Source organism: Nipponia nippon, unplaced genomic scaffold (assembly GCF_047370975.1).
Source record: "Nipponia nippon isolate SJK-2023a ecotype South Korea unplaced genomic scaffold, ASM4737097v1 scaffold_3, whole genome shotgun sequence".
Lineage (NCBI taxonomy): Eukaryota > Metazoa > Chordata > Aves > Pelecaniformes > Threskiornithidae > Nipponia > Nipponia nippon.
In genome coordinates this window covers 12515387-12587475 of record NW_028262347.1, presented here as the reverse complement: position 1 = coordinate 12587475, position 72089 = coordinate 12515387, and the positions used below count along the sequence as shown (strand labels likewise).

General features: G+C 39.5%; 1 protein-coding gene across 1 annotated transcript; it reads right to left on the bottom strand.

Annotated features, from left to right (window-relative positions):
- Positions 1-28259: 28259 nt before the first annotated feature.
- Positions 28260-54293, bottom strand: GNAT3 (G protein subunit alpha transducin 3). The gene is made up of 8 exons (XM_009462910.2): positions 54176-54293; positions 47482-47524; positions 42013-42154; positions 38401-38558; positions 34338-34466; positions 30080-30209; positions 29720-29873; positions 28260-28450 (listed from the first exon to the last, which is right to left on the bottom strand). Exons 1-8 carry the CDS (start codon positions 54291-54293, stop codon positions 28260-28262), a joined length of 1065 nt encoding a protein of 354 aa, XP_009461185.1.
- Between the last annotated feature and the right edge of the window lie 17796 nt (positions 54294-72089).

The window sequence follows — 72089 nt, the reverse complement described above, 5'->3', positions numbered from 1 at the left end:
CCAAGGCATACTCACTAGGTTGTCTCTCATATTTGCTAGTTAGTCACCAACAAAATCCAGCTTCTGACTGTAAGAAACACAGGAAAAAAAATGTTTCCTTGAGTCTTTGTTATGCAGCTCACAAGCTGGGTTCCAGCTGCATGTGAAACATTACCTCCAGGCTGGGCACAACCCATTTTTGTGGGAGGCTTTGTAATTTGTTTTGGGAGCCACATATGAGAGACCCCGCCACCTCTTTGTAGGTGGGGATTTTCCTGGGGTTTAGGTGACCTGCTGAAAAGTACTTCCAGGTTTTGTTTTGCCCAGTGTAAAAAGTGCTCTAGAGACCGCAGAGTATTGCTCTATTACCTAATTAATATTTAATAATTAATATTAAGTGGAATATTTCTTATGAAAGATTAGGAAAGAATCACTCCCGTAGTTTGCTTGCAGGGACAAGCCCCTAACGCTAGTGCTCCTGGTTCCCAGCAGGCTCTGACCCTAGGTTGCCACAGCCAGAGGGAATGCTCTTAGCATGCTGAAATCAATATATCTTAATAAAATGACAATTTTCAGAGAAAATTTTTTTCCAAAATTTTTCAACCAGCCCCATATTCTGGTTCCACTAATGGGCCACTGTGGCTCAAGTGTATTTTTCATTCAGTGGAGAATGCCTCCTGGGTTTAAAATGAGGGATTCAAAAATAAGAAGGTGAAATAGCAGCTTGAAAAAGATGATGTTTTGCAATGACCTTTCTTTTTAGTGTCCTGAAAATTGCAGCCAAAACCTAACTTGATGGAGAAATACATGACTGGCTGATTGATCGATAGCCTGAAGATAGCTTTTTCCCAAGTTAATTCATTCAGACAGATTCTTCAGGGAATTCTTAAACACTGTGAAAGTTCCCAGGAGGTAAATTGGATGGATGAATCTTCAAATGTTAGTCACATTAAAATGATCTCGTTTAAATTTGTCCTCTGTCTTGTACTTTCTGTAATTGCCTACAGACAGTAAATTGGATGCCATATCTGAACACTGGTGCGGTGCATCGCTTTTATGCAGATAACAGTGCTTATATGGAGCAGATAGCATGGGAAACTCAGTCTGTGGATTGAACACCCACGTGCCAAGACTAGAAGCACAGAGATTAATTTAATATGAGTTGTGACAGTAAATTAATGACAGCAGGGTTATTGTTCTGTTTCACATGTAGGAATTCTTGGCCTGCTACCAAAGGAAGAATAAATATTCAGGGAGAAGCAGCTGAAAAAGGAAGCGCTTGTATTTTGTCATTCCTGACTCCCTCAGCATGTAAATGCAAAAGGGAAGAATCCTCCAGCTCCCTCTCAGAGATGCTGAGTTCTGCTCCAATGGCACCTCTCGCTCCAGGCTGGGCCAGCTAATGGGCGCAGGCAAGAGCCTCGCTAGAGGAGCAATGAGGGAGTTCAAACACTCAAACCCCAGATGTGCTCAGTGGTGGAGACAGGCAGGATGAGTTCGTTGAATCAGAAAGTTTCTCAGATCAGATGAACCAAACCACTAAAAGTGAAATCTAACTGGAAACGCATCTATTTGATCACAGGTAAACACAAATTGAAGCAAGATAGTTATTTTCAAGTAATTCTGTGTGTAGACCAGCCATAGGTAGACAGTCATGATAAAGCAGCTGGAATCTCTGAATCTCAGAGGCAGTCCCCCACTTAGAAAAGTTGTTCGGCCCTGGTCCTTCAGCTTCTCTGATGCACCAGAGGGGAACAAAAGCTCGCCACATTCAGCTGAAGTCTTGTGCAATCCTCAAGGAACTGGCAAGATGAGCTTCCCCAAACCAGAAGAGCAAAGTGAGATGATGTGGGACTTGACAGGGCACTGGTGGCTGAAAATAAAGCCCCTAAAAGTGATGTTCATGTTTCGATCAACTCCTGTGGTATTTGGATTAGGCTTTTAGTGGAAGACAGTTGCTGTCTGTGTTGTATCTTAGGACATAGGAGTGCTAATCCTAGTGCTTTGTTCAGGGAATTCAAGTGACTAATAAAGGACTTAAAATATTGGATTAAAAGATCTGTAAAGATTATTTTCGTCGTTGTACATGTAATTTTAAAAAGGATGTTATAATTTCAGGTAAATCCCCACTTGTATTTTCCTTAAGTCTCAGCATAACCTGTGGAGGAGAACAGAGCTGGAAAGCTTTATCATAAGGGATCCCAAGCAAACTGGCGTCTTCTCCCTCCTCTGGGCAGTCCCCTGGGGCTCACTGTCAGAAGTGAGCCCACTGGCTATTTCTTTCAGTGTCCCTTTAATGCATATAAGCTTTTCCTCAGTGTGCATAGACTTGGCAGCCTGGAAAGTAGAGAAGTTGAGGGATGGGAAAGGACGCAGTGAGCCTAATACAGGAACCAAATTTAAGCACTAAGTCTTAAATTTGCCTCCTCACAGCCTTGGCCGCAGCAGAGGGTGGGCAGCAGTGACTTCAGTCCTGGTATATGCATTTAATTTCCACGTGCTCTCACAGGAAGAATTTTGTTCCTCAGCAGATGTCCAGAAGGAGACCTGATTCACCTAAATTATGCACCCATTTCACTGAGGGTGTAGTGAACCAATGTGAAACATTCGATGTGATATCCAGTCAGCATTCTTCTGAAAGCAGGTGTGTAATGGGGAGAGTTGGCTTTAAAAAATTGTGTACCCTGCTGTCATTTCTGTAGCTGCCTGGGAGACACTGCTATTTGAGGGGGCTTGGACCCACACTTGCTCTCTTTTAGAGCAGCACCCTAACGAGCAGGCTGATGTGCAAAAACTATTCACAGCCGTCCCTATCTGCCACAAAAAGTTAACAGTGGTCAAAACAATAGTTACTCACTTGAAGGGAAATGTAGGCGCAGGTTAGGTAGCTATCTTGTATCCAAATTTGCGCACCCAGCTTGGAATCATAATGCTGTTCTCTAGGTAGCAGATACCTCGCAAAACCACCAATTCCAGTGCAATTTGGGGTAAGCAGGGGAGCATCGAATAAGCTTTGCTGCCTACAGACTCAGCTGTTTTGTTAGTCTTCTTTCCAATATCCCCTTTGTAACATATCCAACAAGCCTTGATTTAAGCTTTTTCATAAACTATATTATATTTTTGTCTAATTTTTCTCACAAAAAGAAATCAAATTTAGTGATGGTAATGATAATTCTTCTTGAGATTCTGATATTTTTGGACCCTGAATTTCAAAATGGATAGGAAAGTAGATATTGCTGGCCTATATGAAGTTATGTACAAGATAAATAAAAAACCATTGTCATGCAACCTGCAGCTGGGATTTATCACAATTTGTGTTTCTTTGCAGTTCATGATTACCACACTTCTGACATGAAAGACCTATTAATTTCCTTTCTGTTTTTACCTAGCAGTAACATTCAAGCTGTGATCAAGTAACCTTAATTCTTCTTGTTCAAATATCCATTAATATGGAATATGCTACTCAAGGGATTTGAACTGATTCCCAAAACTACCTGTATATTTGAAAATGCTTCAGACTATAGTACAGGACCAAAATCCAAATGAACAGTTCCTACGGCAACTACTGTTTACATGTGGAAATCATCTGTCACAAACAATCCATTCAGTGATGCCTGAATCAGATATTAGTAAGAATTACAGCATTTTCTATTACATTAATTTAAAATCCTAATTCTTTCTCACTAAGGCTAAGATCACACTAGGTGGACTATTACCAGTCTGTTGCCTTGCTGAGGTGCATTTAAAAGACCGTACATGTTTGTAACAAGGATGTTGACAATTCATTCTAATAGCGTTTGGCAATTTATAATTGCTATGTTCTGTCTGAAGACCTTCTGTCATATTCATATAATTTCTATCAGAGATTTCCAAACAAAATGAATCATAAAGAGCCATAATTAATTGGAAGAAAGCCAGATATCTAAAACAAACACTACCATTAGCATCTCCAGCAAGCTCAAAATAGCCTCCAGAGATGCCACTGTCACAATGAAAAAGCTTTCAAAACAGTATGAAGATGTATTCTACATGTTAATGGAATGATTCTGCACAGTCCAAGACCTTGAGAGCTATATTTAGAATACCATTTTGTGAAACTAAGGTGACTACATCATTGCTGCTAGCTGTGTAACAGCTGCCTCTAATTTAAGGACTAGATCATGGCACATTTTGTTTGCCCAAAGTGCAAAGGGAATCCAAAATGCCGCCTTAACCCAGCTGAAAGCTCCAGCCTAGGAGGGCAACATGAAGGAAGGAGGTTTCACTCAACCACCATTTGCTGTCATCTCTATGTATGTGGGAAGGTGTAAAGAGTGTGGAAATTCAGTAGTCAGTATAGCAGCTAACTTGAGTGTGCAAACATTAGGGTACACTGTAAAGCCTATAATCAACCTTACCATATTTTTCTTTTGTCTGTCTGAACTATGGGAAAGGGTATATACCTTGGGTAAGCACATAAACATGTTACTGGTACTAATTCAGGAAAAAACTTATTAATAATCAAGAGAATATTTCATAGAAAAAAAACCCACAGGAAAACAGCACAGATAAATGAGGTGGAGGGTGCTATTCAAGACATCTTTAATTGAAACATGCTTCATCAGTAACTTTTCCAATCAATAATGATACTGAAAATATACATAGTTTATCTTTTAATATAACAGGCCAAATTTCTACTTCATCAGCAAGAGCTGTAAGCAGCAAGTTATGGCTTCCTTGTTCTTTGCCCAGCGTTGGCTTGTGAGCTGGTTAAGGCACCCTAGGCACTGCTCCTAAGTGCATCTGCTGGCCGGAGTCCCCAGTGGAAAATTTACAGCTGTGGGTTAGCTAAGTGCACAATTTTCTCACCATGTTTTCTCTCTGCCCCTACTTGTGCCCAACAGTGACCCTGCCATTAGAGGAGATAGGAGGGAAGGGTAAAAATTAGCTTAACCTCTTATATGCATAAGTGAAACCATATATTATTGGCTTACTTTGTCAGCTCTTTACGGTAAGAGACTCTTAGTCTTTTTTATAGTGTATTTTATTAATTCAGATACATTAATGATTTCATAATATAAATAATTAGGAGCCTGATTCTGTTGGTAATGGAGAGAAAGCTTTATGTGCTTTCCCCTGTATTGCAAAGTAGGTACCAACCAGACTGTTTAATACCAGTAATCAGTGAACTAGAACATTCAGGTCTATCTCCTTAATTTTGGAGGCCTGAAATGTTCCTGAGTGAAGGCTAGCATTGTTGCCTACTTCTATACTTTCTGTCAAATCAGACAGTCCTTCAGGTCTGAGCTTTGAAAGGCTGAGAGTCTTCTGTGAGCATGTGCTCTACTCAATGTCATATTAAAATCTACGTTTTTATCAACAATATACTTACTATAAGTGGGTCTTGTAAAGAGGTGCTTTCATGCCAATTTTTTCCTTTCTGAAAACTTTAACAATATTGGCTATATTGAATAAAAGGGGGTGAAAGGAGAAAGAGCTTTATTAGGACTGCACATACTGCTTGACAGAAATCTGAATTAAATGGATATTTTCTACTCAGTAAGACTGAATCTGAAATTTCTCCCAGACTCTGTATGTTCCTAGAGGAATTTAAGGTATTTAAGGAATTAAGCTACTGACAGAAAATAGATTACTTCTCTCCAGTTTTCTTATATACCAAAAAAAATCAAGTTCTGTGGAAGATCTGCCTGCAGATATTTAATTTCATATAGCATGGCACAGAAAGAATTGCATATAACTGATTGGCTAAAGAGGAAACATAGGTGAGTACAGGAAAGCTGTGAAGTGAAACATCCTGTCCCTGATGAACTGAAAACCTACAGGTCTGTGTTAACCTATAGGTGTGAACATTTCTCCTCGAATGCAGAGTGGAAGCCCTCATGGCAATCAAGAGCGATCCTAGAGGAGATTGAGGAGAAATGCCTATTATTACCATTGTTAGGAAATGTAACGAAGCACTACCGCTCCCCATTAAAATGGGATGCTAGCCTGAAATGTAAGCATGCTAACCATCAAGGAGTAAGATTAGCTGGAGCGATGGATTTGTGGATGAGTTGTGCTGATTGGCAGGCCTATAAACAAAGGTTCTTTTAAAGGTCTATTTTCCTTCTGTGCTACTGTCAAGTACTCATACAGAAATAAAAGGAATGGAGTGAAAATCAAAGGGGATTTAAAAATTTCTAAAATCAGTGTTTCATCTATTTCTGTACAGCTTTCAAGACATATTGGTTTGATAATGCAGGTAATGAAAGCAACACAACTTTACATCAATCAGCTGCTCCAAGGGAAGATCTACTTACTATGTGTTCACTTGCTCTGCATGCAGTAATTCACCTCCTCATCAGCCTCAGCCTCCTTGGTTTCCCCATCACCTCTTCCTTACTGTTTCCTTGCCTGCACCCTGCATGCAATAACACCAACCCCCTTCAGGAAAGCTGTTGCTTCCCTTCCAGGCACAACGAGAATATGTATGATCAATCCACATAGTGTGACCCAATCCTTTTCAATTCAAAATAAAAAAAAAAATTCAGGGTAGGTAGGTGGACAAGATTCCTTCAGCAGCTTCAAGAGTGTATGACTAACTAACCTGGATGAACTTGAAGATTTCTGTCCGAGTCCATTAGCTCCACCTGCCCTGATCTCTAATCTCTGTAGTGCAATCCTAAACCATTGCCCTCCTCATATGCCAGCAGGAAAGCCACATGAAGATGACTGATTTGCTCACATTCGTTCCCAGCCATTGATGTGCTTTCTTCTTGTTAGTACATTAAAAGTGGTTAAAATAACTGCTGGTTTCTGTGAGAAGTGCTTAACTTCTATGTTGCAAAAATTAGAAGGAAATATATCTCATTTACCTGCTGCATTTATCTTGGATGATAATACTGCCTTTTGCACCCTGTTCTTTTGAAACCACACAATTAGTGGTATTGCCACATCTAGTTCACTAATATGTTGGCACTGGAGCTGCCTTCCAATAAACAGCTGGGGGATGATTCTGTGAAAGGTGTTTGGGAGATATTAAGTCTGGAGGTAAGCCTCTGAACATGCAGATATCCCAATATGATTAAGAACCTTAATGTCTTTAGTTGGATCAATGCATTCGATGGACCAGATGGACATGGTGCTGGTTGTGAGTAGCCATTGCTTTACGGCTTAACGGCACAACCAGAGCAACATCCTCTGTTATTAAGATGATTAGGAAACAGGTTTTGTTTTGAATGATACTTGATAAAAGATAACAGGAGTAAAGAGAGCCATAGATGGTATTTCATAATTGAATGGATGGTCAGGAAGTTCAGCAAGACATGCAGAAAGCTGGAAGCTTCTACATCTCTTATTTACTGCTCACTGCAGACTGATGGTATGGACAAGCGGTTCCTCCAGGACAAGGCTTTTCCATGATAGTTGGCTGATGGAGGTGTAGGTAGAATCTGGATGTCTGTCTGCTAAAATTAGACCACACTAGAGATCTTGTTAGGAAGTAAGTACCTTTCTCCCCAGAACTGTAATCTTGGAGTATGAATGTGTGAAAAACTGCTCACTTAGGGTTGCATTAAGCAGGGACCTACTTACAGAGTTACTGCTAGAAAGCTGTCAGATGAGAGCTAAGTGGTCTGTACTCTTTCTTTGTGTTAGCAGGGATAGCTGAGCACATGAAGACCAAAAACTGATTACCTTGCTTGTCTCAAATCTAATATGCATCTCTCTCTCTCTTTCCTTAGGTCTAAGATGGCATAAAGTGTAACTCACCCAAAGAGATAACTTCTTTAATTTTTAGAAATTTGGGGTGTATCTTTGTATCTTAACACAGAAAGGGATCTCTGAGAGAGAACTGAGAATTAGTATCTCTGTCCATGGAGTACATAATATTGCTGAGAAATGCAGTGGAATGTGGAGGCATCTGTGGGCTGAGCCATTATTTTCCACTAGCACAAAAAATGAAACTTCTGTGATGTATATTACACTGCTGCCTTCCATCTTCATTTACTTGTTTTGCTTAGGGATCTTCAGGATGGCGGCCTTGCAACTGTGGCTACACTGATATCTCCTGCCAGAGTGAAAAACCCTATTGTGTCTGAAAAGATTTGCCTTTTCCAATGTGGAATTGTGCTGAAATGGGTTATCTTTCAAACCCAGGAAATATTACAGGATATCTGCTGATTCCATCTTGCTTTGCTCCAGGTGATTTTGCTTAGGCAATGAAAACATTTAGACTGTGACCTTTTCCCTCTCTAGTATTTGTTGGTGTTTTTTTTTTTTGCTTTTAGTCTTCTGATAAGAATAAAAGGTCCCCATACCTTTCTAGGGAGATGGGAAGTAAGAAACAGTTTAAATCCTGCTCTTGCCAATAGAAACAGAAGAGACTGAGAATCTTATTCTCCTTATCTCTAGCGGGCCACTTTGCATCTGGACTAGAGTAAAATGAAATAATCAGCATCATATGTCATCTTATCCCCTAGCCGAAACAGATAAAGAATGATAAAGCAGCTGTATTTCTGCCCTGAAAGAGGAATTCAGCTCTTCAAATGGCCTTTTACCTACTGTTTTGGTATACATTGCTCCTAATAGTGCATATACCACAGCTTGAAATTCTGGAAGAGACTGAAGACTACGTATTAATCAACCTTTGATAAAAATTCTCACACAGGTCCTGCTACTGGTATATCAAAGAGCCAAAATAACATGCCAGGAACTATTTGATGGCAGTAGCTCTTCAATGATTAGGAGAAAATGTTAAATACATCGGGTAAAAACACATCTGGTAGGAAGATATCAGTAAGTCACACTCATGAAAGTCAATTTTTCAACAGAAGAATATAATATAGATGTAGAATCTAAGTGAAATGTCACTAGAACTATGATCTCTGTCTTCTGTGGCATCATTCGTGTCATTGTAGATATTCAAGTGAAGTGTGTGCTTCGCTTCATTTTTCCTTTCTTTTCATCTACAAACGGAAAAAACCCCACTAACTAAAAAACTCAGTTCTGTCAATGAGAAATAAAGTGTGCAAGCCCTTGTATTCTGAGATCCAAATGTATCAGACTGCAAAGTGAATTCACCTTTGGAAATCCAATTTAAATTTAAATTGAGGTCATGTGTTACCATTTTAATATGCAATAGTAGTATTGTTTTCAATTGGAGTCTGCTAATCACTCTGTGAAGAGTTCTAACAGGACTTTACAAATGAAACTGGTCGTAAAAGAAAGCAAGCTTTTCTGCTTTTTTTTGCCAGCAGAAACCAGTTTGGAACTTAGCTGAATATTCACACTAGCGCTTCTTAGGTTTTTATTTTTGCTATTTTTATTTTTGTAGTTTGGAGGTCATGGAAAATATGAATGTGAAAAAATTCCATTATGATGTACTCTACAACTGAGTCAAAAAAGAGCAATGGATTCTGGGAAATGCACCACAACAGAAAACAAACTCCATAAAGCTGTTGTTTGTCTTATAAAACTATGTAACAAGCAGATACCTGCATAGGAAAATATATTTTCTATATTCTCAGATTAAGTAATTAGTGTTTAATGTATACACATTTATACATATGAAAAGTTTAATGTGTATATGTATACACAAAAGTTAATGAAAAGCATGATAGTCAGAACCAACTGGGCAAGTATGGCAGGTGTCACTTTGCATTAGACTTTGCTCCTAGTGCTTTTTTGACTTGCCATGAGATCAATTCCTTGTCCAGAAACATTGTGTCTCATATCAGTAAGCAGGGGAATGGCATGATGGAAGAGCATCAACATCAAGCAGCAGAGGTTTCACCAGCACAGCAGAAAAACCTCAGGCATAGAACTTTTTAGAACCTGAATTTAACAGCCAAAGTCTCATTCATTGATTTTTGGCCTGTAGAAAGGACGGCAGAGCCACTGATTCCTGTGGGATATCTGCTCTGAGAAGGGCCGAACTTAACAAGGTTGGTTCCATTGACTATACCAGACTTCACGTTGGGAAGCAGAATGGCTATTCTGGGTCAGACCAGCCTCTGTCTGAACTAGAGGCTTGTCTCCAATACTGTGATTTTAACCTTGAGGTAAGCTCAAGGAAGAGCTACAGAGGACAACAGCAGGATTAACATAGCTCACAGCACACTTTCCTCCAACCTTTCATACTTGGAGGTGGAGTGCCCTCCTAATGAAGTAGATCACCTAACAGATTGGATCCTCTCTCAGACTTTGATTGTTTCAGACTATTTTTTAAAATCATACCTAAGGATATTGTTTTTCACAAAACCATACAAATATTTTGACTTGTTAAGTATATTTTTATATATAGTTGCAGTTGACCATTCTCCCCCCATCCACACAAGAAGCAAAAGCCATTTTGAGATCTGGAAGCTGTGTGAATACAGTTCATTTGCTGAAGAGTGTGACCTAATTAGCCATGCTGAAGGGGAATTTTACCAGCTGAGTAATGGTGTTTATTATGACAGTCCAGAATACAGAGGACCCACTTCTCCCTTGCACCTGTCCCCCCCCAACCACGGGGATGTCTGTTATGTGATTTTTGATCTCTGAAACACCCTGTATGTCTTTACTTCTTTTACGTCATTTGAATGCTCCACCTTTTGTTTTCAATTAATGTCTTGCTAATTTTGGGGGTGCTTCTGAGGACTGATATTTTTTCCCCTTATAAAACAGGCAGAGGAGAAGTTTTTACTTTGCCATCTGTAACCTGTATTTTTCTGTGTGCGTGTGTTTGCATGTGCAGTTTGGAGGTCATGGAAAATATGAAAGTGAAAAAATTCTATTATGATGTACTTTCTCTTATTCATCGTGTTCCTTCGGTAGCCAATATCCCACTTTTTATACACAAGTTATTTTGGAAAGAATACTTTCCCAGAATTCTGACACGGAATTCTGACACCATTATGTGTTAAGGACAACAATAATCACCTAACAGAGGATTTATCTTTTTAAGTGCACTGAACTAAAGTAAGGCTGGATCACTTTTTCTGTTTCCATTGCTATTTTCTCAAGTTTCAAATAGATTTATACAGAACAGACAAACACACAAAAAAAATCCTTCACTCACAAAAAAGCTTTCAAATTTCTTGAAGAAAGAAGGAAATAATTTATAGGAAGTCCTTGATGCCTACAAAAACATAGAGGCCTTTAGAACTTCAGATGACTGAAATTCTGATAACTGAAATGGAAAGACAGAGGTCAGACCTTGAGATCTGCAGAAGCTTGGAAGGAATTTGGTTGCTAGGAAGTCATATATTTTTAAATTTACTATATAAAAGTATGTTGAAAGGATTTTAAAGAATTGCATATAAAATATTTTTTTAATTTACACAGTTATTTTTATTATATGCCCTACTTCTATTAATTTGAAATGATAATGTCAGCTGCTTTCTATCTTGCAAATGTACAGTTATGCAGTTTAACCTCTATGCTACTACGTTACTGTCGCATCAGAGATTATGCCTGCAAATGCCTATTCATCCATGTTTGTACGTGTGGGTCTTCCCATTGAGATTAATGGGAAAGTTCCTGAATATGTAAAGTTTGTCACCTGTTTGAACTTTCTTCAAAAATCTATTTGCTTTACCACTTTTTTGTACTAGAGGCTAAGGAGAGCACCCTGCTATCAGCAAATTCAGAGTAAAGCCAAAATAAATCTAAATTCACTGGAACCATCTGGGATTTACACCAGAGCGTACAGGGAATGGCAGCACTTCACTAATGCCTGTGGCAGGAGGAGCCCATATGCAGTGCTGCAAGGAGCACAGGGAAAAGGCAGGCGCAAACATGGGCAGTCGGGTGGGGAGCAGGTCCCTTGGGTCTGGGCTGTGCCTCCAGCACAACCCCGGGTCCACTCATGATGAGAAAAGGCAGCAGACTGTGCACACATCTTCCGCTTAAGGAGAATACTGCAACAACAAAATCCCCTGATAAACAGCATGAAAATAAAACCATTAATAGACTTGAAATATTTTGATGCAAGGTCGGTTTCACATTTTTCCTTCTACAGTCTGGCTGCAAAATGACATCAGCAATCAGCTCAGACTTTATACCTGTATATTTGTCACCATGCCCAGAATACTCCTCTAAGGCAGTGCAGCTTGTGTGATACAAACAAGATCCCCAAGGTAGGACAGGTGGCTACCTGTCCAGAGCACCTTCCAGTGATTCCCATTATAAATTTACATTCTTACGATTGAGGAGAGGAAAAATAGGATCACATCCTAAACACTGCCCTGAGAAATAGTCCAGCCGACAGTAACAGGGAGAAAAATTTGCAGTGATCTAATATTCCTATTATGCTATGATAATCTGCAGAGCTCTGGCTCTGCAGTCTTTCTCTCTTTCTCTTGCTCTAATCTATGTGGGCATTTGTATTATGCCTGTCAGCACAGCATCTGAATGCCTTCCAAGCAAGAAGAAATACTACCTCTTTTTCCGCGCCATCAGCAAAATATGGGCTTTATCTCAGCTAGCATGGAGTCTTCTAAAAATGTCAGTATGCTGAGAAGGAGAGCATGGAGATTTATGATAGATACAACACCTCATTTTCCAGTCTGTTTTCTGTTCTGTTTATGCATTGCATTTGGGTGTCTCTGCGGCAATGAAAACAAGCTGATGACTGTGGTATTAATAGGGTATTTATATAAGGAATTGTTCTTTAAGTATAGCAACAAGGTTAAGCATGATGTAGCAAGTCAAAAAGTGCTTTCGATAAACTGGGTAACTCCTCCCAGAAGAGCATCGTCTGCTTTATTTATATTGCAAAGGGCACTTAAATGTAAGACACTTAGTGATGTTACTTGCAGTACTAGGTCTGTCTTCTATATGGTTTTGTCATGCACAGTCTCTGTAGAAAGACGCAGACCTACCAAAAGCCACAAAGTCACTGTGTAACAGACGCTTTAGTTGTGGTTTCCATGATGTAAAACTCATAAAAAGACGCTCACAGCAAGTTATGCTGTCTTAATGAGGCTTTAATTCAAGTTTAAACTCACTCAGCCCCTGTTCTGCTGCTGACCAAGGAAGCAGAGTAGAGCCCTCACACCTCCATTCACACTTCAAAATGAATGAACCTACTGACAACTCTTTGTTTGCATTTTAATGGAACAGAGGGAGAGACAGAGAGGTAATGTGTAAAGGTCCTTATAATTTTATGAACATTTATTTTACCTTCTTTCTTCATATTAGTAATTCAAACTGTCATACAGTGTACTTCAAGAATGAAACAGGAAGAAGCTTGTTCACTTCTTTGTGTGTGTGGTTTTTTTTTCTTCTCAGAACAGTCCTTTGAGATCTTATTTGCATTGAAAATACTTATTGAAAAGCTGAGTCTCATGTCAGGATTCCTATTCTACTCAGAGGATGTAATTTTGCTTTGTAAATTGGTCTCTCATCTTGAATGAGGAAATAAGCATCCTGGTGGATGCCAATTAGATGAACTTTTGTATCCCAAGTAGAACTGCTGAGAGCAATTTTGATGGACTGATTTTGCATTTGAATATGCTTTCAACTGGATCTAAAACACATTGTAAAATCGAATTGATATCTCCAGAGTTTCTCCAATGAAAAAGATTCCAGCAATGTTTAGACATTTTATTTGGACAGATTCAGAGCAAGACATTTTGATTTCTGTTTAGTTCCTAAGGCTTTTCTTTTTTCCTTTTTTTTTTTTTTTGAACTACCTAAATATCATATCTTAAAAAGTCAGTGTGAAAATATTTCAATTTTGCCAAAAGTAAACATTGAGAATGAGTCCAGCTTTTTTATTTATGTGCTTTTGAGACTTATCTTCAAGGAAAAATCTGGAACACTGATTCCTATCAGAATCAAGTCAAACATGGAAATCCAGAAATTCTTTTGAAATGCAACTTCCATTCTCACAGCTCATCTGTAGAGGGAAATGCACTGGTTGCTTAAAATGTTTCCAGCTGCAACAGTCTAAATCAGGAATTTAAAAACATTTTTGATAGACGCTGCCTTTGGTAATGGCAGCACTGGGTATAATCACTGACAGGAATAGCACTGATTACTGGTATCAGTCAAAAGCACTTCCAGCTCAGATTGTCTATCATTTAGAGCTAGCTTCCATACCCTTAATGTTATATGTAGTGCCTCCAGAACTGCTGGGATTTGTACTGGGGTTTCTGGTTTACTAGACTATGTACGAACCTGGACTTTCACTGCTTCCTCATATCCGAGGCTGATGTTAAGGACGTTCTAAGTAGGTTCAGGGAAACTATTTTTCAGGAGGAGGTGTCAATCACCATCCTTCCACGAGCAGGCAGGATTGGTGTCCACTTTTAAAACCTGTTCCACTGCACCCTAAACCTCCAAGGCTCCAGTGAAAGCACATAATTACTCCATCTTGCCTTTGGACAAATGATATACCAGTCTTTTGCTGTAAAAATACTTTTCTCTCAGCTCCACAGAGCTACAGACTGGTGTTATTGATGTACTGTAATTCTTGTTCATCTGGACTCACACACATAACAGCAAATCTTTTTGGAAGCAACTGTCAGGGAAGATCAAAGGTGCCGGACTTCCTATAAAACCACCTGTGAATTGTTAATTCTGGGTTTAAAAGATCAGATTCAGCAGCAGTGGGCATTGCAGCATGAGGACAAGCACTGGCCAGTGCTCTGTGATAAGGGATCACACCAAATGGCTGAACAGAGCTTACCCAAGAAATCACTCTTACGTAGTTCCTGAAGTCTAAAATAAAATCTTGCATCAGCAAGAGGCATCAAGGCCAGCATTTCAGGCTAAAAAGCAATCACTAAAGGAAAGGCAGCTCAGTGAACATATAGACAATCTCTTATTCTTTAAAGTAGTAATGGTGAAAGTTACTGTGCTCCACCGAAACAGAGGGAGAGCGAGCAGGAGATGCCTCTCTCCCTTCTTTTATCAGCAGTCTACTCTACATCAAGGACATTTTTCTAAGGATTTCCCAGCACAGCTAACCTTATCCCAATGCTAGACATGATGGCAGCCTTGATGAAGACATTTGGCTACTACTGTTGTTTTATGTAACCCTGATCGGAATAAATGCAACTGAATCAGTTATTTAAAATTAGCAACCAGAGGCTAAGCTGGAGGAGCCGTTCTGCGGGAAGCCTTCTCCCGCAGCAGGCTGCAAAGCGCAGCTAAGGGACTGCTCTGCAACCCAGAGTCTCCCGAGAGCGGCCATCCTCGGATGGCTGCCGGGTCCCCCACAGGCTCAATTCCCAGCCCCAGCACCCCTTCTCTGATGGAGTTTGCAAAAGACGGTGAATAACACCAGCCCTGAGGCATTGTGCTGCTTCCACTGCCTCTTACAGCACCTGTGTGCACTCAGGAGAATTGGGAAGGAAGAAATGTCTTTCCTAGCTTTTTGCCCTTTCTTTTGAACAGAGCTATTTTTTCAGTCACTGACTTTACAATTCCCTCATGCTCCTGTGCCGTGCACTGCTTCTTTGTAGCCAAAAGGAGGCTGAATTTACCAGATGATGTCTGTTCAGCCACTAAGCCAGTATCATGGGGAATGTTTCTGCAGACAGCCGATGTAATGACGGGGAACCTTTGAAGGGCATGGAAGGGACGAAGGAGGGAGAGCTGTGTCACCTTGATGTCTCAAAAGGCTATCAGTTTCCACCCTTACCCCTTCCACACCCTACCAGCCATCAGATCCCACCTCCCCAGACCCATGTCCCACAAAACTCTGGGCTGTATTGCTCTGTGAAGGCAAATCCCACATTCTTCACAGTCTTTACATAAAGATGCACACAAAGGCAGGCCTGTGTTTATAATGGCAGCTAGACAAACTCATAAACAATACCTCTCATAATAGCCCAAGTTCATACGAAATCCTAGTCTTCAGGGAGCTGGAGGATAAACATGAATCTGCATCGTTCTTTGCAAATGCTGAAGAGCAGAGCCTTAAATAGAAAGTTCTACAGCAAATGATGGCTACCTATTTAAATGCCTGCCCCACAATTTTGGGGGATAAAGTTTGACTCTTTATTATAGGTTACTAGAAGCACAAGAAACACTTCGCTACAGCTAAGAAAAGCCTTCAAATCATTATGCATTTAAAGCTTCATGTTGTTCATGCCGCTGGGTTAGCAGCTTCCTAACTGCTGTAATTTTTGTAGCTGCAGAAAATGGCATGTTACAGCTCAGAACTGTTTGGGAGAAAATATCTATTGTATACAGATGGAGGGGTTGGGATTTTTTACCCCCAGAAGGGCTCTCTGAAATGGAATATATCAAAAGCAACCCATAAACTTTTCATATTCTCATATAAAGATGCTTGCATGTATGCACACATGCACGTTTTGGCACACTGCTTTGTTCTGACTTATGTCCAGTGACAGCGCTTCATCTTGTAGGCCAAGTTTGCTTTAGCCATTTCTTTTCCAGACAGAGCTGGCCTAACATCTTCACCTCACTTCTATTCAACTAGTCTGCGGAGAGGTCACAGTTAGAAGTCTAGTTTCCAGAGACTCTCTGAATAACCAGCGCCATGGTACAGTCACCTTCAGAAAGATTATCCAGGTCATCTTGCCCCTAAGAAATTTGGAAAATGGCAAAAGAAAAAAAAAATCCTTAACAGAAGGTTCAAAAGCCTTTGGATTGCTTGGCACAAGGTGTGGGGGAAACCACCAGCCTAATCCTCTGCTTGAGCTTCTTTTTGTTGGTGGTCAGCTGGTGTTTCTGACCTGGGCCCCTCCTCAGACAACACGAAGGGTTACCTGGCAAATGTTTGTGTAGTGCTTTGGAAGCCTGAAATGGAGATTTGATGCAGTCCCGCTGAAGGCTGCAGGCTTGTCTGGAAGAAAGTGAAGGCAAAATCTGCCCTCATTACATTGCATGTTTTTCCCCTCATCATACAAAATTGCGGAAGGGCAGAATGTTTTGCTGCAAATCACTTTCCTCAGAGGAAGAAAGCGAAGCTAATGAACCTGGGAAAGGAAAACTCAGTGTTAGCAATACAGAACCTCTCCTATTCATGAGGAACCCTCTGCTTCAGCCTGCCAGACTGAACAGTCATTATTAATCTCATTTCACAGCACTGATTACATTAACATTATTCTATTGTACAACACTATATAACACTGAAACCTTGAGGAGATAGAAGCTAAACAGTGAGGCTAACAAGAAGAAACCATTACTCCACAAGCTAAAAAAGTCTGACCTGTGGCTGCTGCAACTTGAGTAGGAAAGATCCACTTCCTAATAAACTATTCAGAGAGAGGGAGAAAGAGAGAGAACAGGCTGAACCTTTTACAAGATGCTAAGTGCAAGTTTTTTCTTGGCTAACATTTTTTCAGTCATGACAGCTCTCAGTCAATTCCAGATGAAAGCAGCTGCTTCCCTAGAATGGGCTGCAGCTTTCCCGACTCCTGTCTCTTGGCCTCATGTCTGTCAGAATTTGATATACAAACTTTCATTAAAAAGCATATGTAAGCCTTTTTTTCGTTATGAAAATATTCTTGCAATAATCTTTAAAGCTACCACATGTTCCATTGCCTAGAAATGTGTTCTCTGTAATACCTTTTTTTCAATATTCTCTTTATAACTACTCAATGTGTGGCTTTTTTACTTATTTTGATTGTATATGTAAATTCTATGATATGTTGCTGTTCTCTGTTATTAGGTGGATTTTATTTGATTTTAGCATTCAATTAACATTAAGAAAATGGAAACATTGAGGCACATTCTGACTTTTGGCACTTTTGCTCATTTTCACAAATCCTGTATGCTCTTCTTGTTGCAGAACCCATTTACAAAGCAAGTAACATTTCAGGGCCCGATTCTATCAAGTGCTGCGTACTTCCAGCAAAGGGCTCAAGTCCTTTCACAAAGGGACCTAGGTAGCAAGGTCTTTCTTGGTATTAGATTCTCCTTCAAAGAGGTGTCTGGGTTCCCACGTACGTTTAGAGAAGTCAATCTCTCTGCAGCAAAACCTTCTCTACAGGATTTCCTATTGACTGCACCGAGCTCCTTCTGCAGCATGCTGGCTCTTGCTGCCTCACTGACTTGCTGAACTCTTCCCTCTCACTTTGTAGGGAACTTCACCACTGTACTCAGGCGGGAGAATTTTGCTTCAAGAGCTGTTTATCTGTGTCTAAATCCCTTTACCCTGCATAAACTGTGGGGCAGATGCATTTCCCAGCACCCAGGTCTCGATGTCTGCCTGAGCTACCTGCTGCAATGAGAGCCACCACCTTATTTTGGGTGCTTAAGAACTGAAAAATCTAAAAGCAAAGGCAATCTTTGAATATGCTGTACTTTAAAATCAGTGAGTCTGTTTGCATTTGCTTTCTGCCTCCTACTCCTTCACAATCCATCTGTTGGACCTGTACCAGCAGTCAGAACCACATGACTTGCACTACAGGATGAAATGACTTTAAATGGCAACGTGGCACTAGTACAGCATTAACATCTCAGCAGCAGACAGTGTGAGATTAATGTCACAATTAGCAAGTGGATGTTTGATATCTTAACCTCAAGGATTCATTGCACTTGTAAATCTGTAGGGGCTCAGTTGGGTGCTCGGTTATTACAGATCAGAGAGATAATGTAAACAGGCTCGGTGGAACCAGAAGGTTTCTGTTTGCATAAACAGTCTTTTTAAAAGGTAGAAATCTTGTTATAATATAAACACCAAGGTATATGTATGTAAACATTGTTTTATGGAAGAAAATTTAATAAACCTAAATTCAGTAAACAGAAGCTAAAAGCAACTCCATATTAAATACTGAGAGGGGAAAGCAGCAGCTTCTTCATACTTGTGAGCTCAGGGGTGATAAGTTTAAGCAAATACTCTGGGCAGAACTCCTCACTGTTCCTGTCAACCTAAAGAAAAATATAAACGAGAACCGCAAGATACTGAGCACTATCACTTGTGCAGACCCTGAGCTGGGAGTACTAAGGCATAGCAAGCAGACCTGATTTTGCGGGGGCTTTCTGGATGCCACCTGCCACCCACAGGCCCCACTGCGTACCTAAACCAAACAAACCCCACTTAGATCTTGCAGGGTCTAGACCTTCATGATGGGGGTACTACTGCTCTCTGCTGGTGCAAAGTCAGACTTAGTAAAACATTGCTGAATGCAAGCCAACCCTGAGAAACTGAATGCTGCTGCCTAGAGCTATGCACAGAACGGGCATTCCCCACCAGGGAAGATTCTGAGATTTTCAATATTTGCCTTTGTTTCTGTTTTTAACAGATGCTGGTAGTTCTTCATATGTGAAAAGGGAAATAGTTGGGATCTATCAAAATATTTTATTTCAACAAAAACTATTTTGTCTGAACTTTGAAACTTTTCAGTTATAACATGAGAAATTAAAAAAATAAAAATAGTTTTGAAAGAGAGAAAATGGGTGTTATTTAGTCTGGAAATGTACCTGTCCTTCATTTAATTCCCTTTCCTTTGAGCCTGGCCACTTTCACTTTGCTTCTCTAGTTCCTGTCCTTTGAAGCCCCCAAATTGTTACACAAGTATTTTCAATGCCTCATGGGGCTTTTCAGAGGGAGATTTATTTAGAATTTCAAATTACTTACAGTATGAAAAACACTGGCTGTAAATGAGCTCTAAAGTAAATGATAGATTGTTTATTCCAAAGAAGAGCTGTAATGTATTTTATTAAGATCTAGCTGCCATTTTACTTTCGTGTAATTTCTCCATACAGTTTCTATTAAACTAATGTCTTCTCTTTTTTCAATGGAAGAAACCCTGTTTTTTCTAACTGTTCTCTATTCTAAGCACTGAATTGAAGCGCATTAGATTAAACAACAAGACACATTATTCAGCAGGGTCATTACTGATCCCATGTGTCGTGCTTTAACCCCAGCCAGCAACTAAGGACCACACAACTGCTACCTGGCTCACACCCCCGTGGTGGGATGGGGGAGAGAATCAGAAGGGTAAAGGTGGGAAAACTCGTGGGTTGAGATAAAGACAGTTTAACAGGTAAAGCAAAAAACACACACACAAGCAAAGCAAAGCAAGGAATTAATTCACTGCTTCCCATCGGCAGGCAGGTGTTCAGCCATCCTCAGGAAAGCAGGGCTCCATCACGCGTAACGGTTACTTGGGAAGACAAACGCCGTCACTCTGAATGTCCCCCCCTTCCTTCTGCTTCCCCCAGCTTTATATGCTAAGCGTGATGTCATATGGTGTGGGACATCCCTTTGGTCAGCTGGGGTCAGCTGTCCTGGCTGTGTCCCCTCCCAACTTCTTCTGCACCCCCAGCCTCCTCGCTGGTGGGGTGGGGTGAGAGGCAGAAAAGGCCTTGACCCTGTGTAAGCACTGCTCAGCAGTAACTAAAACATCCCTGTGTTATCAACACTGTTTCCAGCACAAATCCAAAACACAGCACTATACCAGCTACTAGGAGTAAAATTAACTCTATCCCAGCCAAAACCAGCACAGCATGTAAAACAAAAATAAGGAAAGAGAGAAGAAAATAAACTCAGACATTGACACACACACATACACATAAATATTCAGTGGAAATTCTCAAAGAGCCAACATATGAACTGACCGCTAATTGCCGTTCTATTACTAATACAATATATAGTGAACATCAATTTTAAGCAGAACTCCTAAACAAGGTTTGTATTGGCTTTCCAATAATAGCACAATAAAGGGAGAAAAAAGTTATCAGATCAAACTAAGCACAAGTTAAAAATATCCCCTATAGTACATCATGTTATTGATGTTAAGCAGAACAATCCACTAACTTTTAATTCCTGGTGAGCTCTGATCAAAACTCAGTGGCATGATGTGATCCACCTATAACTACACTGGGTGTAGCTCACAAACCAACTAACCACCTGTTTTACAGGGAAAAATACACTTAAGAGAGACATTAAGGTTTCATTTTTTACAAATCTCTATTTGTAATAGGAATGAACATGATGTCCCCTTAAGCTGCAGCTCTTTAGCACAGCTTCAATCAATGCACACAACTTGTAAAAATACCCTCAGCTCCACTATGTTCTTTCCCTTCATAAACCGAACAGAGTATCAGTCCATCTCATTCCTCTCCACACATTCTGCTATCACAAAAGCAGCCACTGAACAGTGCTGCTAGGTAGCAAATTGTAGTTTTGTATCTTCTGAGTAAGATCCCATATGAATGTATCTCCTGGCTGTATAATTTCATTTTACAGCTTCTTGCTCCTATGTGGACAGGATTTGCACCCATGGGTAAACATAGTGATTTTGATCAATGCGTGTTCAGCATGTAAGTGCCCTTGGATCTTAGGTCTCTGATGATCCTCCTATGTGCTTCTTCAGAATTTATGCTTTGCTTTTAATGAACTGTACCAAGGATAAGAAGCTTTTACAATGCTCATCATCAGAGTCTCACAGTCCTGTGATTTATATGCCGTTCACATGCTTTTAAAATGTTATAGAAAAGGGCTGTATTTATGGCAGGTTTTCTACAATGTTATAGAAAATGGTTTTAGGACATGTAACGTATCTTATAGATACACATTATAAGGAGGGTATATTATCTTTTCTGAGTGCCTTGCAACCTTCATTGACACTAATAAGATTTACATGTCCCAGTGGACGAAAGAATGGACTGCGAAGTCTTTACTTCAATTTATTAGAATGAGTGGCTGACTCAGAGTCAAGAAGGAGCATGACCTTTCCACATCAGTCATTTGTTCCTAGGGCCAATGTAGAAAAACTCTGTGTAATCCCCAGGGAGAAAAATATTCTTTGGGTGTTTCTTGAGTGGCCTTTCTGGCTATTTTGGCCCCAGTACAGTGGCTCTACAGTACAGCAGTTTCACTTGCTTAAACAGTTCTTTTCACGTTCTCAGTGACTGATGTTTTTTCTAAATCAGGGCCTTGGGAAGTGTTTCATCTTCAAAGACAAAGCAGTGCAAAAGTAAGTAAGTACATCATAGGATGACTTGTTTCCTTCTCTAAGACTTTGCATATTGCCAGATGTCAAGAGAAGAGTTAAGGTTTTTTTTTCCTCTCTTATGATAAAAGGAGTCAAACATTGGAGCAGGTTGCCCAGAGAAGTTGTGGATGCTCCATTCCTGGAAGTGTTCAAGGTCAGGTTGGACGGGGCTTTGAGCAACCTGGTCTAGTGAAAGATGTCCCTGCCCATGGCAAGGGGGGTGGAACCAGCTGATCTTTAAAGGTCTCTTCCAACCCAAACCATTTTATGATTCTATGGTTCTTAATCCCTCTGGATGCTTCCTGGGATTAGATGCAGGTAAACAGAAGAATGAATGGGGATGCAGTAAAAGCAAACATTTAGTTAAAAGAGAAAAGAAGAAGAAGACTGACAGAAACCTAGGAAAGGGAAATCTGGAATGCATGTAGAGACACCTTGTCATTAAAGTGGTCCATATCCCAGGTAAGACCTCACAGATGTTTCACTTGTAACTTTTGAATTTCAGAAAAGGTGAAAGTAGTCAAGGTCTAGTCTATTTCTTGAAATTGTAGGTATAATACTATTAGTAATCAATCAGACATAAAAAATAAAACCCTAATGTCCTTGCCTATATAGACACCCTCTTAGCAATGTTTAAGGATGATGCACAGTGCTTTATGCACTCTTTATATAAGAGAGGGACACACCATCAGCACAAGTTCAATGCATGAACAAAATTATCTCACACAGCCAATCGAGCTGAATTTGCAGTGCTACAGAAAGCAAAGCCGCTCTGCAAGGTTTTGGATGCCAGTTTCAAATTAAAGTAAAGACGGGTCATTCAAACACTCATGGACTATCAAAGCCCCATGTACAATATTGTAACCATGGTACAAACTAAAACCAACTTAATGGCAATGCACTGAAAGTTGGCAGCTTTTGAGCATTCCTTCTGTTGGTTAATGCTGCCTGTTGAAGAGTTTGCAAAGTAAGCAAAGGCAATAATGTTCTTTACAACAAAACCTTTCTTTTCTCTCTTGCTATCTTCAAGAGTCCATACCCACAATGAATGCTGAAGAAACTTAGGTAATGGAATATACAGAATCAGAACTGTAGTTCTTGAAATAAGAAGCTGAAAAAGAATTACAAAGAGGTGTGATGTCAAACGCAGCAAATCTTTTGTCATCTTATCCCATTGGAGTGCACACATCCCTGGAGGCCATCTAAAGTACAAGGGCAGGGGTGAGATTACCAGTTTGATACCACTACTGCCCCAGAGTATTTCTATATGCCACATATGCTGTGCTTAAGCATCTTGTTATGGGCAAAGAACTAACCACATCTTATACCGGAAGCCAAAATTTTATTGTGACTGTATAACCCAAATACAGAAAACAGTTAATGTTAGTTTAAATGCAGTTTAAATCTTCCACATTAAAAGAATACACCTCATCAACGATATTATAGTTAAAAGTTGCAATAAAAACCTCCTCCTACTATCTAATGCTTTTTCTCTGGTGCTACATTTACCTCTCCACTGCTCCTCTAGCTGCTAATGCTGATGGGTTTTGTGTGAGGGAAAAGGTGTGACAGCAAGCTGTCCTCCTGAGATATTTGCTGGGAGGAGTATGATGTTCATGGTAGGGTTTTTTCTCCTCTTTGCTAGGAGGAGCATGACGTTGAGGTTGATGGCTGCTTCCTCCTCGCTCTAGGGGACACTTGGGCCCATTTTTACATGTTTGTTAACATGCTCTACACCCTGACTTCTCTTCCTTCGTCCACAACTCTTATGTTGCACTTAACTTTACTATTTATGGTAGGGTTTATATGCATAAGACACTTTTTTGTTATGTCTATAACTGGTTTTACCCAGCTCCTAGGTTTGCAGTGCCCACACTGGGGAGTTACTGATAGCCCTGGGGCCTCTGGTATTATCCTATGCTCAAACCTTTACAGCCACCACTGTCGCATGTAACTTTACTTCTTTATGCTTCATCATTAGTCTAGCATCACAGATAGTTCGTTCTACACAGCCGAATTACTTGTTATTCCTATTGATATAGAACTTTTAACAACAGACATTACACCAATTATACAAAGTTAAGCAAAACTAAAAGAAAAATGGTAAGAGCCACCTGCTCATTAGACAATTGCTGATGCAGATAAACAAGCTGAAACAAAGCTCCAAGCTAGTGAAGACTAGTCCAGACAACACCTGACAAGCCCTCCGGCCTGTGTTAACTTAACACAAAGCCTGTGGCTTGTTACCAACAACAGCAATACTGTATTTACTAATGCATGGGGCTACACAGGGCACTCAACTAAGAAGGAGAAGAGGTTGCAAGGGATCTGGTAAGAGCTTCCAAGAGATTCCGTCCTAATTTTACATCTTTGAAATGCACAGTACTTGGACTGAAAGGGTGACAGCTGACGATAGGATTAGGGTTTGGACAAGAACAGTTTTGAGAAACCTAAATTCTCAATGCATCATTGAGAACCCTGAGAAAAAGGGTTTCAAGTTCTACTTTACCTTCTGTCATTTACTTCTCAAAGACTGGACCTGATTTCTAGCCTAGGATAGATTTAAAACTAGGAGTAGGGCTAGAATTTGGGAAAGTGCAGGCTGAGGAGCCCAGGTTCTTGCTGCACCTTGGAGGTCCCCTGGAGCTGGGAAGAGAACTCACACAATTTTCTTCAAAACTGTTTTTCCTTAACCCCTTCTTGGCTCCTGTCTCATGCCTACCTTTACATTTTGAAATGAGGTAGGACCAAGAGCTGGGTTACAGCTAGGGTTTTGGAAAGTACAGGCTCATGAGCACAGGTTCCTGCTGCAACTTGGAGGTCCCTGAGTACAGAATAGGTTTCAAACTGCTGAAGACACCTTTCCTTCATCATTCTCTGTTCATGGGATCAACTTCATTTCTAGCTAAGGCAAAAAATGCAGTTCGGGTTAGGGATTGGGAAAGTTGTTTTCCATTATTTAGTGCCTTTTCTATATAAAGTGCAGACACATCCCTGTGAAGACTTTTGGAAACCTCTGGCTGTCTTTTCTCTGGAAGTTATGTTTCGTGTTTCCATCTGGTCTCCAAGATTTCTTTCCCTTGTGAATAATAACTCATTTTCAACAAAAATGGGAAGATGGTTTTTCTGTATGTACATGGAGAGAAAAGTATAAAAAGTCTACCATGTAAGAAAAACACGACAGATACTACGGTCTTCCCTCTTCTTCCCCCCAAACACAGCCTGTTCACCGTAGTCCTCCTCACGCCTCACTTTTTGGCCCTCCCTGGGGACTCAGGCACAGCCGGGGCGACCGCAGGCCTATGGCAGGGTCAGGCGTCAGTGCCAGGTGTGTGTCAGTGCAGGTCTGGCACCGCCAGCCACGGGACGGTGCCCAAATTTAGATGCTCAGTGACTCTGCAAGGTAAATTCGGAGATATTTAATGAATTCAAAGGATTAGCTGGCCTTGAGGAGAGGGCGATCCAGCTCGCCCTCTGGGGTGATCCAGGCCAAGCGGGATATAGATGACCTGGATTACACCCCACGTAGCACGGGGAACATGGCAGGTTCCCTTAAAAAAATGAAGACAATTATGAACACCTCGCCTGCAGGACAGCGGGCTCCCTCTGCCTGCCTCCCTCACCCAACCCAGCGCTGTGTCTGCGGCCGGGGAACAGTGCGGCGGAGTGCCCACCTTGGCCCTGGCCTGGCCCCCCCGGGCCTGCAGGCGGTGGCGGCCCCTGGGCGCGGCGGTGCCACGACGGCGCCACGGCGGCCCCTGGCGGCCGCGCCTGGCGTCGCTCAGGGCCGCCGGCCAGGTAGGAGCCGGCGGGCGGCCCCAGGGTAGGCCAGGCGACCCTGAGGCGGGGCCCTGGGCCGACCCACCGCCCACTCCTGCCGGGTCGGGACTATTTGGGACCTAGCCGCCGGTTTTGATGGGTCTGTCCCCAGCAAATCCCCGCAGCGCGCTCCGCGCCCCAGAGTGCTGGTTTTGCTGGGAGCTGGAGCTGCTGGCTGGTCTGTGGCAGCTCCCCCGGCCCTCGGGGAGCCCAGTGCCACCGCCCGCAGCCCTTTCTCTTCGAGGATCACCAGGCCTGCAGCTCACTCTTCTCACTGGTTTGCCAGAAACTCGGGCAAACTTATGCTGGCCTAACTACTTAAGCATGAGTAGGAAAACCAATCATCTGTACAGTCTTACCTGTGTTAACTTTAAGGCTACAGTGTAAAGTCCGTCTGACTTCTTAGGCATTTGAAGAATACTTCTGAGAGATGTGTTTGCTCATGGATTTGTTTCTTAAAGATCTTGGCTTTTATTATGCCATCAGGGATCCAGAAATTAATGTTAATGCCACCATAGTTCAAATTATTAATTTTAAATTAGATTTATTGCTGGAAATGAATCCAGAAACCTTGCCACTGGAAGTCCATTATTTTCAGTACAAACAAGGAATGAATCAAGTGAAGCACTACAGATCAGGCAGCAAAATCCAGACCGTGCAAAACGTATCTTAGCTCTCCCCTTCCTATGTGTGCTGGGAGACCTGCAGACACCGATGACCTTGCTCATGTGGGCAGCCTGCAGGACTCTGTTCCGTGACCAAGTTGCCTATTTGTCGTGGTTTAACCCCAGCCAGCAACTATGCATCACACAGCCACTCGCTCACTCCCCTCCCGGTGGGATGGGGGAGAGAATCGGAAGAGTAAAAGTGAGGAAAGTCATGGGTTGAGATAAAGACAGTTTAATAGGTAAAGAAAAGCCACACGCACAAGCAAAGCAAATCAAGGAATTAATTCACTGCTTCCCATCGGCAGGCAGGTGTTCAGCCATCCTCAGGAAAGCAGGGCTCCATCACGCGTAACGGTTGCTTGGGAAGACAAGGCGCCATCACTCCAAATGTCCCCCCCCTTCCTTCTTCTTCCCCCAGCTTATATACTGAGCATGATGCCATACGGTATGGAATAGCCCTTGGGCCAGTCTGGGTCAGCTGTCCTGGCTGTGCTCCCTCTCAGTTTCTTGTGCACCGGGCAGAGCATGGGAAGCTGAAAAGTCCTTGACTAGTGTAAACTCTACTCAGCAAGAACCAAAATATCAGTGTGTTATCAACATTATTCTCATCCTAAATCCAAAACACAGTGCTCTACCAGCTACTAAGAAGAAAACTAACTCTATCCCAGCTGAAACCAGGACAGTATTCCAGTGTTTTCAATAGTTAGATTAACCAGAACACAGTGAGTGTATGGTAAAAATCAGATTGAAATGTATTTTTTCAAAAAGAAAAAAACAGAAGGGATCATTTTGTCAGTGATCAGATTTCAAAAGTGAGTGTTGTTGCAGGACCAAATTTCAAAATTCAGTTGAATGTACTTAGAACTCCCATTCAGTTTAATATCGTTATATATTTTCTGTAGTTATAGTCACAGTAAACGAGGAGGAGTTAAAGAGGTGCAGTTCTTCATTAGCAAGTTCTTTGCATAGATGGATCTCTGCGCCAAAGTCGCAAGAATGTGTTTTTGCCATGAGGACTGGTGGGTTTACATCTGCTCTGCACTGGTGGAAATGGCTGTTGGAATCACAGGGCACTGGAGAAGCTGCCCAGCAGCAGAACTATTAATTATTATTTTTAAAAAAGTCTCATCTTTAACTGTTAAAAAAATGTTTTGAATTGCCTTTATGGCCTATGCAAGAACTGACAGTTACTATAGTATTTTTTCTGCCTTAGGGATTCAAAAAACTTGCCTCCATTTTACTTTTATTTTTTCCAAACTGGATAGTGGCATTTGTGAATTTTATACATGTGTGGTTTTTATGTACGTGTCCCTCAGCTATTCTAACAAAAGACTATAATTAAACATTCAGATTTGCCCTGCTCTTTGTCATACACCAGTTAAGTCTGGGGGGTTTGCCTTTGTTGAATTAATGGTATGTTATTTTTAGTTGTGTATGTAAGATGAAACCAGAAGAGTACTGAACGGAAATGGTCTATTGATACTGTTTAATGCTATAGCTTTCTTAAGGCTTCAAATATAAATAAAAGTAAGTTATCTGTTATATATTATCCTTTTTTCTCCCATCACTAGGAAACACAGGATACTGAGGTGTCCCCAGTTTCCAGAGAAGTGCTCATTACCTTCAAATCATATTGGTTAAAATAGGAAGTTCCCTTTGATTCCAGTAGGATTTATCAGCAGCTGGCATCTCTGTGGAGCAGGAACATTTTTCTGAACCTTCTTGTGACCTACAGAAAGTCAGTGTTGGTCTGCAATGCTCAGGCTATACCCAAGGCTACAACTGACAGCTAATGAAAGCCTAATTGATATTATTTCTTCCCTAGAGTGTTTTGTTTCAGTCAGCGCACAGGATGAAGAGAGCAAAGTGGACTGAGATGAAGTCAGGCTATGAGCAAGGGAATGAATGGCTAGAAAAGCCCACAGTCTTTCAGATTTTCTTTGATTATTATGTCTGTGACTGCATCAAATACAAACTTGACATTCTGGGTGTCTGTGGCACATGTCAGGTGAGAATATATCTCTTTATCTGCTTTCCTTGTGTTCAAGTCTAGGAATTGTTTCTTGATGTAATTTCCAGCATCTTCAAATGTATTTAGTCCTAGTGGAGAGAACAGTAAAAGAAAGAGAAGACACATTTCAAGTGGTACTTCCCCACAGCTGCTAAGAAACAAGAATTCTTTTTTTGTTTTTTTCTTTCTTTCTTTTTTTTCTAAAGGGAATTAAGTTCATGCATTAGGTATGAAAATTTTGTACCTAAACTGCCCACCTAAATTTGAATTTCAATGCCTAACCAAAGTCCTTAGTTCTGAAGTGAAATGTTCTTGAGTAAGTCAGTGTGAAACAGTTAAGGACCTTAGAGAGGGAGCAGAAAGTAAGAGAAACAGAAGAGAAAAGGAAAGAGCATAAATTCAAAGGGAATAGGGTAGATAGACAAAATTGGTGGGAAGTACAAAAATGATGAGATGAAGAAATGAAGAAAGAAAAAGAGTAAAATTCAGATGCTTATGTATTCAGTCATAATTCATGCGGCTTTTCTGCCCAATGAGACTCCTGGAGGCAGGGTGCTGCTGAGAGCCCTTGCTGGCTCCCATCCTGTCTGAAGCCTCAGGCAGTGTAAAGTGGTGTAGCTTCACTGAGTCTAGTACATAATGTTTGATTATCCCAGTGAAGCACTGAGGAATTTTGGGTTGCTGTGTTGATGTGTCCTGAGAAAGGGCGCAAGGGAGATGGTTTTCAGGAAGTGCACAGAACCCATCTTCTAATAATAATATTGCTTTAAGTATGTTTCATTCTGGACACTCCCTATCCCAAATACATTAGATAAATAATAAAATACCATCAGATTTTGGTTTTTCTCTGGCACTTTCTGACATAGCCTCATATATTCTTTTGTATCAGCTGGGAACAGCTGCTGTTTTTTATTTCCAGTAGACACTACTGTGACATACAAAAAAGAGGCAGGCTTCCTTCATGGAATGAGTTTTCAAAATAGGGACAAAAAACTTGGATTCAGTTATGGTGTGTGTGAGTGATAAGCCACTGACTTGTACTGAAATATTGGCTGGGTTCATCACACCACACTTCAGCCATCTGAAACTTCTAGTTCTCTCAGCTTCCTCTACTGCCAATGGAGAGAAATAAGCATCTCCAGAAAGAGACGACACCACCAAAGGATAAGCATCATAGGTAGGTGAGATGAATTGGATTCTGGATACCATTCTTTTAAGAGAAAGGCTAGATGCTTAGATAAGGTGCTTAGTATTTAAATGGTTATATATATAGGTGACCCGAGTCAAAGTCTCAGTCTTTAATGCATGGCCTACACTAATCATCTGAATGTATTTTCTTCTGAAAACCCCAAACTTACCATTATACTCAGGAAAGCAGATATTCAGGTGAACTTTTGTTATTTTCTCTTGAAAGAGGTCTTTTTTGTTTAGAAACAGCACAATGGAAGTGGCTGCAAAGCACTTGTGGTTGCAGATGCTGTTGAACAGCTGAAGGCTTTCATGCATCCTGTTCTGTTGAGATGCAAAAGGTAAACACGAGAGACTGACAAATCTCATCCCCATATGTCATTTTTACTGTAATGTTCTTTACTGGCAAGAACCAGTACAGCATAATAGCCTTTAAATGGTTATCAGGGAACAGGAATAGTTCTGATATGCCATCAAAGAGTACATTAAAACTTAGCAGCAAAAAGGGTTGTTTGTCTCTTCTGACTCACCACTTCTTTATCTTCCACCAGAACCATGTCATAGGCACTGAGTGCAGCACAGAATATGATGCAAGTAACTCCCTCAAAGCAATGAATCCACTTTTTTCTCTCTGATCGCTGTCCACCCACATCAAACATCCTTTGCAGAAAAAATAACATATGTACAATGTAAAGCACTAGCTAATAATGATGTAGTCATACTGTTAATGTGCAGAGTGCAACTGGAGATGAATGGCAATGAAATATCCAGCTTTTCCAAACATTGGTCTGTTTCTATCCCAACAGGTCAAGGAGTACTATGTATTACTTACAGCTTTGTAGTGGGCATAAAATGAAACGTAAAGGCTTAAATACCTGCATATAGGGAATACATTCAGCAGTCTCAGGTGGCACTCCGTGTTGAGGAAGTGGGGGTCTGCATAAGAGCTCAGTGCAGGACTGAGCCCTGCAGGCAAGGATTTATTCAGGACAGGGTTCATACAAGAAACATTGACAAAAGACCCTCAAATCCACAGCCATTTGTTACTTCATCATTTTGCCTGTAGTGAACTGACACATAGATCAATAAGGCATACGACTGGAAGTTGGCATGTTCAGCTGTGTAACCTGCAGCATACATCTGTGTGTGTGGGGTCGCTGCCCCATTAATCTCATTAGTTGCTGTTTAAGGAGCAGTTCATGGGGAGCAGGGATCCCTTCATTTGTAGAGAGGACAATGCAGGGCTGTCCTCCTCTGCATTAATTTCCTTCAGTCTTTGCCAGAAATTACTACCTTTGGGTTAGAGTTGTAGGAACTTTTTATGGACTCTCTGTATGGGGTCCAAAGCCAACTGAGCATAGAATCATAGAATCGTTAAGGTTGGAAAAGACCTCTGAGATCATCGAGTCCAACCTGTTAACCTAACTGCATATCTAGCTGGGACCTAGTTAGGGCCCTAGTTAGGGCCCAACTGAGATGGAGCTGTCATCAAAGCTACCATTGTTCTGCTTAGCACTGGCACTCAAAATTCCCTCTTATATTTGCAGTTCCTCAGTGATAAGGGATAGGGCTTTCTTTTCACTGTTTTTCTGACATAAAAGGTGCCAAACTTGAACATTTTTCAAGTGCATTGGAAAGGAGAAAAAACATGTAAAAGAAATTTATCCTACCCTTACTTTTTCTGTTTCCTTGTGTGCATGATGACTTTTCCCTGTGCTGCCTGTTGTTGAACTTAAAACTGTAAAACCTAATCCCCTGTTGCATTATCCCTTCCTTCAAGAAAATGCATTATATCTTACTCTCTGGATGTATCTCCTGCAGTATCTGAAAATTAAACACAACTCAATACTGGAATTCAGTATGAAAAAATCATGTCAGTAATAAAGAGAGCAAGAATAATTTGTTACTGAGACACCATTTTTTGCAGTATATTGATCCTCTGTTTTCTTCACCATCAGCGATGCAGCTGATGGAAATAAAGGTTATTGTTTATCATTTTTCATCCTGCTTAGAAGAAATGAAACCCTTCCCAATGCTCCTGATGAACTGTTTCTGCGGCTGAGGAGTAATGAGAGAAAATTAGTTTTTTTCTAGTACATTTAATCTCTTTGTCCAATCATTGGGTGTCTATAAATGTGAATTATGAGGAAATCAGGAAGCTGTTGTGGAGCAAGATTTTGATAACAGTAATGGCATTCTTCCCAGCATATCTTCACTTCGGTACGCCTACTGAAGAGTGAGGTCGGTATGAATAAAGCATCTCGACTTTTGGCTATGCTTAGTGCCCAAAAGTCACCTGCCATTACATGTCTTCCTTGATTTGTGGTATGTAACTCTGAAATCAGGATTGGGGGGGGGGGGGGAAGCTTCAAAATTTAGTCTGCAGTAAAGTTTCACAAGCATATATAATCATATGAATCCGTATTCAGTTCCTGCAGGCTTTTAGCATATGGTCCTGTGAATATTCATGAGAAGTCAGTTAAAACAGGACAAGATCAAGGCCAGAGGCAATGCTTATGGGCAGTTTTTGTTGTACTAACCTTAGTTTGCTTAGCTCTTCTCGTGTCAGCCCAGAACTTAACATACGCACATGTAAAAATGAAGTCCCTCTGTGAGTGGTAGAAAATGTATTTCTGAGGTGATCTTTTGCTTTTACCAAGACAGCCTAAGAAAACTTAGCTGCAGATATGGGACTAGCTGTATATTCATTTGTCCTAATGGTACATATAGTGAGACCTGAAGACTAAAATAAAGCTTGCCTGATTTCAGTCAAACTCTTCCTAGCACGTAAATGGAAACGACAACAGGAGAGGACCTGTGAAGATCAGACCTTCTTTTAAAAATATTTAAGTATGTTCTGAGCTCTGGAAATCAAAGTCAACATTAGTGAAATAAATTGAAGAGCACAAGAAAGCTAAATTACACTAAACCAGCAAGGTAACCACTAAGAAGATAGAAAATAACAAGAGATGTTTTCTGTGCAACTGTAATTCTGTTCCCTGGAGCAGTACTGGGATTTATGCTTTTACTGCACAGATACAAAATGTTTTCTGCCTCATTCAGTTCAGAAGAGGGACAAGTGTTTAGTGAATGAGGCATCTGTTCATGTTTTCTTTTTATCCATGTATAGCTTGTGACCCCAAGCCTCATCTAAGTACATCAACCAAAACTCTCTCTGAATGTGGAAGTGTTCCTCTCTTTATAGATGTTTCTATGGTACTTATCAAACTAAGTGCAGAGTCATCAGGATCCCCCAGCTGTTTTGCGCTGCTCTGGCAATGCAAAGTAGCAGTAACTGGCTAGTTAAGATGGATTTATAGCTGCTCTGCATCCCTCTGGCAGCTCAAAACCCTCAGGCTATTTTGTAGAGTTTTTACCTCATACTACTTAAGTGCCTAAAACCACCAATGAATTTATTCACATAACACTACCGTGATGCATAGCAGAAAGGCTAAGCACAGTGATTTTTTGTGTTTGTGGTGGCATTAGGAGCCTTCGTCTTGTTTACAGACACTCAGGTAACTTAATTCTCAGTTGTGTTGCATTTTGGTTGTACCTGGACACCAGTTCTGGTATTCTAATCTCAGGACTGGTAGCATTCATGTCAAAAAGGGTTTGCATTCTGATGATTTCTTTCTCCACCCTGTTTTTGGTTTTATTTCTTACATAAACTGTGGTTGTAACTGAAGGTGCTCAGATTTCCAATGTACAAAGCTGTCTGGAAATATGCTAATCAGAGAAAAAGATGATGTCTATGACATTGCACCGTAACATTTGTGCATAAGTGCTGAATTTTTATGAGTGGTCAGTGTATTAATAGGTGATAATAATTTATTTGTAGGGCCTCTACTTCAGGATCTTATTTTGTATATGTAAACTCCATTGTGTAAAAGCATGTGTGGTAGCATAGATGGTTTGGGGGACATTTAATTGCCACATGAAAAAAAAAGAAGCCCAATGAAAAATGTAAAAGTTACAGTCCTGGTGCTTTATATTTCTATCTATCTCTACAGACAGTTTCTTGTCTAGACTACATTCCTCAATATGCACCTCAGCCTTTAAATTAAGAATTAAATGGAATTCAGTCCGTAGAGAAAAGCATTGTAGAACACTGAAACTATCATAATTCATTCAAATACATTTTCATGTGGAATTAGATGTTTTTAATTGATTCACCAAGCATAACAAAATCTTGAGTATCTGAAAGTGTCCATTATTTTCAGTCAAATTTCTCAGAGACATTATTTTCAAGATCTTTTTCTGAACATTTTGCTTTTTGTCTTAAATGAGCATGAAGGCATGCATGCTAATACTGAAATTTCCCATGGGACAGAAATTATTATCTTTTTGCCAACTGTAATGCATTCCAGTGTTAAGAGCAGTTATTTCTGTTCTCAAAAGAAGAGAGTGAAAGGTTGAGAGTGCATGCAAATTAGCAGTCATCAAATGTTTTGCATGCTGTTAAGGACATTTAGGTAGGCAAATTTCATAAATGTCACAAACAATTATTCAAATGGCAGGATACAAATAATGCTTTTTAGACACTTATGTAAAAATGTCCTTTTAGAACCTGATATTCTGAGGTCTCTTAATGATCCATTATATGCTTAAAGTTGGAGCACTGGTACTAAAATATCTTGCTTTTTTGGCTGTTTCAAAATACTAAATAAGAGTGGATTCAAAGATATCACAATGGGATTACCAATATTATAATAGGTCAATACCTTTGAAAAAAAAATACTTAAGAAAGATAAAACCACAGAAAACTGTCAAATATGGCTTTCGTACCTGAAGTTCAAATCCTTGAAAGAAAACTGAGTCTCTATAATCCCAGTTGTTTTCACTCGGGAGCGCAAAACATCTTGCTCACTGGGCACATAGTCTGGCATTGCTAACCTATCCAAAGCGTTGAGGTAACTAAGGAGAGTAAAAAGAAATGGTGACTGGTGAATTCAAAAGGTGAAATGAACATTACATAATCACTTCATATTGAGCTGCTTTTAAAAATTTTATGTAACGTACACATTTGAGTACAATACTATTGTTTTTTATACCACCTATATCCACAATCCAGAGCCTTTCTTTTTTTTCTTTTTTTTTTTCCTTGTATATAGAAGTGTAATTTAGTTGCATATAATAAACATCTTTCTGAGAATTTCAGTTCAACAAAATCCTTATTTTCCTCAGGGATGCTAAAAAAACACCTTGTCAGGAAAAGGGTTTTGTCCATTTGCTTTCAGCAAGTGGGAATTGCCACCACAGGGCAAGAACCGCAAGCATCTTTCAGAAGCAGATTTACTGGAAGTTATTGCAGCCTATCAGACCTGTTGTAACAGTATCTTCCTTCCTAAGTGAAAGGGAGGGTGCAATATTTTGGAGGAATTCACATTTAGGGGCTGTTTTGCCTGCAGACACATGCAAGGTACATGGTAATTTAAAAAAAATATATATTTTGTCATCAAAACCAGAAGTTTCAATGAAGCTGAGGACCCCCTAGGTTAGTATTCTCACAGCCCCCTGGCAAAGAGTGGGTTGTCTGGTTTTATGTCTGGCATACAGAGGCAAAATCTGCATGAAAGCAGAAGCCAAACCAGATCTTTGAAGCTTGTTCTTGTCCTGTCACCAGCCCTTCTCCTGTCTTTTCCAGGGGCATGCAGCTTTCTTGAAATGGCTGGACAGAGCCTATGAATCCTACTGGCTGGTCTGCGAACCTGTGTAAAGAAGTTATGAATTGACAAAAGGAAGAGAAGAGGTGATGTCTGGGTAGCTTCCTACCTTTTAACTACTAATACTCAAATACAGAACAAAGCCAAAAGCAAGAAGCCACATACAATAGTTGAAGCATTTTCAAGCTTTTGGTGTCCCAGTTGGCACCTTTCCATTTGTAGCCTCTTGTCTCTGACAAACAAAACATGGTCTCTCTAATGTTTATTAGGCTTCACGCCTTTTTTTTTCTTCTCTAACACAAAGTCTGCCCGGCACGAAGTTCTGCTGTTCAGTTTAACCAGACAACTACCAAAACAAACTTCACAGCTCATCATCCTTGTCTGCAATATTTAATACATCTGTAAGTAATAAAATAAAATAAAATAAAATAAAATAAAATAAAATAAAATAAAATAAAATAAGATAAAATAAAATATTTTTTTAAAAAGCTAGAATCTTCCATATGGAGATTTTTGCAAGTAATGCTTGGAAACAGGATTTTCTTATTTTAAGTTGAATAGACTGAATCTGCTTGGCAAGGAGTGCTGAAATTGATCTGAGTAATTCAATGTTTGCCCATTATTTGGGTCCAGGAAACAATCTGTTTTTAAAAAAATGCATTATAGCTCTGGTTCTCTGAGTAGGGCCTGAGGCAAACTCATCTCAGCTCACCTTTGTGGAAGGCAGAAGCAAAAGACCTTTTGCAATTTATAAAGCATGTAAGCACTAAAATAAACACTTGTATATAAAATTCATTATAAAGATCTGATAGTTCTTAGTCACAAATACCTAAATTCAATTCAACACAGACAATTATAATTGCATAAAAAATTAGACCAAGTTAATTATCTAGTTAATGGAGCAAGAGAGGCATCTTCAGATTCTTCCCAGAGCTGTAGGCAGCTCCCAGGGGATACTCTGCAGGCCGGCTCTCCACTGGCAAAAGAGGGAACGCAAACTAGTAGGTTAGTCTAAATGACTGATCTTTCCTTGGCTTGAATTAGGTGACACAAATCCTACCCTGAGAGGCAAATGACTGAGCAAGCAAGAAGCACCGTGTATGACTGGTAGCTGTACAATGACATTTAAGGTCACAATTTAGAATCCTGGTTTTGCCCCTTCCTTACCCATCACTCCATCTTAAAACAGGATTAATTCCAGGTGAGTCTAAGGAAGAAATTCCAGCCAAATTTAACATACCGGGTATTTTCTATTATTCAGAAGATCTCATTTTTTTTCAATTAAAACACACAGAGGAAAGGCAGTGATCAAATATGTTAGCATGAATTAATAATGAAAAGACTCAGAGAATAACCTCAGAAAGTCAGAGTTTACACAGTATAAATCAATACTCTGTGTAGGAGCTGAATCACAGGAGTGAGAAACAGGGTTTTGGTTTTAAAAGAAATTGAAAGGTAGCATTAGATGGTTGATTGACTCTAGCTGGTTTTGAAATGATCATTAGAAGCCCAGCAGCAAGGGCAAAAATTAAGTTCATTTTAATGGTTCAGAGCCAAAGGCTAGATTTTCAGAAGTATCAGGTACCGACAGATGAACACAGAGGATTAGCAGGATTTTTGGATATGTTCAAGCAGATGAAAAATATGCCACTGTTGTTTTTAATGTAACTCTAGCAATAAATAGTGATTATTGGCTCCTTTACAGCCTGTACTAGCTCCCTTAAATACTGAAACCCACTGCAGGTTTAAACAGGACACAGCCCTTAACACTGAGAGGGAATTACTTTAGACCGTCCTATCTTCATTTTAGGCAACAAAACCGAATATGCCAAGTATAGTGAAAACACTAGAATGTTAGCTGGTAAACAGGTAATAATTTTTTTTTCTGCATTAGGGTTGTTTGCTTGGTTGTTCGGTTTTTTAAATTTCAAGAATTCTTTTTCCTTTTAAATATGATGACTGACTTGTTACAGGCTTTTAGTACTGGGAACTGCAGTGTGGCCTGTCAGAAAGGATATGTTAGGAAACAAAAGATTTCTCCGTACTATTCCTATAGAAATACAGGGCTGCCATAAGATACTGCCAAATCAGGCACAAATCAACACAGGCAATATTTTCTTTGTTTAGGTATCTTGCAGAAAGGTCTTCATTCTTATTTTGAAGATATAAAGACATGAAGAATTTTTAATATTTCATGCATATCTCTTCTACTATCTGCAATTAGTGAGTGAGCTATTACTGCCTTTGGTTTGCCTGGCTCCTGGCCCAGACTTGAATCATGCCTTCCCTGTAGAAGGGACACCCAACACCTCTGCAGGTGCCCTCAGCCTGTAGGAGGAGCTGAAGGAGCGGGGAAACCTCCAGCTGCAGATCTTGGAAGACGGACCTCAGCTGGAACAACCCTCTGCCCCAGGTCTAGAGTCAGAATTATGCACTCTAGGAAAACTCCAGCCCAGGTGACACCTCCCTTCTGGGTCTTGTATGACCTTACGGACAAAGCAGCAGAGCAGGACCACTCAAGCCTGCAAGAACAGCTGTGGAAGCAACCAAACCAAGGACTCCTGAAAAGTCTAAGCTTACTGACTGTATCTAAACTAGGAGATGTGCCCCAGCGGAATGCTGACCCTTCATGGAGTCGGAGCTGAGCAGCCCGAGTCTCCTGCTTATGTGCCTGCCACCTCCCAGGCCGCAGAAAGGGAACCAGGGCTGTCAGGCTGGAGAGTGGCTGCAGCACCACTGGCCAAGACCAGCTGGATGCTGAGACGGTAACGGCCCAGGGAACAGCCACCCATGCAGCCAGATTAGTTTAGAGGAAACTTTTTATAGCTTTCTCCAGACTTATGTTTAGCAGCTTGAAATTTATACATTCGAAGTACAACTCCAGGTAAAACCTAAGCTGTTTCAATTCATCTTTTCCCTCATTTTGTCAATCTTAGAATTACCTAGAGAGAGAACAGACTTTTTTTTACAGTTTAAACAATCTCACAGAAACAATTTTTTCCTTGTTTTCACGTGTTTCCCTCAGTGAAACATTTCTAATATATTATAAACATTAGCAAAAAACCTCATTCTTTTTCAGGTTAATGAGCAATAATTTTCGTAGGCTATTCTGCATGAGGAAGGGTTCTTGTTGCAAGCCTTCCTGCGCTGTCCGTTACGGTAATGGCCAGCTGTGTGTCACCTACTAGGCAGCCGAGTCATTGAGCTGGTACTCCGCTGCCCTTGCGAAGCAGGCCTGGGTCCCACCATCGCTCCACAGTTGTTTGATGAGTTCAACCAATTCAGAAGACATGTCGCCATCCTCCAGAGTTGTTGCCATGGCACACAGCTTCCTTTCATCTTCCTAAAGAGAAATTTCGGTAAATATTGTGCAAGCATACTGTGCCCCTCCACCGCCTTGAAGTCGTGCTTAGTTTACAATGAGTTGCAGGGGCAAAATTTCTCATTTTCACCAATTTTTCCAGGTAGCTGTGCTCGCCTGTGTAGGTAGGCATCCTTTTACAAGCTCACTTCCCTTTAGTTAGTGCCAAGGTTAGACTTAAATTGCAATACACAGAGTTTTCCTCTTTTTATTGTTTTTTTTTTGTTCATATAAGGGCTCAGTTTCATCTTACCATGGATGTTCACAAAACGTCCAACTTGGAAGGAAGGCTTTTATTGTAAGAGAGAATGGTGGCATATCAAAAACTAAATTAAAAAGGATATTTAAAGCTTAAACATTTTATAACGACATCAAAGCAGAACTATATAGCTAAACATATTTTTTAATGTATTTGGAAGAAAAATTTTCTAGCTTTAGGCCACAGTGAGAAGTGTGACAAAATGAATATAACTAGTGAGTGCATTTCCCATATGTTTTTTTATTTGGGGAAGAAGAAACCTGTAATTGAATAAAATCCCAAGTATTTTAAATGTATTATTCTGTAATTTCTCCCTTTTGCAGTCAATCCAGAAAGACTTCAAGTGATCTATTGCATTAAAAATATTTCTTTTCAGTGGTTAACAGCTTAGGAATGTACTGTAAATAAAGAACATGATTAAAATAGGGTCATTTGATACACTGTCACAGCAGTGGATAATTATAGCATATAATTCCTTCCTAGCCGTATAAGTAGACAACTGAAGTGACTTGCAGTCAATAGTTGCAAAAGTATAAATGGATCCTGAGAGACACTGTTTTGGCAGCGAGTATGTTTTATTCAAAAATAGAAAACATCTTCACAATAATTTGTAACATATTTATTTTAGGAATGTAGTATATCTTTATGTTTCAATAGAAATTGAAGTTTATGGAAACTTTGTAAAAGTCAGAGACATCAAAAAGAAAACAGTGCAGGTTTTCTAAAATGTTGCAGAAATTGAGTTACCAGGGAGAAAAAGAAAAAAAAGGGGGAAATACCCACTAGAGAATTGCCTTCATTTGAAAGAGGAAGGAGGACAGCCATACAATTGCCCTTCTACGTTAACCAACGTGGGCTCCATTTACACCCCCATCCTCTTGCTCAGTGCTGCGACCAGCAGAACTGAGTCATGCTTTCTCGTGTGTGCCCCTCATTTGTCTCCAGGGCTGCTCTCCAGGGCGCACACTTGCTCAGCTTCAAGATAAGAGTTCAAATGTTCTATTCTTCAAGATGCCACATATCATTTAATGATTATAGCTAACCTACAAGGTTGGATTTGTTGGTTGAATAGCTTACAACGAGAAGCCTTGAGCTCAGACCCTCCAGGTGTACAGTAAATGTTCACTGATTATTATGCAAAAGGCGGCACCTGTGGATTTTGATGGTTACATAAAACAGGAAGATAACGGCAGATTGAGTTTATCATAACCCTGATTTATATAATGTTTTGTTTCTCTCTGGCATTTAGACAGACTTCAGATGATTTTCATATTAAAAATAGATTGCAATGGCACTTTAGGAAGAAAAAAATACCTCTCTCCCCAGAACAGATGTTGTTCAAAATTATGTGCTGAGGCATTTTCAGGACCATTAAGAGATATTTGCAGGCAGTCCTGGAACATGGATAAACCCATTGCTTTTGAGCCCAAGATAAGCCCAGTCTTTGGGCTAAATAACTTTAAGCAGCTAAATCTGGACCAGAACGCAGCAAGAACAAAGTCCAGCTGAAATCAAAGCTTATATCAAAACAACTCAAGCTTATAAATGGCTTATGATTTTACAGAAAATGTAAGCTAAGTTTGTTTTTGGAAGAAATGGGAAATGTTTAGTGGTGATTCAAATAAATGTGACCAAAATTTCTATTTTCTTTAAAACTTGCATCCCGGTTGCTTTTATGTGGTTCTGGGGGAAAAGAAGTCAGGCACTGCAAAAATTTTGTACATCCAACTGTATTCCTAGAGGCCTATTCTGCCTATACTGTGCTATAAATGATAAACTTACAAAAGCTGTATTTTCTGCATTTGGTTATATATAATGCTAAGAAATGAACTGGGCTATTTAACAAAAATTTTCAATGCCCAATTCCCGAGGCTGTGAAATCTCTTGAAAATAATGTCTAGGAAACTGGCGTAGATGATTGATAGAAGAGGAGTGAACATGTATAAACCTCTCAGAAAGGTTAGCAGGGCTGAAAAAAGAGGCTGAAGTACCGGGGCACAGGCAGAACATATCTAAATTACAGATGGCAAACAGAGTCTGGACCACGAAGTGGGTATTAGAGGCTGAGCCAGGACTTGTGGCTAGGTGCTGCAAGGTTCAGCTGTCTTAGGCCATGTAGACTGGTAGCTGGGTCCTCATGTGGTACACGTCTATCACAATTGAGCAGACAGGCCAAGTTGCAGCACATTCACACTGGCCTGTTTTCTGTGTGCTGCTTTTGGGCACTGTTACATTTATTTGAATGACTTGCATTCATGGACCCTTAAAAGAATACAGGAAGAAAACATTTAGTTTCTATTTTGTCAAATGACTGTATGAGCTTCAGTAACCTCTGAAGCATTTGTTTACCATTTTTGGGTCAAAGTAGCACATGTCATTGTAATGAAATGTAGACTTCTGGAAGAAGCAAAGCTCTTTGAGATAAGTGGATGTAATTCCCTCTAAGATAAACCCCTAGGGAACAGGCAGAATTTGCCAAAACTGGAACAAGCTGATATTCTGACAGGCCTTTGAGAAATTCTCAGCAAGGTCTGAATTACAGGCAATAGGCTAAATTGCACTGAGAAGAAAAGTATGTGTTTTTCCTTTACTTCTCTCCCTGAAAATTCAGCGTGATTGCCAGAAGATAGCAGGTCTTCTCTACTGTGACTTTTTCTGTGTGCACTTACGCATAGGATTGCTAACCGTGTCAGGAAGGTCAGACTCCACTTTTCTGCAGTGCCAATGGGCCAGTGCTGCACCCGTACAATGGGGAGGTCTCTGCTCAGGAGCAATGCCAAACTGAAATATTCCCAGCATGTCTAGATGACCCTTCCTTACATGGCTGAGCCCCAAGGTTTGTTCATAAAAGGGAAATATTTATTACATTTCCCAATAGCAATAAATGACTAAGCAGCTAAGAAAAGGTTCTTTTTTATTCTTTCTTATGTCTTTGCAAGTTGAACATTTCTTTTGTAATAAACAAAATGGCAGTTTATGCAAAGGTTAGGCCTCAGGCATCAGTCTTGAGAAAATAAAAATAATTAGGGACATCTTGTCACATATAACTCAAGCAGTACTTAGTTTCCACTGTCATAAAGCAAATACTGAACCCACTTTGTTCTACTAGTCTCTACTATTATATTAAAAAAAAAAATATTCTAACGCCTATGTCAAGAGAAAGGGTGTCATACTCACAATTCTAGCTGGGTTTTCATAACTGATTCCTAACTTAGTCATTGCTTTCACGATAGACAGGATAGACTGCACTGTGTTACTGTAAATGACAGGTCTGAACTCCATGCATTCTTGGTAGGTGAAACCCTCTTTATGGATGATCCTGGTGCAAAAATAGAAAACAAAACGTTTTACGGGATGCATTAAAAAAAAAGAAAGCAATGAAAAGTTGGATCAGATGCTTTTGTGGTCAGCCTGAGAAAGAACTGAATCCATCTGGCCCTTGGAAAAGCATTTGTCAATGGTTGATCTGCCGGTTCTGCTGGAACAGGTAAACAACTTAGTTTCTACAACTATGTGAGGTTAAATTTAAGAGGCTAGGTATTGACTTCCCAGTCTGAGTGAACAGGTATTGGTTTTTTGCCTTGTTGGTCAATATAAGATAATGTATGAATCCAGAACAAGACCCAAGCCCATTCCTGCGGATACAGTGCAAGATGCATAGCTGTACTTAGATCCCAAATCTTTTATTATTGGAATCTAGAATGTTAGTTGTGGGCTGTCACATTGCTTGTTTAATCATTCTCATTTTTATCCAGAATCTTACCTAGAGTAGAAAAATTATTGCAAAAAATATTTCTACACTGTGATGTACTTCCTCAAAGAAACAAAAAATCTTTAATATTTCTTTGTACAGCAGGTGCAATTTCTAGTTATTGAGAGGAGTTACCATTATTATCTACAGGCTTTGAGGACATACATATTACTCCAGAGGATTTGGCCTGTATGCCAGAGGACAAAGAACCTTAGCAGTTAAATTCAATTAACGTAATTATAATTTCATAATCCTCCTTGGCTGGAGAATGGCATCTGGTTAAAGTTCTCCAAGATCAGCGTGCAGATTATATCATGACTCAGAGACATCTTTTTCCATGAGCTGTGAAAAGGGATGAAAACTTCGCCCGTTTCGGTGTAGCGTACCCTCACTGAACAGATACCAAACTGCTTTGGCTGCTGCTGGAACCAAGGTTTTATTCTGCCTCACCTCAGTTGTTCAGAGATGAAGGACATGTTATTAAATAAATAATTTCTGGGGTTTGGGATTTGTTCTTCTTTCCCTCTCTCTTGCCAGAAGTATAGTCTGAACAGAGCTATACAAGCAGAAAGGGGTGATGTGAAAGGATCTGACAGGTTAGCCCAAAATGAGTATAGGCGTGTGTCTTGGGGAGACTTTCCTTTCAAGGGGAGAAGTCAGCCCTGTCAGAAAATAATTCACTTACACACACACACAAAAAACCCAGATCACAACTGAATGTCTCTTAACATCTCTCTGATTTATGGTTGTCAGAAAATTCAAAAGTCGCATTCTTGTGTCTGTAGGAGTAGCACCTGGAGATAAAAAGGGTTCTCTAAAGGTTTCCCCAATCACTTCTAGACCAGACAAATCTATAAACTCTGTTTTGAAGCTTTGTTTTTTTGAATGCTGTTTCCAGCATGAATTCAAGCAAATCTGCAAGATTCAAAGGAAACCTATTGAACTTGGGAGAAAGAAAAAGGGGAGCTGTGTTATGCAGTCTGGTATACTACTGAACCTTTTTTTGCCATCCTCTGAAATATCCATGCATCCCTGTGTGAACACAGTGATTTGAATGAAATAATAAGACTTGTTCAGAGGGGAGGCTTATTCACTTGCTGGAGTCTAATGTAGCTCCATGGTAGTGCACTGGATAGCCTGGATTGCTGCTTGGGGATGGCCTGAGCAACGTCCTGTGTGTTAACTGCCACGGAGTCCAGAGCTCCCCCCTGGTTTAGGTGCCCTCCCTTAATGGTCCAGGTCACCTTTAACAGCTTTAATTTCAGTTGCCATCAATGTTGAACCTTGCACTGGTACTTAAGCATATTCTTCTCATTCTTGCCCTTAATATCTGTGAAAGCAGCAGCTTTTCTATAAATAATGGAATGAAATTTTCACATGATGAGGACAAGGGGTAACGGGTACAAGTTACTCCCATGGAGATTCCAATTGGACAGGAGAGGTAAATTTTTCACAATGAGAACAGTCAATCATTGGAATCATCTCCCCAGGGAACTGGTTGACTCCGCTATGCTGAACATGTTTAAGACTCATCTGGACATGGTGCTGGGCCATCTCGTCTAGATTGTGCTGGGAAGGTTGGACCAGATGATCCCTGAAGTCCCTTCCAACCAGGTATTCTATAATTCTATGAAATACATAGAAACTCAGACTCCATGAAGTACATGAACTTGGTGTGTCTCACAGCGGTGTCCGTAACAGGATTTCTAGAGAAGATGGATGTTTTGCCCGTGGCTGCAAAAACCTGGGATGAGACAGAAGGAAAGACCCTAACAGTCCACAAATTGCTATTTTCTATGTTGTTTTCATGCTTTCCCTTTGAAGAACAAAGAGAGGAAGAAAATATAAGATTCTGAAATAAAATTAGATTCTGTAATTACAGAAAGAAAACTTGGTTTTGCTTGAGGCTTTTCATGGTTTTTGCTGTGTGTTTTTTGTTTTTTGTTTTTTTTTTTTTAAATAATTTATTTATGTCCTCTGGCAGAAGGTACGTTAGCCAGCCTGTTAAATCAGTAGTGAATTTTGCTGCTTTTATTAAAGATCTGTCATTCTTAAGGAAGGATTGTAAAACAGGCTGACATCTTGTATGGCCAGAAGGGGCATTTTAGCAAATGGAAAATTTTGTTCCCTGATCCTCCTTGAAAAAATAAACAACCTTTAAAAAATAAATGCAGGATGCTGAAGGCATGAGGTGTTAGGCTACCAGTCATAATATCTAAATTATGTTTCTGTTGGAGGAAAAAAGTTAGTCTCTTGTTTTTTTTTCATGCAAGGAGGGCTTCTCACCAGATAGGTGGAGTTGATTCAGTCTCAATAAGAATGATGAGTTACAAAATATTTTGTTTCCTCCTTTTCATTTGCTGAATTATTTATAGTAGGTTTGTACTGCTAACTTAGGGCACAGCACAGAAATACCCAACTTGATTTTAAAAAGGTTCGATTACACATTGGAAATGATCTAGTCAGAAGCACAGAGCTCCAGAGAAGCTTATTTTTTTTTTCCTTTTTAGTTATCCCTCTTAACCATCCTGGCCTCTTTAGGGCCTTGCAGCATATCTATATTTTAAGCATCAGAAAAAATTGTGCAAAGCTTAGTCGAAGGATTTAACTTTGGTTAAAATATTCAGTCTAGGAAGAATGAGGTTTATGAATTAGAAAATTATATTAATAGGAGTAAAATTACCCTGATTTTGGTGGAAAATTGTATTTTCAGCAAAATTATTTCTTTTGTAAGCAGCTATCAGTCTTCTCTAGAAAATGTTATGCTTCATTAAAAAAATTAATAACGGAAATTTTCTTTTTGCTGAAAAATTTCCCTTTTTTAAAAAAAAGTCCGTAGTTGTGGCAGAAAGATGACATTTTATATGAAAAATGATAATTTTCATGAACAGTTTTCTTGTAAAATAATTCATATTTGTGATCAGCTTGACGGCTCATAAATGCACAGGGTTTTAAAGATAACTCTCAGCTTTGCAGCTTTTTGCCCCCTCCTTGATGCTGTTAAGGGTTTTCAGCCTTCTTAAAGCGGTCAATTCAGAAGAATATCTTTAATCTGCCTCTACTTGGGGAAGCTTTCATCACAATACATTTCAATGGTTTGCTGAATAGGGAGGGTCTCCTAACTGGAACTCAAAACAGAAATAAAATTATCCATCATTTAACTGGAACAAAAAAGTTAGCAAAGTATTTGATGGATGATTCTGAATCTGTCTTATTACAAAATGACCTGTTTGTGTAGTAGAAAATTGCTCTTATGATGTAACATCTTTTACTTCACTCTTTAAAATGCATTGGTAAAGATATGAGATAGTTAGGAGAACTTAAATTCCGAATAGTATTACTGATTTCATAAAACAGTCTGCTTGAATTTTACAAAGGAAGCGATTGGTGCTTACGACGTGGGGTCACGTCTAAACAGTTGCAATTCCTGTGTAATTTTTTTCTGTATTTAGACAGGTCTAGGAGGCAGTCCTGGACACTGTCTATGAAAATAAGGCTAGATACAACAGCAATATTTTAGCAGGTTACACAGTGAAGGAGGAGTTTTGCTGCCTGTGTAAACATGATCTCTCGAACTCACGTGGATTATCTATTTAAACCAGATACATGATTAGTATTTTGGCTACCCTTAAAAGAATAACATGAATGAATTTAGTTTTAGCCTGTTTTGCTATATGTGAAAATATTGCGATAGTAAATTGTAAATGGACACACACACACACACAAATTTGACCTTCCTCTGAAGCCTGGGGAAATAAAGCTACTGAGTTCAATCTGTGTGGCACCATGTGCACTTTGGACAAACATCTACAAGTATTCTTGTAGTAGATTTATGGTGCAGTCACAAGATCTTCCTAACCAGATACTCGGTCCAAATTTGAACAGGGATTTCTGCATTTGAGCTTGTTTTTTCCCAGCTTGATTACTGTGTGAAAACTTTTTGGGGTGATACTTTCCTTGCTAAAAGCAGTTCTCATGACCATCCCTACCCATGCTAGATGATGGGTAGCAGCTGCTCACTGTGTAGGCTGGTGACTAAATATGTTCTCACCTGGCCTGTGGGAGACCTGAGAACAATCTTTCTGACCTCTGGCAAGAGCTGGAATAAGTCTGTGGAGACCAAGAACGATCTACAGAGCACAGTTTGGGGGAAAAAAAAACCACAACAAACAACAACAAAACTTTGCATATTATACAATGTGAATACTTCAATATTTTCTCTTGCAGTACAGTGAAATCAAATGAAATTAGTAGGGACTAAATTAAAATTGAACAAAGGGAGATGATTCACATCATATGTAATTAAAGTGTGGACTGACTTGTAGAATATTGGTGATGTTATATAGTTTACTTTTGTTCAAAAAAGTTTCAGGAGAAACGTGAGCATGAATTAACTGAGGGCTATTAAACACAGTGATACCAACTCTGGTTCAGGATGGTGCCTGAGTCACAGATCATCAGATACTATCAAGGTATCCAGCGCATTACTGTGTGTTTGCTTATCTGGTTTGACGATCTTCCAGAAACATCCTTCATTAGCTACTGCAGGAGACAGGATACTAGGCTAGGTGGATCTGCCACGGCTGGTTGTCTTATGCATTCATGTTCTCAGTACAGTACTGTAACTCCTACCAAAGCCGATGAAGAAGCTCCCCTGGTCCTCACTCAGGAGCTGGACCAGTGCATGATTTGATCAGACAGATTTGATTACCAATCCAGCTGTGTGTCATAGTCATTTTGTATTTTTCTTTATGTGGTTGAATGAGAACTTGATTTGAATGATGTTTCTTTGCATTTTATTCAAATAAGCATAAATATTGTAATAAGACATTAGCTAGATAGCTTATACTACAAATATCAGATTCAACAGCTGATATGAATATTCATATACTTACTTCATTTGCTTTACAATCGTGCTCTTTCCTGACTCTCCAGCACCTGCAGAAGGGGAATGTTGAGAAGATGTGATTGATACATGAATAAGTAGCAAGTATTAAAAATAACTCTCTGCAACACAGAATTTTGTATCTATGAAGAGACATACAGCTGTTTTAGATCCCCATTGTACTAACTATAGCCCTCACTAGTGCCCATTCAGACTTAAAAAGAATGAAATATTGGTAAAAGTATTGATTCTTAAAAGGAAAGGGACATTTGAAAAGAAAGGAACATTCATTCAATTAAGAGAAAAATACAGACTTTTTAATTATCAAGGAAATAGAATATGGGTCATATTTTGATTTCATCCCCAGCACATGGGCAGAAAGACATGAACAAACTGCAGCTTCTGACACTGGCCCTTCATTATGTGGTTTGTAGCTGCTCATTTAATGTGTATCATGACCTTTTGTAAGCCAAACCATCCAGTTCCATGATCTTCAACCAGCTCCTTTGAGCAACTGGAAAAACAGAGCGTGGAGACATTCATGTGGTCTAGCTCATGATATGCTGGCAGCACATGAGCAAATGTCTTGACACTGGTGTTCTGCCACTTCCCCTGCCCCGTGGTCTACTATGAAGTAGTGTGCCTGGAAGTGGGAAACCAGAGCAATGCAACAGATCCAGCTTGGGAACGATTCTGCAGGAAATCCCCATAGCTGGCGGGGAGGTACAGGCATTTGCTTGCACAAGCAGTTGCAGAACTAGGGCATAGATTTGGTCAGATTTTGTACAGTTAATTTGCCCTTCTTATCTCAGTCAAAGTGAGTAATCACAATGCAAACCTTCTCTATTGGAAATCAGTGCGAGTGACTATCATCAGTGGTGAGGCTTGGCAAGAACTGCCAAACAAGAGCCAGATTTTGAAAGCACCTGGAGAGAGGATTTAATTTTGACTGCGAATCCATGGGACAGGATTCCTCACTGCTTTTCTTTTTGCAGATTATCATTTACCTCACTGGATGGTGTCAAATACTTTTGACAAAAGAGGAAATCTGGGGCATAGCTATTTTAACTGAGGGCATCTCAGTGAATGGAACAAACTGATTACAGACTTTCCAAACAGATTTTGTAAAGCTAATAACATTTAAATGACAGGGATTAATTTACTCAAATGAATCACAACAGACAGCCAACCATACGCAAAGCATTTTCTAAAACCCATGATGTGAACGGCAGAAAGTGCGAGAGAAAAACAAGCCTATGCAAAATGGGCTGATGCTGCCATCTGCCACAGTTTGGAAAAAATGCAAATTTGCCATAGATCATCTATTATTCCTTCAATGCCCTTCTGAAGAACTTGGTAAAGCCCTGTCAGCAAGGTGGCGTTTCCTACCCTTTTTGTAGGGAAGAGAGCAGGCTGTGCTGAGAATTCGTACATTCACCTCATGGAAAGATGCCGGGAAGCACAATATACAAATGAATCTCTCTTCCAGATCTAAGGCAAAGTTAAAATAGAGTGGGAGGCATAATTTATGTCTTTTGGGTGCATTTTTCTACCTCTACTCATCTTTAATTTATGATCCAGTAATGCCTTTGTCTGAACAACAGATGACTCTCAGACTTTAGCTTCACTCTGGAGTACCGTGTTAGTTGTAGCAGCATTTGCACCCCAGGAAATGGGTCAGAAACAATTTGCTTTACACCTGCTTCCTTTCTTCCTTCCACCTCCTGTGCAGCCTTCTCCTCTGGCCAAGCGCCTGGGATGGGAGAGCAAGGACAGGGCTGTGTTCCACCCACCGCAGTAGCCTTCCGCTCGCAGAAACAGCAGCAAGAGTGCATCATGATAGGCCTTACGTGTCTGCATGGGGATCTGAAGGCAGCTTCCCTTTAGGAGGCAGTGAAAAGCTCAACTACAATCGAGCCCAGATTTTCTAAATAGAGGACAAGAACTTAGGCCAAACTTAGTCCTGTCCTGAAGCTTGGAAAGTTTAATTGCCTTTTGAAAAACTCTCTGTCACTGTGAAGATTTAGAGCTCAGCCTAATAGGGACCAGGGATAATATGCCATAGCCTGTATTTTGCATTTCACATGTTTAAGATCTCGCTTTTTCAAATTTACCTCTGATTTCTCTACCTCTATTTGGATGCCAGGTTTCCTTGAGATGGATAAAGGCACAGAAAATAAAGGCACAGAAATCTCAGTCAGTACCTGAAACTTTGGCCCTGCTCCTGGGAGCTGAAAGATGTCTCCACTGCCAGTAAGGTTGATGGAAGTTTGCTCCCATACTTCTTCCCAGAGATCACTTTCACCATGCCCTGGGCATGCCACATCCACCTTCAGCGTGGTGCTGTACACCCAGCAGTCTGGCAGACTGTAACCTGCCTCTCTTCTTGTTTTGGATATTTCAAACTGTACCCCACCACATCCCAAGCCCATTATGTTTCTGGGCACACTGGGGCTGCAGAGGAAACTCAAGAAGTTCTGTTGGCGTGGCTGCAGGCACCGAGCCACAGAGGAGCCATCCCCCAGCAGCCTGACATGAACTGCCCCACTGCTCTGGGACCACCTGACCTCTTCCCTGCAGGCCACCAAGGCATATAGACAGAGCAGAAATAGAGAAAAAATTGGAGGTGGCTTGAAAGCCAGTGAGAATCTCTCAAATTCAAGGGAAAACAGAACCCAGGACCCCAGCTGTAACTTGACATCACTGGTTTTCCAAGCAGAATTTGTTTGAGTAGTTGTGGAAACTGGAGAGCATATGAGCCCTTTTCAAGGTTAGCATCTGCTGAGCTGTTGAAAAAGGTTCTTTTTATATATTAAGCTGCTTTTGTGACTCAAAACAAGAGCTATTTTTTCTTTACAGTTATTATTTATGTGGAAGTAAAGGTTTGGTTTAGGAAAGTTTCCACAAGTAAAGGTAAGAAAATTTAAAAAAGTACTGCCTGAATATTTTGTTTGAAACCTGTCACAAAAGCCACTGACAATGACATAAAACAGCAAAAAGCAGGAAAAAAAAATCTTCAAATTAAAATCAGAAAAGGTTTCACACCTCTGCCTAAGCCTTGTCTGTGCCATTCAGAGCTCTGGAAACTGTGAACTAGGGTTGAAATTGTATCTTTCTGGTCCTTTTACCAAACTGAACAAACTTTCTCCATGGGAGAAAGAAACTAAAGAAAAGATCTAAGATCTAACCCTCTTTCTTGAGGGAATAAGGTCCCTAAATGCTGCCCCACCCCCAAAAAAAGAAAATCAGTGTATTCCAGTCAATAGCATTATTGGGACATCTTTGTGCTCAGAGTCTTTCCTTCCAGTGCAGGTGTTAATAACAGGAACTTAAACCTGACTTCAGTACTACAGTAACTGATTCATTTAACTGGTTTTAAATGTCTACACTATAAACTTCTACTTTCAGGCTACTTATCAGAGACCTCTTATAGTCAGTGGAGAAAAATATTTGCTACTAAAACTAAAACAAACAAACAAACAAACAGCTTCAATTTTTGTCACCCTAGAGCAGATGTTTAAATTAAATTGAGTGAGTCATGCCCTAAAAGTGAGTAATTCTCAATAAAAAGCTAAGGATGACCAACTCAAATGAGGGTGAGTTTTGTCCTGTCACTGAAAACTGTAGACAATGAGGCCATAGAGTTATACTTTGAAAAGAAATAAGTTCAAAGTTTAATGATATTTAAACTGAAGCTAAGTTCCTATTTCTGTGAAACATCACTGTGAGCATCAGCTGTTTTGGCTGGGTTTCAAATGTGTGCTGTACTTTGCACACAAATAGATTGCAAGCTGGCTTCCTACAAAGCATATAAACTGCATGTGATGTGGTAGGTAAGATATGGCCCTGGTACAAAGGAAATAAAACTTTCACCTTGGAGTTTGTTCCAGACTCATAAAACAATCTGAGTTTTTGGAAGTAGAAATATGTAGAGGCTATGTTTGTGGCCAAGGTGGCAGGGTGGGATGGCCTTAACAACAGGAACACGTGGCACAGAGGAGGTAGTCCTCCTGGCTCCTGGACAATTTGCGAAGAACGGCAGAAAGTGTCATCATTTTCCATCTTCCTCAGCTTGTATGTGCTGATTTTATGTGCATGTCATATAAACTGTAAATTATCACTTCAACACAGACAATGTGTTTGCCCAGGTCCTGGAACTTAACATAAATAAATGTGGTGTCTGGTTTCTGAATATGATTTCATTTTTGTAAAAGGACCTATTGGAGGACACAGATATTAAATAATCCTCTCAGGAAGTGGTCAGAATACTTTTTTTTTTTTTTTTACAGCTTAAGGGTAAGAGCATAATGATCACACTGAAAAACTTATGATATACATATCCATTTTTTTCTGAGTATTTTCTACCAATCTGCCTACTGCAAAAGAAACAGTGGTGACATTTGGTCCATAATAGAGGCAACATATTCTGAGTGAAGAGAAACCCTGGACTAGGGTAGGACTAGGCTGGTTGGCTTGAATGGAGCTGCCCTTGATTCATGAAGTGTAAAATTTGAATCATTTCTGAGATCATCTCAGAGGTATGGAAAGATAACAGGCCCAGATCTGAATGTGGCAGATTTAATCCTCTCCTATCTGGCCATTTCACTGGTTGACTGTGGAAGGGGCTATGTGCTGCCCCTTATACCCGTTGCTTCAGCAGCTGTGATTCCAGGTGTTCAAGAGACACTTTCACTCTAGCTGTGTAATAGGCTCAAAACAGACTCATGTTTTATTCACCTCTTGCTTTTTTAAGAACAAGAAAATTCAAGCTGTTAAGTCTATATTTTTTTTCCCCAACATGTTTTTTACCAAGTCCTTGGTTTCCTGTGATTTTTCATAATAGTTCCCAGGAGAAAAAATCTTCCAAAACATTACCCACTGACAAATTTGAATCTTTACCATGTGTGACATGAATAAAGGAAGATATTATAGAAATATACAGTAAAGAAGACTTCAGCAAAAGTATTTCAGATTCTGATGATCATCTTGCCTCATGAAAAGAGTGCTTGTATAGTCGATGGAACTGAAATATGTTCAGATTTGAAGTGAATGAACTAGAAGTCTTTTTCACATAGCTTGCAAATAATCTCAAAGTATTTTACTAAAGTTATCTTGAGAATGTGATATTAATAGTGTCAGAAAAAGACTGCTTGTATACATTGGGAAACATTAAAAACTCATGTTCTTAATACTAAATACATACATGTGTTCTGGGAGGAGTGATTTAGTTTGTGTCCTAGTGTAAGACAGCCTCCAACACTGCCAAGACATGAAGGCTTGAAGATCAAAATATATCATGAAACTACTTATCTTATAAATGCCTCTTTATCTTATAAATACATCTTTATCCTATAAATTCCTCTTAAAGGATTTCTTACCTCTTCCTCATGTATCAGTGTTGGATAGGGTCAGAGACGGGATGCTGGAGTAGATGGACCCTGGTTCTAACTTGATAGGCCAATTCCTTTTTGTAAGAGTATATAGAAAGTATTGAAACTTTATGAAAATTTAAATGAAAATATTATTCTGTTTTTTGACGAACTCAAGCTTGTCTCAGTAGGGGCAATATTTTATATTAATGTGGCACAGAAAATTTTCATACTCTCCACTGGACTGAAAAGCTTTGTAAACCGCAATCTGAATACTGATGGTACATAAAGTGTATCAAACTGCTACTTTGCTATTATTATTTGAGAAACCTGCATGGTTGTGTTTTTCTCTTATTTCTGTATTAATAATAATAGTTAGATTCTCAGCAGGTATAAATAGGCTTTTTGCATAAGATACAAAACAACAGAGTTAAGCCGATTTACTTTATCGAAGGGATCTAGCTAAGTCTGAATAAATGTCAGTTTAAAAACATTTGTAAGGATTGTGGTTACAATGGAGAAAAAATAGAAACATTTTAATGATCAAAGGCTGTTTTTCTATTCATTTGATGAAACCAATGTAAACTGTCATAGCAGGCATCATACTGCTAGAAAAAAAAATATTAAGATGGTGGCAGTGTTATTGTGCTTTTGGATATTTCTTGTAGGCTACGCAGTACCGTGGAAAAAAAGAGAGAAGAATAAAGCTGTATCAAGAAAGAAATATTTTTTTTTTTGCCATTACACCCGCTGGCTGTTAATAAATTGATCATAGTGTGGATTAGAAGTAGTAGGCTGTAAGAATATTCATCTGTATTCATCTCATTTCATTACCTTCCATTCCACTCTCCACAGCATCATTTTTATACATTGAAAAAAGCCCTTTTAAGTCACTTTCTGCTTCTGTAAAAAATGAAGTGCAACAGTTTGGAAAATAAACAATATCAATACCTTGTGACACCTATGGATTTTCTATGTAACCAGTTATGTCACTTAATCCTGCAAATGAATGCATATAGATCCATGGGAAAAAAAAAAAAAAAGATAAGTCTGTGCTACATTCTGTGTAATTTCTCAATCTTTTTAAAGTCAAGGATTTATAGTATTTAAAATTGAATACATGCAGTGACATGGCCATTTCCAGCCTGTTCCTTGTGACTTAATTTGTTGCTTCATGAGTGTTCACAACTAGAAAGCCTTTTGTGCATGTATTACAGGATTGCCTTCTTCAAATAAAATAGTGAGAGTTGGGAAGTTCACCATACTGAAATGTAATTCCAGAACAAAATAAGCCCTCAGTGGAAAAACATTATGAACAATTTCCATTCTATTTACCCAACAGCAGTAGTTTGACTGTCCTGGCTTCCCTCTGTGCATCTGCTTGGAGTTTCTTTTCCAGCTCCCTGGATCTCCTGGCCGACTCCTTGCTCTCAGAACTGGCTCCACTGCCCATCTTGAGGTGTTAAAAATCCTCTGTTTGTCCAGCTGATTTGCTTCTTATCAGACTAGTTGCTTTAATTCAGAAGGACAACAGCCTGTGCTTCAAGAAAATTTAAGAATCCCATTCAACCTCTGTGTTCAGTCTTCATGTTCTGTCACATGATCTGGAGATGCTACAGTCAAGGATTTACATAGGGACATAAAAATACTGTTATGATGTCATAGAATTAAAATTAACCATTCAAGAGCAAAACCAAGGTCTGGATAGATCTCTGTCCTTCTTCAGACAGGTTCTAGCTTCACATGCTTCAAAAAAATGTGCAGAATATCTTGAATCAATAAAATTGAGAATAACTCAGCTCAAGGAAAAATTTTTCAGCTTGTGAGTTAGTGTGGGTGCCCTGAAGAAAAAGAGGTTTATATGTTTTTGAAGCATTCACATAATTTGTTTTTCAACTTTTTCAGTGGTCATATCTCTAAATATATGTATTCTTTATGTAAAAATGACAGGATTTGGATTTATATAGTTAAGACATATTTTGCTTTGAATTATTGATTAACATGCAGAATGTTTGCTGCATTTTCATATTATGGCAAGTGCATTTATTTTCTTGTAATGGTAATGGGTAATTTACTGCAATTTGTAACATCTTTGGGATACTTTTGTGCAGCCGTTCCTTGATAAATGCCATAGTCTTTTCCATTTTTCTATGACGTTATTAGCAGTTATCAGTTTTGGCTGAAAGCACCACAACCTTTTTGTGTAAGGAAGGACACAGGTCAGATTCTCCGCACTGATGCAATAATTTCATCTCAGTTTCTTCATAGTACAATAGTAATATAGAAGTATTTTGTGCAATACGGTGGAAATATTACTTGGCATGTGGTGTCAGCAGTATACTGAGAATACTCTACTGTAATACTGTGGTAGTGGGTAAGAGTAGAATTACTGTCAGGACTAAAGGATCCAAAATACTTTCTTTTTGTCTCCTTCTCTTCAGATTAAGAATTTCAATAAAATAAATGTTATTATTGTGCAATACTGTAATTAATTGTAATATTATGTGTATTCACTTTATAAAGTATTTCAATTATATAAAACATGCAAACATAAAAATGATATTACAATTTTAAAATCATTGACTAGTAATAGTCAACAGCACTCTGACTGGCTTATAAGCTTTAGCCTGGAAATAATGTTGAAGGGAAATATGAGCATACAGGTCAGTTTGAGTGATGTTAGACATATTTGAGGTCAGAGGATAAATGAGGAAGAGGGCTAGAGGCAAAGCATTTAACTCATTCTGTCCTATAGAAAAGCAACTTTCCCACAGCAGAAGTAGGTGGACTCCAAATGTTACAGGAAGGCAACTGGTACTGGATGGGGAAGATGGCAGTGAGAGGAATAAAGATCATCAGTGGTACTAATGAGTTGTGTGCCATTAGAGCAGGAGAGAGCTGTCTTCTGAAAAAAGACAGGTCCTTTGCTATGCTTATCCCATTCAATGTGAGTGTCTTCTCAAACTTAAAATTAAGACCACACACTGCAATAAAGATCTGAAGTTGTTCTTTCTCAGTATATGCTTCTCAATCAGTGGAGCAGGAAGCCCTGTTTTCAGTCTCTTTGCACTGCTTTGCCAGAAATGAATAATCAGTCTTGTTAACAGCTGAGTTTTTGCATATATATTTACAATGCAAGAAAATGCTGTTTTGTTAAGCCTATATTCTTACTTTGTTTATTCTTTAAAATAGGCCAGAATAAGGTCTTTATACAGCCACAGTAACAACTGGTTTGTTTAAAAAATGAAAATAAGCAGCTTCAGAAGTGCGATATGAGTGCCAGGTGTCTGTTTATCAGAACCGTAGGCAAGTACAGTGCTCCTATGGATTTCAGTGGGTTTGAAAAGTAAGTCTGAGCATTTCTGAACACTAACTGAATTTACAAATTAACTGATACAGTCACAAATCATGGAGAACATCACCATCTCCAGATTAAGGGCCCATTTTACTACTGAGTTGTTCCAGGCATATATTAGTATAGACTCTACTCATTTTGCATTTAATTTTTACAGTATCAAGCTGGAATAGTGTAATGGTGAACTAGGTCCTATTCAGTTATACCAGAAGAAAATGAGTGTAAATAAATCAAGATAGAAACCTTTACATCATTTTTCCTAGATGGAAAGCAATGGAAAATCAAGTGTGCATCCCATAGCATAAGTTTCCTACCATCCTCTGTTGCTATTATGACTACATACAGGAATTGGCTTTAAATAAGTAGGTGTCTGATACAAGCAGGCTGTAAACAGAATAAAGAAATAAAAATACAAACAATTACTTCATAAACATACAACATCTATAACATCTTATCCATTTGATTTGCTCACTTCTGCCTTCAAACTCTTAACTAAATAGTTTACTGAAAAAACAACAATCTGTTTCTATTTCTCAGGAGACTCAAAGAAGATTTAGGAGAATGAACAGGATTCTGTTCTGCTTCGGACATCTTCATTATCATCATCATCATCATCATCATCATCACTGACTGTATTCTGATGGAGGAACTCGCTGGTGATGATCAAGCCAGAAGCAATAGACACTGCCTTACAGGGTTCAGTTTAATCTAAAATGTCTTGTGGTATCTTTTCTCCACCTCTTCTAGGTGCAATAATAAAAATATTGCCTCTCCCTGCCTCTCTTCTATTGTATCAGCCACGTATATTTGATATGGAAGCCTTTGAAAGACAGTAAGTCTGGAAAATGTTCCCTTGAAATATAATCACATTTTATAAATAATATTAACTTTACGTTTTTGGAGTTGTTTCTAGTGATGCACTCTAGGTGGTGCTGATAATCTAGAGTGTACACTAAAGACATTCTGTAGTTAGTAAGAGTTATAAGAGACGTTCTGAAAGGCTCTTCCAAACGATATGTTCAGAAGTCATGGATTTGTGATTCTGGATTCCAATTCCAAATTTTTATTTTGGAATTTATATTAAAGGTGTACTGGTTTGGGATTTTTGTTTGGCAAATAATATAGATTGGTCTGTTAATAGAGTCTTTCAGTTAACTTGGGTTTTTGTTTTCAGTTTCTTCTGAAACTACTGTGCTCTTCCCAGTTAGAAAAAGAGGGATAGTTTAGGGAATTCACACCTTCTAAGATTTTCTCTCCTATTCTCTTTCCAGGTCTTTGCATTTACAAACTGTTCAGACTGGAGTCTGTTCATCTTTTCCACGTTTCATTATAACTAATGTTCTCCCTTTTCCCCGATGTAATTTGGAGGAATGACATTGATGAAAAAGGAGGAAGTTTTAGTAAGAATAGGATTCTCTAAATTTAGCAACTTTCAATAAATTTCCTTCAGTATGCTCCTGAATAAAGGAAGTCTGAAAAATCTTCAGTACAATGCCTGTTGCAATCAAAGGAAACCCTTCAGCTTTTTCAGTTGGCATCTGAATTGCTTTTGATGCACAAGAAGAAACAAAACAACTCCAAATTACTCTGTTGCACAGTGGCAACATTTAAGTGGAAAAAGAAAAGTTTCTCTTACACCCTGAACATTGACAAGCCCATCTAGACTTTTGTAACTACTGGTGTGCAGAGATATCTGCTGAATGACAGATACTCTAGAGACATAACGAAGCAGGTACAGAGACTCTTTATATGCTCCCAGTCAGCACTGGTATTATCTTGGATCCATGGTAAGCTGTATTAATGTGGCACAAAGCTAGAGCTTTTGATACGTGTTAAGAGTCAAGGTTTATTACCTCTGGCACTTGGCCACAGTCATGGGGCTGAAATGTTTATGGGTCTGAGGTACTATGTCCACATAGGGCTGTGTTTCACTATGTGATGTTTACAGTTTGGATTGTCATCTGCCTTGCACAGTGTAGGCATACCCATATTGCTTGACTACTATAAGTGGTATACCAGATGGATGTTAATCCCTCTGTGAGCTTTTCATCTCTCAGACTTGCAAGAACATAAGATAGACCTGGAAGAAGCTGCTAGGGTTAACTTCAGAACTGGCCATCTAGCCTAGTAGTAAAGTGTAACAGCTGGAGAATCTTTGGGTAGTAGATTGGTCATGGACAGCTTCTCAAGTTATCTCTTCCACTCTGATGCTTTTCCAAGGTATTGTGACTCAGTCACAAAACTGAAACTGTTGAAGCATAAGTGTTTTGTGAAGCCCACAAAAAATTGTCCAGATAAGTATCTAGCTCCTCTTGAGAATCATATCCACACGTCTCAAGCCAAAGGGAAAATGTATCGATCTCAACACCAGCTGTACTATGGCACTGAGATATCTGACATAGACCAAGTAAATGTGACAGTCATCAAACTGCTGTTACCAGCCAGCTTCATACTACTGTAAATGTTTATATAAATGACAGTAAGAGACTGAATTACTTCTGGTATTCACCATTTTGTCTCCATGATGGAAGCAGACCTTCCAGTGTTGCTGGCAGCAGGTTGTCCAGGTTCTCTGTTTTTTCCTGTAGCACTACTGCCATCTGTTCTGCCAATGCACATATCTGACTTGCTCAGTATTGTTGATTCAAGGATAGTCAGAGCTCAGACTTCCTCAGTTTCCTACTGGGGCATCCAGACACACTCCTTTGGGCACACTATCTGTAAAAATTTGGCCACAAGATCCAATGAACCTTCTGTTCACTTATCTTATATGTATAAGATAAGGTGACTTTATCAGAAAACCCCCTCTGGACTGTCTGTCCTCTCAGCAGGGGAATATATTGAAATTCGTGGTTGCAGATCAAGTTCAAAGGTCAATCTCCTGTGTTCTGTGCTGGATGAACAGTAGTTCTGTTTGAGTGTGCACAATTATAAAGTGGGATCCATTGAGTTCATTGACAGAAAAGGGTGAGATGTTATGGGATGGAGGTCCGTTTATACTTCAGATACCTATGCTGGAGGAGTCCAAACAGAATACATTAACATGAAAGTCAGGTGATACCTGAGATATATCATTCATCAGCAAGGGTGGCTCATCTTTTCCTAATCCCCCCTTCTCCAGACAAACACCTAAGTGGTCCTTTACTGAAATGATTTTATATTAAAATATAGAGGTTCCTTAAGAAAGAGGCATTGCAGAGTGTCATGTCAAACTCCTTGAGGCCTTAGGAACTCATAGACTAGCTTCATAAATTAAAGTTAAGGTAAAACTAGCTGAGATTTCTCTAATAAAATAATAGAACAATTTAGGTTGGAAGCGATCTCCAGAGGTCTCTAGTCCAACCCTCAGCTCAAAGCAGAGACAAGTTTAAAGTTAAAATTTCTCAGGGCTTTGCATTGCTAAATTATGAAGTATCCAGAGACAAAAATTTCACAGCCTCTCCAGGTAGCCTGTTCCAGCGCTTAAACACTCAGTGTGAAGAATTTTTTCCATTTCACTGGTTGGAATTTCCTTTGGTGGAGCATGTGACTCTTGACTCTTTTTTCAGGAGAGTTTAGCTCTGTCAGCTCCCCTTTTTCTTAATGGAAGACTACAGTTAGATCCTCTCCTTGGCCATGCTGAGCAAACCCAGCACCATCTTCCTCATGTGCTTCAGCGTTCTAATCTTCTTCATCAGCTCATGACAATCTCTTTTTTTTTATTAGTGGTCTAAAACCTAGAAACATTTCTCTGAATGTGTCCTCAAGAGAGCTCAGTGGAGGCATTCCCTTGATCTGATGGCTGTATTCTTAACACAGCCCAGTATATGGCTGGCCTTGCCTAAGGGCATGTTGCTATTCATACTCAACTTACTGCCCACCTTTCAAGTCCTTTTCTGCAAACCCACTTTCTCTGTGGTCAGCTCCCAGCCCATAATATTTCATGGAGTTATTCTGGTCCAGATGCAGGAGTCTGCATTTGCCCTTGAGCTTCATGAGGTTCATGTTGGCCCATTCCTCTGTCTGAAAGGCAGCCCTGCCCCATAGCGTACCAACCACTAATAAGCACTGTCCAAAGTTAATGTTAAGTAAGTTAACCCAGAGCAGTATGCAAGCACACTTGAAATTCAGTGTTTGGGCAACAGCACTATTTGAGACTGTAAAAAGTTAATAAGTTACTTGAGTTTTTTCAAGCACAATTGAAAGCATATCCTCATAAAAACAGATGAGCGTTTGACTCAGAGCAACTCAAGTATATGATCTAGCAATTCCTTAATATTATTCCTATTATGTACTCATTGTGAAGCCTTTTCTGTATGCACCACATGCTTCCACAGTGATTTAAATATTATATTATATTATATGAAATATAAGTTCTTGTAGTCCTGGTGCCTGTAATCATCTGTGTTTACTTCAGATTCCATTTATTGATGAATCCTGCTGTTTATCCTCTTGCTTCAATTAAAAAAAAAATCAGATCTACATAGCTCTCCTCATGATTTGTCAGAAATTAAAATAACTCTAACATAGCTGTTTCAGAAGGGTCACATAACTGAACTTAGTGTTCTAGGTATCATCCTGGATGTTTGTGTGGTGAACTATCATCTAAATTTTTCATGCTATGGAAAAAAGCCTTATTAAAGTAAGAATAACTAATATAATGATAATTGGTAAGAAAAAAATTATGTGGTTAACATCAGCTGAGACACTTTATGTCTATTTATCAATACTTCACATTTTTGTGCTCCTTTTTTCATACTAACTCCACATTTTGACAAAAGAATATTTTGCAGATTTAATATCCATGTTAACTGTATTCATGTGGGAAAAGGATGTCATTGTGGAGTCTTCAGCTCTGTGGCTTCCTTTGTAAGCAACATTATTCTTAAACCTTAGGTTCCTTAATTTTTCCATCTGAAAACAAAAAAAACACTCTTACGTTTTTCATGGGGAGGAAAATATTATGTCTGTTAAACACATTCTAAAGCTAAGAACACACTGATAGCTTACTTAAGTTGAAAATTTTGCCTTTTTTCCTCAAAATATTAAAAAATATAAAATTTGGATTATTTTCTTTTTATTTGCTCTGCTCCTTCCTAATATTTCTGTTTCCTTTTTCTGCACTGAGTATAAATAAGCGAGTGAAGTCTAAGATTTTTGGGTTTCCCTCCCCTAATTTGTCATCTCCTATCTAGGAAACATTACCAAATAGCAGAATAAAAAAGAAAATCTTGTCCCTTAGCTCTCTAGTAATATCACAGTAATGACACGGTAACATTGGCAAAGCCATTTAGTTATATAAGAAAGGGAAAAGGAATGGTGTAGTCATTCATTTTTACTGCTTAGAGAGGTGAAAAGAAAAGGAAGTAGAAAAAGGAAAGAAACAACATTACAAAAGTCAAGAGGAAATATTTTTAAAATAATAAAGAGTTGTTACATTTTGTCAAACAGTTTTTTTCCCAAAATATTGACATATGCAATAATTCTATTCCCTTTCTGTGAAAATCTCAAACTCACTATATGTGAACTGTACTAGCTTCAGTACCCTCATTATCCTTGATTCTATATTTGCAACACATGCTGATGCAATGGAATATGTGACATTGTGTGAGCAAAGATTATTGAGCACTGGATGGGTGCTCACTGGCTGAGTATTGGTTCAGATAAGACTCACGTAATTTTGGCAAGCTTACCAATACTTCAGCTAAACATAGTCTGTGCTCTTAGTGAACCTATGCCAATTTTGTGACAGTAGATGTATGGCTGAACTACTGTGTTCAGATTAAGAACTCTATTCCAAAAGTTTGAAACTTGATGTATAGATTTGGCTCACCAGTGAAAAAGCAACATCCAGTGCAAAGCTATAAAAGAAGCCCAAACCCTTCTGTCTCTCCTGGACCAATACTCTGACTCCAGACCACGCTTACGGGATGTCTGTGATATATTTGAAAGAGCTATGAACTGCAATGAGCACTGCTTTTTTCCCCTGATTTCTCACATGAGGACAGCAAATATCTCAGGGTCTGACCTTTCTACAAAGATTAACAAATGATCTCTCTGCTATGGTGAGTTTAAATTTTCTCCTGGCTTATTGCTGATTCACCCAAGAAAATTAAAAAGAGCAGTCAGAATGTAATGCATTATAACGAATAAATGACTTGAGGTCTTTGAACTGATTCCCATGTAATTCCCACTGGAGTGTCTGACACTCTCTCCTGCAGACTCCTGCAGGAGGTGCATCTCATATTTTGGGGGGGGAAACAAAAGAAAAAAAAAAGAAAAAGGGAATCTTAGCAAGAAAATGGGCGATGCCTGCTATCTCTGCTAAAAGGATTTAGTTTCTAATACCAGGTGAACAGTCAACATAGTACATTAAAAAAAAAAAAAAGCTTAAAACAATGGGGAAATATTTTGTCAACATCCCACTCTGAACATTTCCAATTCCCAGTAGACCCATATATTAAGACCTGCCAAGTCCCACAGTGCCTTGCACAGCCAGAACTGAACGAAGAATAAAAGCAAACACAATTCTGATTTGACTTGTAGAACTGTGTGACTAACAAACATTTTAACCTTTCCTTTTGGTGTCAAACTAACATGCAGGAAAAAATATGGAAAAGGTGAAAAGACATTTTTCCCAGCAGACTAGCATTCCTTCCCGTTTATCTGGCAGACTTGTTCGAGCTAAGCCAGCCTGTGACTGCAGTCCCTTCAGCAGAACACGAGCAGCTCTGTATTGTAACACAGCTGTGTAGTGGCTGGATAAAATTTGATTTCTGAATGCTGAAGAGGACATAAGTATGTAGCTTCAGAGCTTAGAGAGATTTCCAAGATGTCCTCTGAATTGAACTGTGCTGTGTGGAGTGTGTCCACAAAATTTCTTTTCTATAAGAGCTGTTGCCGTATTGTAATAATCCCTATAGAAAAGACTGTAAAAGAAATTTTTCTGTTGCTGAGATAATGCACTGCATATGAAGAGATCTCTTTTATTCTGTATGGATTCTTATACTGCATGCTTACGGAAGCTGGCTAACATCTGCTGCACGATATTTGTTCTTTCATTCACACTCCAGGCCATAATAATAACTAAATAACACTCTTATTTTGGTAGGTATTTGGAGAGGATGGTGGTGGTAACATTTTTAAAGATATATTTCACCATAACTCAGTGTTAGACCTGATTAATTCAAAGAATGGAGTGTGGCAGCAAAATGTGGTAAGGCAAAAGAGAGAGAGAGATTTCCTAGGGAACTCAGTCTATAATATTGAAATTATTCTGGGAAATCTCTGTCTCCTGCTCAGTATAACTTCTGGAAGGAAAGTTATTTCTCCACAGGAACAAAGTTGTCTCTCATTGTCTTTGTGGCTTGTAACCATTTTCGACTCTGAGCCCTACACATTGTCTTCTGTGGTCAGATCTGCTTAACTTTCAAATGTCTTCAACCAAGATACCTGAAGTACTTGCCGTCTTGATGGTATCCTGAAATACAGTGAGATAGTGGCATGACCTATCTCATCCTGACCCGTGCAGCATGTGGAGGAAATACTGGGAATTTTCACTCTTTGGAGATTGTAAGCATTAATGATGTTTTTAGTATTCTTCCATTCTGGTTATAAAGCAGTGTTCTAATTAATACAACTCTAGCTGACACTTCCCCTAGAAAAATATATATTGTCCTTGGAAGAATTCAAGGGAAAACGGAAATTATCTCATTCTTCTCGGCTCCCACTCCCCTTTAAAAGGAACTTAAAAGCTGAGCATTTCTTCCTGAGCTAGGCTGGCCTCCACCCCAAAAATGTTCTGTTCTTAGAGAGGGAAGGAAAAACAAAAACAAAATGGTTTTACTACTCTCCTGAATGGAATGAGCACAGGTCAGACTCCCTGGCTATTTGGGAAAGGAGATCCTAAGCTCATATGTTAAGAACTCCACCCACACAAAATAAGTCGATGGGAAAAAAAGTAAACGTCTGAATCCTCAGGTCTCATAAGAAATGATGTCAGGACTTAGGTGCAAAGGAAATGGAAGAGCCTACAAGACTAGCCAGATGGTTTCTGAATGCCAATAATGTCTAAGTGTTGTTCAATAACAGCTCACAGCTGGGGGTGGGTCTCCATCTTCAGTGCCTAAAAGGAAGTGTGAACCTCATTTGGTAATTACAGAATAACGTGCTGAGATGGGGAACCTGTACCTTCAGGCAGCACACTAGTTTATGCCTTCAAGAGCGATGTTTTTGTTCCTCAAAGCCACACGATCATTTCCAGAATTAAATATTATCCTTCCAGTTTTATTTGCAAAGTTGTAACTTTAAGTAGAATTGCTTTCTAGTCTCCTGAGCTCTTGTTCTCTTGCCGTCTACAGATGCTTTGTGCAAATGTCTCTCTCCTTAATTTCTTCTCTTTCCAGCATTTATCATGTCTCAAAGTTGGCTTTATCTGAGTCTGCCACTAACTGAAGTGCAGAACAGAATCTGCCCATTCTTTGGACAGTGACTGTGTTTTCCCATTTGCTCATTTAAGTATTTTTCTCATCAAAGATTCTGCAAGGTAAAGGCTGCAGCTATTTAAGATAGTCTGTGGGATAACTTGAGTTAGCCCATGTTATAGTGTCCCATGTCCCAAATGTTTTGTTTGTTCTGGCAATTGGTTTCATGTTTTCATATTTATTATTAAATCTGTTGTGGCAGTACTTTCATGAGGTGCAGTGTGCGATTTCCTCCAGAAGTCATTGTAGTGCCTATTCCTTATTTTAAAGTGTTGTGCAGCTGGCAAGCTGTTACTGATATTCCACACAACTCTGTCAGGCTCTTTATTTATCTGTGTGCCCTCTGCTGCTCCAGAGTCACCCTGATGGAAAGTCATCTCTGGGTGGAAGAGTTGGCCGGATGCCATGCAGTGCCCTGTGTGATTCCAGCTCCATGGAGGGAGGGGGTCACATACCAGTCATGATCCTGCTGGCTGAGCAGTCATGCCTCAGTGTGGTGCTATGCTTGGGTCTTAGCTTTCATTTGTGCCTGCTCAGTGTTTAAGTCCCTCTGCAGGGCTGGAGTCCAGCAGTTGTGATCAAACTCCTCGTATATATATTCAACCCCATATTCTGTTCAGATTTCCACTTCGTAGTTAAACCATTCCCTACATATATAGCTTAGCAATGCAGGTTGCTTTTCTAGATGACTGGCTCTCCTGGATTGTCCTTTGGCATGTGACAGAAAGAAATAAGTCTTCTCACTCAGCATTTGCCCCCTACACTCAGTTTTCTGTTGAATTTATAGGCAGCAGCTATATTAGTACATTCAAGAATGCCTGGCAATTATTCTGGAACTGGATTGTCTGTGCTTGTAAATTGTTAGGGCAGTCCCAGTAAAGAATTTGATGTGTTTGTGACATTCCTTGGACAATTCATAGACTTGGCTTGCCAAAGAAAATTGGCACAACTAAAGGCAGATTACTTACAACCTGTTTGGTTTGAAGGCTGTGACAGTTTATAAATAGACTTGAGGTGGACTGTGATAATTGTTCTTGGTTACTGTAGGTGCAAGCCATATGTTCTGAAGCTGACATGATATAAAGGACAAAGTGTTTGCAAGTTGTCACATGCAAGCTTGACTCTCAAAGCCTTATTCTGCATTACACCTTCCTGTGCTTCCTAAGTTAGCATTAGAGTGTGAGAACAGGCTGAGGTGGTTTCTATGCCCACAATATGCACAAATCTGCAACATCGGAGATGGGAGTTTTGCTTACAGCAGGAAGAACTATTTAGGTCACAGGTGTGATCTAAACTTTAGAGAAAGTCTTTCCAGTATGTGATGCGATAACAACATAATATTATTGTATTGCTTTGTTTCTTTATGTCAGGATTCTGGCTGCCAAGATGCTTTAACTTCCTGGATTTTTTAACCTTTATTGTAGCCATCTCTTCTTTCTCCTCATCTGCTGAAATCCCTTGAATTAAGAGTGCCTTTAGCATAGTAATAGGCTGAGAAAACAAAAAGGTCAGTAGAAGCATTATTTGTCTTGTGGCTTCATTCATATCTTCAACTGTTAGGGCAACTTAGTCAATAAATGGCAAACAAACACTTTCAAGAATGCACTTCTCTTCAGGTGGCTGCAGCATCCTACTTATCTTACAGTACAATCTATGCTGATCTGGGTGCGCAAGGAAGCCAATACCTGCGTCCCATAGGAACACAAAGACTATTTAGCAAAGCCGTCCTTTCAGTGCTGTCTGGGCATCTTGCGGCTCCCTTCCACTCCTGCCGCAACCCTAAGCACTATCGAGCGAGAAGAGCAGCCCATATTCCTAGTTTGCCCACCAGTTTATTTCCTAATATCCTTCTCTGATTTGTGGGGAATGTTCAAGGTTAACATCTGGAAAAGTGCTGACTTTAGAAGTGAACGAGAAATGATGAGCTCCCTGCTACTCTGTTATTAGTCTGCCTCTGGTCTGTGATTGCATCAGTATCCACAACTAGCGTTTTTTGGTCAAGGTGCTGATCGGCCACCTGCTCAGCATCCTCCCCATATCATCCTCTTGGAACACATGTAGTAAGGGTAAATTGTGAAAATGTCTTGCCACTTCCAAGATCCAAGACTGAGGAGAGTTTTTGGGAGAAGAACACCAAATAACAAAGGAAAACAGGTGATACATCATTTTTAATAGAGAACTATAGTGTGGCAATACTGTCCTTTTCCTCTCTTTTTTTTGTATATGTCACAGTGGCCAAAGGTAAAAATGTCATGAGCTGTGTGAGAACTGTAAGAGTAGGAGGGAGAGATGTAACTTTTAAAAGATTCCTGAGAGACATGCTCAAAGACAGAAGAGGATATTTCTCTGACATGTGTGTACTTTGGGAAATGATCATCCTGTTCTCGGGGGGCATTTCTAATTATGTGACACTATGCGAAAAAGAACTGAAAGATCCTTTTACTTTATCACCATTTGATAGCCCAAGATGCCGTTTTGAGCACCCTTTTTGCACAAGTTTGTATCTATGAAAACAAAACAATGTTTGTAGATTATATCATATTCTTTTAAAAGTGCACATTTTTGTACAGGCAACAAAAATAAATATGAATATATATAAATAAAAATTTATTGTTCACTTTTATGCTGTGTGTTCTTTATTGATAATTCATTAGAATCATGAATGCCTAATAGAACTACCTTCTGTCACTGCTGGTACAATATTGAAATGTATTTGTTGACATTAGTTGCAACTTTCTGCAGATGCCTACAGTATACAAGTCTACATCTGGACTAGTCACCTTCTGTCCTTTTCATAGGCAATGAAAAATAATAGGCATTTCCAAAGTTCAGTTTCCTCTCACACTTGCAGCATATAGTATAGAGGCCTCATCTTTTGCTGCTAAAAGTCTTCAGCAAGAATGCTAAAATATTTTGATCTCCGTCTGCAGTGCTCTCACTGTTATTCTCACAAAGGTTCTTCTCAGCATGGTTCTCATCAGCATATCTTTTGCATCAGAACCCTCCAACTTTTTTTCACTGCTCCAAATTCAGCAATTCTCCAGGGAGAATTTGAATAGTGTCCTTCTCCCATGCAAGTATCTGGTGAAAGATTTCTTAACGACAGAAGCTAAGGATGAACTGTTTTTCTCAAAGTCATTGGACAAATGACAGTGTCATCAATGTCCGGAGAGACTCCAAGAGCCAAAGTTCAGTTTCTCATTTTAGGAAAACACTGTGTAAAGATCTTGAAGTTAGAAGCCTTTCCAGACTTCAGTGCATGAACATGTTTGACTTGTTACTGGAGGTTTCTTGCAGTGGTTAGTGGCAGTCACTCTGGAGACATCCTGATAAACTCCGAGACCTGCTGGACAAAACGTCCACGTGAATCTCATGAGCGGCTCCAAAAAAGTTTGGAAAACCGTCAGAAAGTTGGAAAATGGCCAAAGCTAGTGATAATTTCCAACACAATGGAATAGGAGTGGCAAGATGAAATAAATTTATTGACAGAAACACATTTTTCATTAAACTAGTCCAGTGGTTGGTCTATGAACACAAAATGAGGAAACAGTGTTCAAGAGCAATGGGAGACAGGGAGCGTCCCTATGATGACAGCCATGCATCTTTGTGTTGACAAGAGTTCTTTTGTGTGTAGGGTGGTTGGGTTTTTTCCCTGTTCTGCATGCAAGATAACACATTTAATTTCACTTTACTAGATTAATTGTGTAGTCTAACCATTCATCTAAGTCTCACTTTTGAAAGGATATTTTTATGTCAGAGGTTATATCTAATTAATAATTAAGAATGAAATCCATCTCTGGAATAATTTCTACCTGCTTCATTGGCCTGTAGTCTGAATATTAAAACATTTGTTCAGAACTCACGCCTTTCAAAATGGAAAAAAACCAAACAAAAACAACAGAAATAATACAGAACTGTTTTCTCTAGCAGAAAAAGAAACATTAATGAACTTTACAGGCAAACAAAATTGTCTGCCGTGTGTCAGACTACACAGACTCACAATCCACTATAGAAAAACATCTGTTTTACTACAGGCCAAGTTCTGAATTGTTTTGAGTCTGTGTGGACGTACATGGAAATTATATGGAAAAAAAAATAGAGGCATAGCTCTAGGGGCAGGAAAATGTTGAAAGCCTCAGTTCTACATATATACTAAGGGAAAGAAGAAAGTGGATATACAGACATCTTCTGAATATGATGCCTCTCTTAGAGTTGCAGATTTGTCATAACAGGCGTACCTGAAAGGAATTGTAGCTGATAATATCCAAGTCAACATAGTCAAGGAGAGTTCTTCCCAGAGATAACATTGCACTGCTGAAATAAAAGAGGCGTTTCATACGAAACACTGCTCAGTTCCATCGTCTCCTTAGAGAAGCCTCTTAGAGCCAAGTGCAGAAGCTCATAATGGAAGCAAAAGTCTAAAATAGCCTTCTTTCTCCTTATTACACATTTTCTGATTGAAAATGTCAGGGGCATTCTAGACAAAAAGGTTGTATACATTCACCTTACCACTTTGTAAGTAAACACCAGGTGAATGCAATGGGCAACAGACTTCCACTATGCCCTAATTTTTGCAAGAAATATACAGCAAAATTGTTTTGATGTATTTGTCTGATGTAATATATGCAATCTGAAAGTATGACCATGAAAATTCTTGTATTTGTAATAGTTTTGACAGCTTAGATGTGTTTTTCCATTATTTATTAATAAAAAATATACAAGATGGTTATGGTGTTTAAGTAACAAAGCAAAGACAAGTTGTATTAAGCATTAGGAAAAAATGAGCTTATGGAAATAACGGTCATAGTGAAAAAAAAAATCACATTTCTTTTTAAGTTTGGAAAATAAACTAACAAAGAAATGAAGTGTGGAAGTGGTCATGCTAGCACGAAAATACCAAATATTTTGAGAAGAATGGAGATCAGATGTTCAGGTCAGAAGAAAAAAAAGATAGTCACAATTTGTAACAAAGAAGGTTTCTATTAGATCTTATGAAAACCTTCTAGCTGTACTGGCAGTTAAGCACTGGGACAAACTATATATAAAGGTTATGGAAATCCCTTTGTTTTATAGGAATAAATAGGATTAATTTCTACCAGGGACTGTTATGGCACACTAAATCCAGCCATATTTAACCCAGAGAGACAGAATGGAACTGCTTTTGATGTCCCGTGTACTCCTACATTTCATTACTTGTGGTGTCTTAATAAGAATTAGGGCAAATCTGAAGATTTTGTTTCAACATGATTTCTATCCTCATTCAAGAGAATCCTAGTGTGCCTTTACATGTATTTAGCTTGCTCAGTGACCTCTTCTTCTTCAAATAGTCTTTTTGGCTACTTGCAAAGATCCTCACTGTAGTTTCCCTTTCCTTCCTGAATGTTACACTGAAATATTGTACCACATGCCTTAATGATGTATGCCAGATTAAATCATAGCTGTTTACTTACTTTAAAGAAAATTACAAGAATTTCAGAAACTTTTTTTAGGCTGAGGTTTTTTCCTACAGCCTCCAATCATGTGGTCATGCATTGCTTTTAACAGGACTCCAGGGCTCAAAGGGGAGTTCAGAGTGAACAAAACAGCATCAAAGAAATAGAAAGCTGTGTATAAAATTCATCCAGAAAAATTGAGGAGTGCCTAGTTACCTCAGTATGTAGTTGTTGATCTGATCCAGATTCAAAATGCAGACTCTGACCATCTGAATTAGCCACCCTACTGTGCAGGAGGGTTTGACTGGACCTGTGAGGCGAGTCAGGGCACTGAAGCTGGACACCAAGGTTCGTGGTACAATCAATGGTAGGAGGCCTTCACCTCCAGGAGAGATGTTGAACTCTCCAAAGAGGTGCTGAGTGTGAAATTTAGCTTAGACTTTTCCACCGAGAACAGAAGATGGTAAGAAGGAGATCATAAAGTAAGATGGCTCTGTAAGCTAATGGTTAGGTACTCAGTAGTGAACAGGCACTCAAGAATATATACTTTTTTCTTTTTAGCTAGTACTTACCAGCTGGTAAAAACAGCAGAAGAGTTTTCTCCCTTCTTTTTTGAAAGTCAAGCTCACCTTTTCAGTTCTGAATTGGGATGAGAGTTAGGTGGGAACCTCCATGGCTGCTCTGATCACGATAATTTGAAGGACCTTATGGCATAAGTCTCTGAGTCTTCAAAACAGCTATTAAGGCAAGGAAATTGTTTCTGTCTGTTTCCTTCTTTTGTTGAGTCTTTAATAAAGAACTTGAACATTGCTTAGGTGGTGACACAAAACACAGGTGGTGGGCTGAAGCCTCCTCGTATTTATGGCAATGTACTCATTTTGTATTTCCTAATCTACCTTCCCTCCCATCTCCAATTGTTTCATTAATTGATGACAATTTGTAAGAGCATGGAGAGAGTTTTGCAAGAATGGAGCTGTTCAAACAAGATTTCAGGGAAGTCCTATGTCTCGTGTTATGCAGACAGTCAGAAAAGATAATCACAGTGCAGCACTAGCTTTGTTGGTTACGGACTGGCTTGTATTTCATTTCTGCTCAGCTCTAAACAGAAAAAGACCTCATACCCACTTGGTGCGTTTAAGTGGTAGGGTAGCACCAGGCACAAAAGCATTGTTAGTGATGTATGACTGGGTCCTTAACAGCTCATGGAAAGTAGAAGCTGGTTCCTTACATTGATGGCAACAAACTGATTAGCAAGAAATTTATAAGCAGAAATACATGCTTTGCTTCCAAAAAATCTTTCAGAAATTCTGTTGACAGTGCTTATGAAGCATATTGCTGTACATCTCTTCTGCCAAGCCTCGCATGCTGGTCTCATGAATCAGCACTTTTTGCTGTCTTGTTCCTTCACAAGTGTATAGATGCAGTAGAAATGCACATATCCCTTTGTTGTAATTTTTTGTGTATTGCTTCTTTTCCTATATCTTTTCCTCAGCTTCTGTCTCTTAATTTCATGGCATTACACCCCGGAAGGGGAGGGATCCAAAGCTAAACCAGGACTGCAAAAGGGGCTTCCTGGAGCCCTGTACTGATGCTGGATCTGAAATGGGGGAGCTGGTGCTTATGAGCATCCAGCTAACACTGAATGCTGCAACTACCTTGCAGGTAGATCTGTCTTAGAGCCTCTGATGTGGCCAAACAGCAGTGGAAGAAGGGAGGAAGATGGAGAATAAGTCAGTCCACCCTCTCTGGGCTGTGGCTCCCTCAGCAGCGGATTCTTTTATTATGAAGAAGGGGCAGCAGTACAGATTTTTCCCCTTGCTCCTCTGCCAGATTATGCTGTTGAGGGCTTCAGGGGAGTTAGGTTAAACTCAGAATAGGTATTGAAAAAGAGACTGCTGTGGAACATGCCAACTTTTTTTGAATATCACTTATCTTCACAGGGACTCAGAATAAAAATCAAGCCCAATATTTTGGTGTGTTTTGTTAGGTGGTCAAAGTAG

Coding starts and splice junctions, on each gene's coding strand:
- GNAT3 (XM_009462910.2), bottom strand. CDS start 54,293: ATGGGCAGTGGAGCCAGTTCTGAGAGCAAGGAGTCGGCCAGGAGATCC. Junction 42,155..47,481: donor ACGATTGTAAAGCAAATGAA/GTAAGTATATGA, acceptor TTTTTGCACCAG/GATCATCCATAAAGAGGGTT. Junction 38,559..42,012: donor ATGAAAACCCAGCTAGAATT/GTGAGTATGACA, acceptor ATTTCTCTTTAG/GAAGATGAAAGGAAGCTGTG.